General features: G+C 50.9%; 1 protein-coding gene and 1 long non-coding RNA gene across 3 annotated transcripts; one reads left to right on the top strand and one right to left on the bottom strand.

The window, feature by feature from the left end:
• Positions 1-20,056: 20,056 nt before the first annotated feature.
• Positions 20,057-42,597, bottom strand: MAT1A (methionine adenosyltransferase 1A). Of its 2 annotated transcripts, none has more exons than XM_070494076.1 (10): positions 42,419-42,597; positions 42,014-42,334; positions 38,768-38,845; positions 37,867-37,989; positions 35,143-35,255; positions 34,645-34,788; positions 30,470-30,688; positions 29,176-29,358; positions 28,752-28,885; positions 20,057-20,326 (listed from the first exon to the last, which is right to left on the bottom strand). In XM_070494076.1, exons 2-10 carry the CDS (start codon positions 42,105-42,107, stop codon positions 20,296-20,298), a joined length of 1,119 nt encoding a protein of 372 aa, XP_070350177.1. In that variant the 5' UTR covers positions 42,108-42,334; positions 42,419-42,597; the 3' UTR covers positions 20,057-20,295. The 2 variants fall into 2 exon arrangements, with proteins under 2 accessions (XP_070350177.1, XP_014711236.1); XM_014855750.3 differs by lacking the exon at positions 20,057-20,326 and adding an exon at positions 25,101-28,097 and having other exon boundaries at positions 42,419-42,590.
• Positions 42,598-53,836: 11,239 nt separating this feature from the next.
• LOC139046236 (uncharacterized) lies at positions 53,837-58,018 on the top strand. Its single transcript, XR_011506062.1, has 3 exons — positions 53,837-54,269; positions 54,380-54,664; positions 55,419-58,018. It is a non-coding gene; the product is annotated as an uncharacterized lncRNA (long non-coding RNA).
• Positions 58,019-69,454: the final 11,436 nt, after the last annotated feature.

Below are 69,454 nucleotides of genomic sequence, written 5' to 3'. Positions count from 1 at the left end.
TGCTGCTGCCAGCTGCCTGCCCAGGGTGGGTGTTAGGCCAGCACGGGAGGGGAGCCAGGGCCAGGCCAGGGCTGGGGTTGGTGGGGCAGTCCCACCAAAAGCACCCTAGCTTGGCTTAGGGGACGGACGGTTGCTCGGCAGGTGGAGGAGCAGGACAGAAGTCTCCTTGGGTTGACTTGAAGGCTCTGGGGGGAGGCGGCGGGGGTGCCCAGGGCCACGTGGCCGGTGGGGAGGACGTGGATTCAGGAGTCAGACACTCCTGAGCTGCAACTGGAACTGACTTTTCTGCTGCTTATTATCCACGTGGCCTTGGTTAGGTTGTACAACTTTGAGCCGTGGTTTTCTTCTTTTAATCATTATCTTGGAGCAATATCAAACTTACAGAAAAGCCGCAGGTGCAGTGCAAATTCTCTTCTGAACCCACAAGAGTAGGCTGCCAGCATGGCGCTCCATCGCTCCACCACTTCAATTTATATTTCTTACAAAGATGTTTTCCTACACAGCCACAACGTAGTCATCAAAATCAAGAAATTAACGCTGATTCAGACACTAGTCTTATCAAAAAGTGATAGAATATTATGGGGTATTTTACTTAACCATTTAAGTCACTCGCACAGCTTAATGCCAATATATAAAAAACGAGTCATACAAAATTCTAATAAAACCACTAATCTAGTCAGCTGCCTGGTCTAACCTCTTCTTCGTCCTGTGCCCCTCTGCTCTTCCCTCTGCAACCTCTAACAGGAAAGGCTCCGAGTTCACAGAGTTCAGTGGTGATTTTCATGTCTCTCTTTCTTTGATCATGATTTTGCTCTTGTCTGGAGTGTTGTAACTGCCCTTTCTGCCACAAAAAAAAAAAAAAAAAAAAAAAGAGAAGGAAGAAGAGAGAGAAAGGGAGGGAGAGAGAGAGATGAAGAAAGAAAAAGAAAGAAATTAGCATTGATACATTAACTCCAAATAACCTTCAGGCCTTATATAAAATTTGCCAAATGCCCCAATAATGTCCATTATGGCAAAAGGATCCAGTTTCGAATCACACGTTCCATTCAGTTGTTACGTCTCTTTAGTTTCCTTGAATCTGAAACAATTCTCAAGTCTCCCTTAACTTTTGTGATCATAATATGATTTTGGAGATGTCAGGGTTAGTTATTGTGAAGACTGTCTCTCCATTTGGGTTTTCCTGATGGAGCGTTTTGTGGTCAGATCCAGATTCGGCAACTCTGGCAGGGATGTCATAGAAACGATGCCTTGTTCTTCCCATCACATCCTAGTGGGTGGCAGACAATTTCAGTTTATCTCAGTTATGGCGACGTTCACTTTGACCATTTGATTGAGATGGTGTGGGCCAGACTTCCCCACCACAAAGTTACCTCTTTCTCTCTTTCTAATGAATGACTCTTTTCGGGAGGTACTCTGGTACTATGTAAAGATCCCATTCCTCCTCAAACTTTCTCTTTATTTCATTGACTCATGAATCAATATGCATTCATGCCCGAGGCACACCAAACACAGGCCAGAAGGAGGAGGATGGGTGAGTCTGTCCACTCTGGATGCAGGTGATAAGGGAGTGTATGACCTGTAGAGGATTTTTAAATGACACTATCTATAGAGAATTTATTAGCACACGGCACCAGTGACTCTTAATGATGTCATCAATAAAATAATCCTCCCCCAAAAGATCATTTGTCTTTCTTAGTTCTGGCACCCCGTTCCAGTCCAGCCCTTGTGAGGACGCCCTCTTTACACTGCCGAGGCTCAAGCAGCCCACAGCACGCCACCTCATTGCAGGCATCTCCCTCCACTCGGTGTCCTCCTCCCAGCGGCAGGACACCCTCCCCAGCAGACACGTCCTCATTCAACGTGACTGAAACCAGAAAGAGAGAAGAGGCGCAAAGTGGAGGTCAGGCACTCACCCTGAGGACAGCCGCGGACTTCTTGCAGATTTGAGACCTCGATCTTAGCTGCTCAGGAAACTCCTCGCCTCCCCCACTCCAGCTGCCCCGGGGTCCAGCTGAGTAAGGAGTCTGCACGTGGCTGCCTGGAGCTCTCTCTGTTTGGACCATCACAACAACTCTACGAGGTATACAGACAGTAAATCCTCTCTTGAGAATGAAGTCAGCTGAGGCTGAGAGAGGTTGCGTGAATTGGCTGGGTCACCCGCACAGGATTGCTACCCAGGTCTCCTCCAATCCACTTTAAATCTCTACCATAATATCCCCAGTCACCCTGCATTCTACTAGTACCTAAAGGCAAAGAGAGAAGCAAGTTCACTTACTAATTACATATAGTTCAAGGTCGAATGTCAGGAAGCCAGGAGGCAGCTCAACACGTGAAGGAAAAGAGAATTAATACCATTATTCCCCGATGCGATCAACACATTGAATACATGTTTGCATATTATACACACACACATGACATTGGTGCCTCTCCAATAAATGTCATCTTGTTAAAAAGCAATACTTAATAAATAAATCTATTTCTATTGCCTAAAAATGACAATTTGTTTAAAAATTTACATTACTTGATTTTCTTTTAATTTTTACCAACACAGCCTTCTCATATTTCTCTCTGCCCTTAGGATTTGCAATACCATCCTGTGTGTCTTCCAGTCTCCAGACAAGCACATCATATTTTAGGCTTTTTTTTTTTTACCTTTGTTGAAATATAATTGACAGATAACATTGCGTAAGTTTGAAGTGTAAATGTGTTGAGTTGATACACTTATATATTGTGAACTGATTGCCTCAGTAGGGTTGGTTAGCACCTCCATAACCTCACATAACTACCATTTCTTTTCTGTTGTGAAAACATTTAAGATCTACTCTCTTAGCAATTTTCAAGTACATAATGCAGTGTTGTTAACTAGAGTCACCATGCTGTGCATTAGGTCCCCAGAACTTATTTATCTTATAACTGGAAGTTTGTACCATTTGACCAACAGCTCCCTATTTTCCCCACCCCCCAGCCTCTGCTAACCACCACTCTACTCTATTTCTAGAGTTCTGGTTTTTGAGATTCCGCATATAAGTGAGATCACACACTGTTTGTTTCTCTGTCTTATTTCACTGAGCATAATCCTTCCAACCACATTGTTGCAAATGGCAGGATTTCCTTTTTTCTTATGGCTGAATGATATTTCTTTGTGTGTGTGTGTGTGTGTGTATATATATATATATATATATATATATATATGCGCCACATCTTCTTCATCTATTCACCCATAGACAGACACTTAGGTTGTTTCCATATCTGGGCTATCATGAATAATGTTGTGACAAACATGGGAGCGTAGACACCTGTTTGGGATCCTGCTGTCATTTCCTTTGGTTGTACACCCAGAGGCCGAATTGCTGGATCATATCGTAGTTCTATTTTTATTTTTTTGAGAGAACTCCATATGGTTTTCCAAAGTGGCTGCACCAATTGACATTCCCACCAACAGTGCACAAAGATTCCCTTTTCTCCACATCCTCACCAACACTTGTCATTTCTTGTCTTTTTGATGAAGCCATTCTAACAGTGTGAGGTGATCTCTCGTTGTGACTTTGATTTGCACCAAACTGATGTTAGTGATGTTGAGTGTCGCTTCATGTCCCTGTTGGCCATTTGCATGTATTCTTTGGAAAACTGTCTGTCAGTTCTTCCTCTGCTCAGTTTTTGATCAAATTGTTGGATTTTTTGTTATTGAGTTGTATGAGTTCCTTATATATTTTTAATATTAACCTCTTATCAGATACACAATTTGACACTATTTTCTCCCTTTCAGCAGGTTGCCTTCTCATTTTGATGATTTTCTTTTGCTCTGCAGAAGCTTATTAGCACCACTTGTTGATTTTTGCTTTTGTTGCTTTGTAGCTTAGTTTAATATCAGCCAGTGTGATATGTCCAGCTTTGTTTTTCTTTCTCAGGGTTTCTTTGGCTATTGGGGTCTTTTGTGGTTCCGCACAAATATTAGGATTTTTTTTTCCTATTTCTGTGAAAGACGCCATTGGAATTTGGATAAGGGTTGCATTGAATCTGTAGATTGCTGTGGGTAGTACGCACATTTTAGCAATATTAATTCTTCCCATCCATAAACACAGGATATCTTTCCGTTTATGGTGTCACCTTCAATTATTGCATCAAAGTCTCATAGTTTTCTGTGTACAGACCTTTCAGCTCCTTGGTTGAATTTATCCCTGGGTATTTTATTCTTTTTGATGCAATTGTAAATGGGATTGTTTTCTTTATTCTTTATTCCTCTTTCTGATAGTTCGTTATTGGTGTATAGAAATGCAACAGATTTTTGTCTATCGATTCTGTATCCTGCAGCTTCACTCAATTTTTCTATTAGTTGTCACAGTTTTTTGGTGAGGTCTTTAGGGTTTTCTGTATTTAATATCACGTCATCTGCAAATAGTGACAGTTTTACAGAAAGGATGCCCTTTCTTCCTTTTTCTTGCCTAATTGCTCTGGCTGGGACTTCCAATACTGTTTTGAATAAGAGCGGTGAGAGGGGGCATCCTTGTCTTTTTCCTGATCTCGGAGGAAAACCGTCGGCTTTTCCTTGTTGAGTGTGCTGTCAGCTGTGGGCTTGTCCTATATGGCCTTTACTATGTTGAGGTACATTTCCTCTATACCCACTTTGTTGAGAATTTTTACATAAATGGATGTTGAATTCTTGGAATTTTGATGGGAATTGTGTTAAATCTGTATATCAATTTGGGGACAAATGACAGATTTGGCTTTTCCAATCCATGAACACAGGATGTCTCTCCGTTTATTTGGATCATCTTTGGTTCCTCTCATGATCACTGTGTAGTCTTCAGCATGTGTATATGCTTTTGTTACACCTAAATATTTCATTTTTAAAGTGATCGTAAGTGGTATTGTATTTTTTATTTGTTGTTCATGTGTTCATTGCTATTATACGGAAATACAATCGATTTTCAATGTTATCTCTGATCTGGCCAAACTCACTTAGTTCCAGGAATTTTTGTAAACTCTTTGGCATTTTCTACATAAAGGATCATGTCTTCTGCAAATAGGAGCAGTTTTATTTCTTCCTTTCCAATCTGCATGCTTCTTATTTCCTTTTCTTACATTGTGGCACTGGCTGGAACTTCCCACACCATATTGAATGTGAGTACTGGAAACAGACGTTACAGGGAAAACATTCAGTCCTTCACCATTAAATATATTTGTAAGTGGAGAGTTTTTGTTTTTGTTTTCGTTTTTTTGAGGAAGATTAGCCCTGAGCTAACTGCTGCCAATCCTCCTCTTTTTGCTGAGGAAGACTGGCCCTGAGCTAATATCCGTGCCCATCCTCCTCTCCTTTCCAGGTGGGACGCCTGCCACAGCGTGGCTCGCCAAGCCGTGTCGGGTCCGAGCCCGGGATCCGGACCGGCGAACCCCGGGCCGCTGAGAACCAGAACATGCGAATTTAACCGCTGCGCCACCTGTCTGGCCCCAGTGGAGGGTTTTTTAGATGCTCTAAATCAAGTTTAAGAAATTCCCCTCAATTTCTATTTTTCTGAGAGTTTTTACAGTGAATGGAAGTTGAATTTTTTCAAGTAATTTTTCCATATTATTGATATTATTATGTAATTTTTCTTCTTAGCTTGTTAATATGGTGGATTACATTGATTGATTTTTAAATATTGAAGCAGGCTTGCATCCCTGGAATAAAACCTAAGGTTGTCAAGGATTTTTGTGTATAAGGAATATTTGTCTGTAGGTTTCTTATTTTTGTATGCTTTCGGTAACAGGATAATACTAACACTAGTTTCACAAAATGTGCTCTTTACTCTTTTATTTTTTGGAAGAGATTGTGTACAATTGGTCTAATTCTTCTTTCAATGTTTGGTAGAATTGTCCAATGAAACCATCTAAGCTTGGAAATTTCTTTTTGGGAGTTTTACAATCAAGAATTCAATTTCTTTCCATTATGAGGCTATTCAAATTAGCTATTTCACATTTGGCAATTGTGGTAGCATATGTTTTTCAAGAATTGGTCTATTTCGCTACAGTGTCAAATTTTCACGTATAGAATTGTTTATAGTATTCCCTTATTGTTGTTTTGACGTCTGCAAGGTCTGTAGTGACATCCCCCGTTTCGTTCCCGATGTTGGTAATTTTTCCAGCTTCATTTAGGTACACCTGACAATTAAAAATTATACCTAATTAAAGTATACAACCTGATGATTTGATACACATCTATATTGTGAAATAATCACCAAAATCAGGTTAGACATATCCATCACCTCACACAGTTACCTGCTTTTGTGATGGGAGCCCTTAAGATCTACCCTCTTAGCAAACGGCAAGTGGACGATGCCATATTGTTAACTGATGTCGCATTGCTGTACGTCAGAGCTCCAGAACTTATTCGTCTTACATAATTGAAAGTTTGCACCCTTGGCCAACGTCTCCCCATTTCTCCCTCGCCCCAGCCCCTGGCAACCACCTCCCACTCCCTGCTTCCTAAGTTTGACTTCTTTCGGCTCCATGTGTGAGTGAGATGGTGTGGTATTCGTCTTTCTGCGCTGGCTTGTTCACTCAGCGTCACGTCCACGGCCTCTTCACCCGCCTCTGGTTCTCAGTTTCCCAGTCTGTACACAGGCCCTCATTTCTCCCTGCGCGGAGCCCCATGGAGCTCAGGTTCGGTTCATAAGATGACTCTCTCCTTCCCACCGGCTCCACCAATCCAGCCAGGAGCCAGTGGGGTTTCTTCTAGAACTGTCAGCTCTGCTGGAGAAAGTCTTCCAAAATCTCCTCAGAGCTACAGCTTTACCTCCTCAGAGACACCACACTTTGGCTTTTGCTCACTCACTCATATCCATTCATTCTATAAACATAGGTAGAGCATGAGGTACTTAGTCTGTTTAGGTCCCTGCCCTGGGGTTTCGGTGGGGCAAGCAGCGGGCATAAGACGTTTTCTGAGCCTGGGGTTGTGTGGGGGTGCGGCAGATATATTCTGGGCTTGGCTTCTGTGAGTGTGCAGAGTGTGTGGGTCTTGGGGGGCACAGGCAGCTGTCCGCGTGTCGCGGGGTGAGTGTGTGTGAATCAGAGCAGAGAGTCCAGGGTGCCCGACCTCCACAGCATCCCAGGCAGATCTCAGAAGGAAAGTCCCGGCACCTCACTAATCTTCAGGATAATTCTCCTGCAGAGCCTTTTGGATCAAAGATCTGTCATTTTCCTTTTAACAATAACATTTATTAGATTTTTTCATACCAAAAAGTACAAATAAGACCACAAGAATGGCTGCCAATCCTCCTGTGCAAAAACGGTCTTCCGAGGGGCTCTCCTATGAAGATCTCTTCTTTTCTGCTTTGGCCAGACAGCACCGCCCGAGCCCCAGAGATGGAGATGGAGAACAGGAATACCCGGGCAGGAGCAAAGATGCTGGAAGGGGAGGGAGGCGAGGACCCGTGGGGGACGCAGGCGGGGAGGCCAGAGCGGAGCATGGCGCTGCCAAGGCCTCCTCCTCTCCATTCCCGGCACGGAGCTGGAAAGGCGGCTCTCAAGAAGGGTCTGCGAACTTCCTCCTTTGCTTTGGATTTTTACTCTCATTTTCAGCTATTTCTTCTCTCTCAGTTAGAAAAGAAAAAAGCCGCCTTGTATTCAGTTCTTGGGTTTATGTAAATCCCTCTCATTTTGTGAGTGTAAGTATCTACTATTTCTTTTCCTCTACTTGTCTTGAGTTTTTACTTCCATTTCTCACCCTTGGAGTTGGATATTCAATTCACTTTCACCCTTTCATTTTTGATTTGTGGGGTAATAAATGGCATATAAATTTTCAACAGATTTTCTATGCAGAAATTGCATTGTTAGCATTTTGTAATAGCACAAAGTTTCTGTTTTGGTGGCTGTTTTGGTCCTTCAATTTTTGTTAGTTTTCTAATTTTACTGAAATGTGATTCCAAAAGAAGTGATCTGTGTTCTTTGTACTTCTTGAATACTTTTGAGCTTCTCTTTGTAGTCCAAAATTGTGAATTTTGGGAAGTGTTACCAGGTCACTGTTCTCAGGGTGTAGATATGAATTTGTGTCCGTTGGTTCCGCCTCTCACACCTTGGCCTGGCCCCTGCCCAGACGGATGACCTGCAAAGTCCCCTGGCCTCCTGGACCCTCCTTTCCAGCGGCCCAGGCACGGAGTCCCTGGAGCTGTGACCCGACCTTTCACCCGCCATGGAGCTTTTGGAATTTAGCTCTTCTTGCCCCAGGTCAGCAGGGGGAAAGAGCTGCCCTTCTCGATGGAGGGTCTTCCTGAGCCAAGCTCCTGGGTCCTGCCTGCAGCCTGACCCCTGGGTTCCAGAGGGGCTGAGGCCAGAAGTCCAGCAGTGTCTGGGCACGTATGGAAAAACCTGTAGAGGGTGGCGGGTGATAGGAATGGTGGGTGTGGGCTGTGCCATCTAGAGCCTGGGCGCTCTGCCGGAAGGTAGGTGCTCAGAGCCCCCAGTTCTGCACTGGCTGGGTGACCAGGGGGCAGCTCCTGGGTCCTGGTTGCCTGGCTGGCAGAGGCTCCATCCTGGGTTGGGTTTACGGTGCTCACCTGGCCAGGTGCTTTAACACAGTTAGGGCTTGGGGGAGGGGAAACATCTCTTGTGGGAGCTCAGAGCCTGTCGTGCCTGAGAACAGACGTGGGTGTGGAGGGGCCCAGGGCTCGGAAACCTTCCTCGGCACTGCTGCCTGAGAGGCTCAGGGGTCCGCAGACACCAGGTGGTTGGACTTCCCTTCTCTGCTCCGAGATGCCCCAGTGCCTTGGAAGGTTCCCAGGAAGGAGCTCCTGGTTCCAATCCAAGCTGCTCCCCAGATTTTTGTTCCTTCCCCTGGATCCAGCGGGCCCTTCACTCGAGCTCAGTGCCAGCGCTGCGTCCTCTCCTCCAGGGAGCCGCCGCTGACTCCAGGGCAGGGGGAGGGGCCCTGAGACTCTGCTGTTGGCAGCAGCAGCCTCTGAGTCAGTACTACCCTGTCCTGGTGCTCAGGCTGGAGTCTGTGGTCGCTGTGGCTCCCTCCGTGGGCCCCCTGCCCCTTTGAGAAGCAGGGTCCTGTGGATTCTATTCCAGCTGGGCTGATACCCTCAGCCCTGACCCTCGTTTCTACTGCCCCTGTCTCCATTTGGGTCACGCCTCTGATTGTGCCAGTGCCCTTCCCAGAATCCTCCATGACCCCTGGTACTAAGGGGTCACACCTCCTTCCCGCGTTCTTCTCGCTGCCCCATTCAGCGCCCACTGCCGCCCAGCTGGCCTGCCCTGCGCCCTCCCCTCCAGACCTGTGTGCAGGCTGCTTCCTCCACCTGGAAGGCCCCTTTTGCCGTCACTCATACCAAATCCTTCCTGAAAGTTAAGCCCAGCTCATGTCTTTCCCTCAGAGGAGTCCTCACTGATGCTACAGGGCCTCCAGAGCCAGATGGGCGTCTGCTTTCTCTGAGGCCTCTGTTCCCACTGCCACGGTCACTCACACCCACCTCGCATCTCCGCATGCACACCTGTGGACAGGGCTTCTGGGCCAGTCCCCTGTGGTCCTTCCGGCTCAGGGCCCAGAGCTGGACCCCAGCAGGAGTACATAGAACGAGGGTGTAGAAGGTACCTCTGCCTCCTCCATCCCGTCTTGGACCCGGGATCAGATGCACCCTGACTCTCCTGGAGTGATTCTCTCTATCCTATCTGCTAGGAAGCCTTCAGTGAGAGACGGTGAGGCAGGAGTGGCATGGAGGGTTCAAGTAACAAGCCTTCGTGAACACAGCACGATTTTGTTTTTTCCATGATGGAAACAGGAAACTCAGAGAGAATATTTGAATTCAGGCCTGACCTTTTCATATTTTTCTCTTGGAAAGATCACACTGCCTGGGGCACCACAGAGGGCCCTGAAGGGACTGCCCAGGGCAGCTGTAATTGTCTACCAGTCCAGGTGAGACCCAAATAATGAGTCATGGACAACAGTAATTGATTCTTCCTCAATTATCTGCACTAGCGGTGATCCACTAATGGCAGCTTTGCCAGATTCAGAAAATAAAAATACAGGACACTCACTTAATTTGAGTTTCTGATACACAACAAATAGTTTTTTAATGTAAGTATATTACATGCAATATGTGGGACATACTTATACTAAAAATCTACTCTTTTTTACCTGAAGTTCAAACACAGTTGAGCATCCTATATTTTGCCTGGCAACCCAACCTGTTGGGTTGTGGACAAGCAGAGGCTTCGAGGGAGGCAGGAGATACTGCCCATGGCTTGCTGTTGGATTACAATGTTTAGTTTGAGACCATAGCCTTAGACTTGACGATTTTGGGCTCAGAGATGGGATGCAAAGTCGCTCCAGAGCTCTGTGTGGCTGGTGAGCAGGGGCTCTGAAGCATGGGGTGTGTGGCTGGCATTTAAAATGAGCCCCAGCTCTCCCCGAATCCAGCAGGGGACATCCAGGAGCCAGGGCAAGAATGCTCAGGGTTTGCTTGACATGGATCCACCGTGGCTGCCCTGCCTCCCCCTGGACTGGAGCTTGTCTCCTGGGGTCTTCGTGGGGAAGTTTCCATGAACAAATTGGAAAGGCAGCAAAGGAAGATACAGTGGAATGGAGCAAAGGAAGCACCGCGTGAGGCCGGGGTGTGGGGCCAGCCTTCCTGGGTGCGAGTGTCCATCAAAGCAGGGGTGCTGACTACGGGCAGCGGCTCTAGCTGCCCCTTTCTCTGGCACAGTGAGCTCCAGGACACACATAGCCCGAGGAGGAGGTGCCCAGCCGGGCTCAGGCTCTGGTGGCTAATTACACAAGGCTGCCTGGTGGAGGCAAAGCTGAGCGCCGTCCGTGGGATGGGACGGGCAGACGGCAGGCACAGGACGGGGTTCGCAGCAACAGGCTGGGGTCCTGCCTCCAGTTGCCTCCCCAGGAAGAAACAGGGTGGGCTGCACCTGAAGCCCAGCCAGAGGGACTCGGAGAAACCATCTGCTTCTGTTGCTGTGGCAGGAGAGCACTTTCCACTGACGGCAGCACCGTCCTGGGCTCAGCCTCAGCCACCCCCGGACCACGGCAGTGGTCTTCATAACCCAGCACACCCATTAGCACCTGCTCTGAACCTCACAGCTGTTCCCCTGGGGAAACTCCAGGCTCGGCACAGCAAGGGGCTCTTTTCTCCCTGCTTCGTAGAACAGCCAGCCTCTGATCCAGCTGATTCCACCCGTGTCCATGCTGGACTTGCAGGGACCATTCCCACGACGATCTCTCAGTCCTACCTCCACTTACTTTCATCCACAGCTTCCACTGTCCTCAGGGAAGGTCTGAGTCCAGAGCCTGATACACACAAGCCCCCAGCTCTCTCTGGAGCTCGGTGCCCAGTGCCATCAAGTCTGCTATGTGGGTTCCACAGAACTCCCTAGAGAGCTTGCTCTTCCTGGTCCTATGGCCTGGACGTGTTCTGTTCCTCTGTGTGCAACGCCTCCTGGATTGAACTAGCCTCCGATTACAGCAATAATATGGGGATACATTCTTCCCAGACTTTGGAGAACATTTCAGAAGGCACCGAAGCCTCTACTGGCAAAGGCCTGTAATGCTTGTCCCCTGTGTTCTGAGATATTGGAGTGATATCTCCTTAGGCTGAGATTTGGGACCCTTGGCTATGGTCTGGGTTTCATTTTCTGAAAGACCCGAATGTCCAAGAAGAGAAGAAGGTATCTGGTGCCTTCAGCTTAAAGCGGCTCAAGAATGGGGCAGAGAAGGGGGTCAGCACCCTCACCCTGCCCCCTCACAGCATCATGAAGGGCAGCCGGACCACAGCCTGGGGTTCCTGACCTCAGCAAGCATGCCGCTCCCATCCTGGGCTGAGACGTCCCTCAACAGGCAGACAGTGAGACCCACTGGTGAGCAGTGCTGTTAGAAACAAGACACAAGCCGCATAAATAATTAAAGTTTTCAGGTATCCACATTAAAGCAAAATTTTAAAAACAGGTGAAATTTGTTTTAATGATATTTAACCCAATATCTTCAAAATATTATCATTTTAGCAAATAATCAGTATAAAAGCATCCCTAGTTACATATTTTTCAGTCATCTTTTTCTTACTAGATCTTCAGAATCTGGTGTGTATCTTACACGTGTAGCTCATCTCAATTTGGATGCTGCATCTTGAGAGCTCACAGGGCACAGGTGGCTAGTGGCTACAGCACCGAACAGCACATGTCCACCGGGCAGGCCTCAGCACAGCTTGCTCTGGCCACTCGAGAAGAGGCTAAATGTCCTGAGAAGAAGCTAACACGAAGGGACCCATTTTGGGAAAGGCGTCAGGAAAGGAGTCCTCAGAACAGGGGGCATTTCTGCTGAGACCTGCAGGATGAGGGGAGGGCCACCTGCAGAGAGTATGCGAGCAGCGCTGGTGAAAAGAGCGACGTGTGCAAAGGCCCTAGGACAAGACAAGCTTGGCCTGACTGGGAAACAAAGGAAGGCCAAGGAGGCTGCAATGCAGTGGGTGATGGGGAGAGGAACCAGAATGAGGGCAGAGACGGGCCCTGGCCAAGCATGTGGGGCCATGGATTTATTCTGGAAAAAAAACCAAAAAACTGAGTTTATTGCATCAGCTATGAGAGTAATCAGATTTACACTTATTTTTAATTGCCCTCCTCCTACCCAGACCGCCAATGACCTCAGTGATGAATCCAATGGGCAGGGGCCAGGCCTCCCATCCTGGACCATCAGTGTCATTTCACATCTGGCCTCATGCCCTCCTACTCATCCCGGAGACTGTCCTCACTTCACGCCAGGGCGCCAGCCTCTCCCTGCTCCTCTGTCCTCTGGCCACTCCCTTGTCGTCTCCTGGTCTCCTTTGCTGGTCCTCCCTCACCTCCCAGGCTCTTAATACTGGAGAGCCCCAAGATGTAGTCTGAGGCGCCCTCTGCCTCTCTGAGACCTGAGGTGGAGCATCTCCCAGTGCACAGACTTTCCTCTCGCCACCACCGGCCTCCTCTCCAATGAGGGTCTCGGCATCTTGAGTCCATCTCAGCAGAGCCCGCCGTTCCCTCGTGAGGAGAAGAGGGAAAGAAAGAATCAGGGAGGGAGACAAACAGCCCACCCGGCTGCCACCCAGATGTTCACAGTGGCGAGTCCGAGGCCTGGCCAGGAGGCACCTTCGCTGCTGCCACCCTCCCGGGCCCACCAGCTGGCAAGGACAGGGTGCTCAGGATCTCCCTGGCTGCTCCAGCCAAGCCTTCAGCTCACATCTCAAGGCCCTTCTTCAAAGGAAATCATCGACTGAGGAATGGTCATCTCTTCTTTGCTGTACTCATAGTTCAAGGATCTGTGTGAGAGAGCCAAGCGGGGCAGACAGATTTCAAGAAGGCTTGACCAGTTCCACAATTTCATTCCAAAACCCGGCCCAGCCCTGTGCCACCCGACCTCCTTGACCGGGTGGACTTCATGCACTCATGCGTTCAGCCTTCACCAGCATCTCCCCAGCACCTGCCTGGCACCAGCCTGGGGTGGAAACACAGTGAGGAAGGGACGGCATCTGTACTGGTCCTAACTCGGGATCTGCTGAAGCCGCCCCGTGGGGTGTTACTGCTGCTTTCCAGTCTCCTCACCCCGGCGCGGGGGGCGCTGAGCTGTGACGCCCTGACCGGGAGGAGCTGGCTATGAACAAAGGCAGACTCCAGCCTCAAATCAGCACTCAGCTAAACCAACTTTGAATAAAATAACAATATTCTCTTTAATGTTCTCTCTTGTTTTGGAAAAATGTAGTTATTTTTCATTAAAAAAAAAGGTCTCTTTATGTTAAAATAAATAAATAACTGGTACTGGGTTCAAAATAAATAAATAAAATAAAATAAAACAACTTTGACCAAAAACATCTTGGTTTTCTGGGGGTGGTGTTAGTACAGAACTTATGAATATGAATATACATATAAAAAACTGACTTTGTGCTTGCACACGGCCAAGGTCAGAGGGAACTCACCCCCCGGAAACCTAGTGCAGCTTCCACCCGCTGCTGGAGCTGGGACTCTAACTCCAGCCTGCAGGTCCGTGCCGCCCCCCGAGACCAGAGGGCACGCACGGGGCCGTGGACCCCACAGGCCCAGAGGGCCTTTCGGAGAGGGCAGGGCCTTGATGAGTGCAACCATGGCAGACGACCCTGCAGGGACACTGGCCACTAGCCACGTCTGCTGCCACCCCAAAGCCTCGTCCCGGCCACCCAGCAGCGCTGCCCCTGGGGCTGGACCCCTGCACGGCTCTGTCTGCCCAGGGCCTGCAGGCTTGCAGGACAAACCGGGAACCCGGAGGAGACAGTACCTGGCACCCGGCCTGGTCCAAGGAGCCACCAGGGTGCAGAAGGAGGAGCAGAGCGCTGCCACGTGAAGTGCAGGAGAGGAACCTGAGCACAGGTGTTTGGGCTAAACAGGAAGCAGGGAGGCAGCGGTGGACTAACCCGCAGAGACCCACAGGGATGCGAGCACACACCCCGACCCACAGCGAGTCCAGCAGAGAGCCCTTCCACACACACTTGAAGTCCTGCCCCAGAGGCCAGGGGGCGTCGGCTGGGTGGGGAGAGACACGTGAGGAGGAGTAGAGGGGAGGGAGACTCAGGCTGGCCCATATCACAAAAGGCCAGGGGGTGGCAGGACACAGTGTCCATGTCGACACAAACTCTGCTGCTTGTCCCTCAGACTCTTGTGTCCTGGGGGCATCCTCTGCCAGGAAGTCCCCCGAGTCCGGCTGTGCCCCCGAGGCCCTGCTCACTGCGGTGGGAGACGGAGCCTCGAGCACCGCCTTCAGCATCCTTGATCAAGAATTCCTGTTCTCTTCTGATGTCTACCCAGCAGACAGAACCTTTGTGAGGCATCCGTGTCGCCTGTGGTTTCCTGAGGGTCCGTCTCTTATTGGAGAAACAACAGCAAAGACAGAGAGGCAGGGGACAGACAAAGGGAGCAATAACCCGCATTTAGTGCATTTTTACTCTTTATTGTCTAATAGGAGACCCCCTCAAGGGCTTTCCAGGATGTCCCAGGGAAGCCGAGCCCACAGGACACCAGGGCACTGGAGCACCCCAGGGAGGAGGGTGAGGAAGAAGCATGCCTAGAGAGGAGCCTCAGAGGCAGCTCTGCCCTGAGCTGTGAGAGCGAGAGGGTGTGGAGGAGGAGGGAGAGGAGGAGGGAGGGAGGACGGAGGGCAGAACCAAGGCCTGTCTCAGGCCAACACACCAACAAGGAGCAAGTGGAATTTGAAGTTAAAAACCCAATACCGTTTACACAGTACCCGAAAAAGTGAAACACCTAGATAGAAATCAAACAAAATATCTACAAGAACTCCAAGAGGAAAACGACAGAACTCTGACGAACGAAATTGAGGAAGAACTGAACAAATGGAGAGATGTTTCACCTTCATGGACAGGGAAACTCAATATTGTCAAGATGTCAGCGCCTCCCAACTTGAGCTATAGATGCAACGGAACCCAATCAAAATCCCAGCACGTTGTTCTGCAGACATCGGCAAATGGATGTTTGCGTGGAGAAGCACAAGATAAGAGCAGACAACCCAGTAAGGAAGAAGAACAGGGTTGAGGACCGGTGCCACCTGGCTTCGAGACTTACAAAGGCCACAGTGATCAAGAATGCGACCACAGGAGTGGGTGAGAGACCCTGGACCCCCTCGCCTCACCCTCACATAAGGAACTCACCTCCCTAACCCTGAGAAAGTGAGGACAGTCCCAAGACAGTTCCACACTGCCCCCACTTCAGATCCTCCATCCTGCCCACTTCAGTGCCCACCTATGCTCATTGCCCTTCCGTCTGGGTCCCAGGCCCTCTCTGTTCCTCAAGGACAGCTCTCTGGCTGTTGTCCCCTTTCTCTCCATCAATGTGCCCGTCTCTATTTGGTCGTTCACCGCAGGGGGCTAACACACCCTCATTCTTCTCCTCTGAACAGAAAGTTTCCCCAGCCCAGCCCAGCCCAGCCCCAGCTTTTAGGTACCCCAAGCAGACTCCGACTCCCGGGGGGACCTCTCTGTGAGCCTGTGGCAGAGACAACACCACATGCACAGCACATGGGATCTTCCTCCTGGGCACACAGAGCACAGAGGACTGTGGCCTCCCTCGTGCGTGGGGTCGAGTTCCTGCCACCGAGGGCTGGGATCCCCGCCTAGAGAGGGAAATTGCAGGAGCAAGGCCAGACGCTCACCCCACAAAGTCGCCCTCACTGAGGGAGTCCTTTGCATGTCACGAGCATGTCTGTTGTCTGTGCTGCTCTGTCTAGGGGGGTGTGGTGAGCACGTATGTATTATATTGACTCTGTGGGCTTGTCCACGTGTGTCTCCCTGTGTCAATGCAGGAGAGTCTGAAGGTGCATCCCCTCCGTGTTGTCAGGGGGCCAGTTCCCTAGAGAGGCAACTAGCCCTGGAGAGGGGGAGCCCCCTGGCTAGACTGTGGTCCTTAGGACCTCCTCGGAGCGCCCCCGCTGGCAGCAATAGAGAGTGCATCTGCAGGCCCCCTGTGGTCAGGCGGACGGGTCAACCCCGGACAAGGGATCCGAGAGCCCCCAGAAGCGAGAGGCCGGGTCGCCAGGGCCAGGCCGGTATCTTCAAGCCGAGGGTCCTGGGAGGCTGCACTCGAGGACCGGTTTCCAAGCTTGCAGTCCTCTCCCAACAAGACGCGTATTTTAGACTCAGAAACAGCTCTTCCTGGCCCAGCAGAGCCTGACAAGGGCCACAATGGCTGCCCACCCCACAGGCGCAGCCGCCCCTCCCGTCTCCGGTCCCGTGCACCGGCCATCATCATCGCACCCGGCTGCGGCGAAGGCGCGCAGAGAGCATGCGCACAGGGACCCCAGCGTGCTCGGCCGGGACTCTGTCCCAGCTGGCCGTGGTCACCCCACAGTGGTGCGGTCTGCACACCTGAAAATGGGCGTAAGGCAGCGACCAGCAGGCAGATACTGGTTGCCAGCGCTGCGTGGGACCGCATCCCTGTGCATCATCCTTTCCCCCGAGGAAGGTCCTCCCCTAGCGAAGGAGAAAGAGGGGGTGCCCCTCGGGACAAGAAGGGGCACAGGCACACCGAGGCCCTGAGAAATCCGGTCAGACTGACACATGAGCATTTGCCTCAAGGGAACTGTCCTGTTCCAGAGAGGGAACGTTGGGGACGAGGCTGTGCCCTTGCAGGGGCTCTGAATGGCTTCCTGCACCTGCTGTGAGGGATGGGGGTCCGCGAGTCCTGAGACTTGGCATCCCCCTGGAGCTCACAAGAGGGAGCCCCTCATCTGTCCCACACGGAATGTGTGGTCAGCTCTGCCCTCCGGTGGCTGCATGGAAGACTGCAGCCAGCTGCGGGATGCGCAGACCAGCGTCCTTATCTGCCTCCCGTGCATTCACCCCAGCTTCACGGAGGCTGCTGTGTCTCCGCTGTCGTGACAGGACAGGGCGCAGAGTCAATGCTCTGACCCCCAGGCCGCATCCGTGAGAGCTCTCCCGGCTCCCACATGACCCAGTCTGACACAGAGTCTTCAGCTCGTGTGCCTCCCCTTGTGGGCTCTTCTGCCTAATTGCCTGGACCCCAGAGAAGGCTAGTGTGAACCATGGGCCATCCCTGAGCACCTGCAAGGTACCAGCACTAGCCGCACCCCTGCATCTACCGTATCCCCCCAGGGCTCCCTGGCAGGCAGGGTCCATCTTCACTCCCTTGTAACAGAGGAGGAAACTGAGGCTCAGTGAGGCACCATGACTTACCAGAGGTGGCAGGCCCCAGCTTCTAGAGCCTGGTTCAAACCTTCTTCCCGTTGACCTCAGAGCACCTTAGGCTGGTTTCCCTGAAGACCCCAGGGCATTCTCTGCCAGCAACACCCACAGCCATGGATCAGACTCTGCACAGGCTCCACCTGGACTATCACTCTGCAATGGGGACCTCACCCAAGCCTCAGGTCCCAGGACTGCGTACCATAGTGCCCAGCCTTACTCTTTGCCCGTAATCCACATCCAGCCCTGGGCGTGCTTGATCAGCTCAGCCAGGCTGCTGGGCACAGCAACTCACACCCAGACTCCCAGCCCCAAGGCGGCAGACACCTCAGGCTGCCCTAAGGCCCTCAGCTTGTGCATTCTGCAGATGGTGGTGACTTCGGGGCAGGCTCCTCACTCTAGATGAAAAGACTGAGGACCCCAATGGCCCAGATGCCCTGGAGAGAGGGAGCAGAGCCAAGAATCCCAGGCTGTGCCCGCCTTCTGCTGCCTGAGCAGCTGAGCGCCGTCCAGCCCTGGCCAGGGCCCAGACCACCAGGAGGCCCCTGGCCCTCACTCCACACGCCTGTGCTCGGTGCAGTCAGCAGGGCCCAGCCACTGTCACTCAGCCACTGTTCTCCATCACTGAGGAGCAAAGAGCCTCAGCCCAGAGAAGTGTTGATGCTTCTAACGTCCTGGTGGCTCACTGCTCCCAGATGACAGCATGCTGTTTAAGGAACAGTGAACCGTGTCACCAAACTAAATTTAACTCACATCTTCTAGCGACTTTAATATAATGAGACTAATTTAAATATACACTATTTACTAAATATTATCCAGCGGTTTATTTATAATACTGAGAAAAAGTAAAACATTCATGTCAAAAGAGTATTTCAAACCAAAAACAAATACAACGCATGAAAAGACCCGTTTGAACGAAAGCGCGTGATGGCACGGGTCCAGTGTTCGGGCCCAGCGGGGACGCGGGTTCCGCGAAGCTGGGAGCCGACGCGTTTCCATCTTCTGGGCGAGGGTGTCCGGGAAATAAGGAGGAAGGCGACCTTCCGTGGGACGCCAGCTCAGGGGTCCCCCAGCTTCCCGGAGGAAGTGGCGGCAGAAGCCTCGTCCTGCGCGCGTTCCGCGTTTGGACTCACCTGGAACAGGGAGAGCGCACGGGGCCAAGGGCCGAGCGCGGGGCGCACTGTCTGCAACGCCCGACGCGCGGGGGCCAGGGCCGGACGCTCCTGTTTAACCGCCGCTTCCGCGGTTCCCGTCTCCGTCTGCACCTCCTGTCTGGAGAAGATGTGGCTTCTCTCAGCCCCCGACTCTCAACCACCGACCACGAGCTTTCGGTTCAAGGGACAGACTGGCCCTGGGAAGAAGAAAGCGTTCTGCCCAGCTTTTCCTCAAGATGCTTGAATCGCCTTCGGCAGCTCCGGATCCTGTTCCAATACGTGCAGGACACCAGGCACTTGCGGGCGTTTGTCCTCTATGCCAGGGCAGAATTCGATGACAGCTTCCCGTGCTTCTGGAACTCGTGCTGAGCGGCTCCTGGCATGGTCCGCACCTCTCTGTGCAGGAGGTCTTCCTCTCACTGGAGGAACAAGTCCATCAAAAACGGGAGAACTGTTATCGCGCCCCCCCCCCCCCCCCGGACGCCCTCCACCGTCTCCCACCAGGCTCGGTCTCGCACCGTCGAGTTCTCTGCAGGACGCCCCGTAGCGCCCCCTGGATTCATCCCGGGCTGATGAAGAGCCCCGGGCCACCACGGCCCGCCGGCCAAGGGCATTGGGGAGACTAGGGCTGCGCCCAGAGGCGAGCCCGCGCCTGGCAGCTGGGGCCCACCGTGAGCACAGAGGGCGGGAGGGCAGCGCCCATGAAGGCACAGGACGGCGCCTCTGCTGAGACCTCGCCTCTGCGGCCCCGTGGACCCACAGGTCCACACTGTTCCCTCTGCCCGGACAGCCCTTCTAGCCACCGCCGTGTGGTGCACACTCACACACATATGACCACAGGCGCCTCGTCGTGTCCCCAGCGTCCAAGGCAGAGTGTCCGCTCTTCCACGATGTCCCCTGAGGCAGGCAGGCAGGAAGAGAGGGAGCGAGGGAAGAGGCCCGAAGGATTCACACGTCAGCGTTCTCCTCTCTTATCGGTTGCTTTCTAAGGAAAGCTTAAAATTCCTGTCCGCAGGAATGTCTGAATTATATAATTTAAAATATAAATATATATATATATATCATTTTAAATATTTAACAAATTGAAGTAAATGCAAATCTATACCCTGGTAACATCAGGTGCCCACATAACATTTCTCAAAATTCACCATTTTGGACTATAATGTGTCGACAAAAATAATCCAGAACCAATCTATCCATGAAAATTGAGGTGAGTTTATTCTGAGCTAAAATGTGAGGACTGTGGCCTGGGGCCTTTCTTCCCGAAGGAAGAAAGGGCACCCGAGAAGTGGGGTGTACAGAGTGCTTCTAGACCCCCAGGGAGGACGCTTCACATAGGATCGAAAGGTCCCTTTGACGATAGTCACGAGATTGCTCTGTCGGCACAGGGATCGACGGACACAGCTGGGTGGCAGGTCTGTTGTTTCGGCCTAGGTGGTCACAGGTGAGCTGGATGGTCAAAGGTGAGCACAGCCATCCGTTCCTAGCCTAAGGAAAGATGCCTCTCCTTAAGGAAAGGCCAATGTGCGGGGAAGTTGCACCTTTCTCTTAAGGGCATTTGTTCTTGCCATAGGAAATGTTTAAAGCGGATCTACGATGCGATGTGTGCTCAACGGCCACGTCAGGCCCTTTTGACAGGAAAAACACTGTCAGGCCGAATTAGGCTGACACCAAATGGCCTCCTCATAGACTCCAGTAGATCCTATTGCTTCCCATTTGTTTGTCAAATGAAAACCTGAAATTTTTTTGAAAAGTACAAATAACAGACATTATTTTCTGTAATTGCCTGTCAGTTCAACTAGAAACAAGGGGAAAAGCTGAAGAAAAAACAACATGTGGAAATTCTGGAACTCCTTCTTGAGCAGGTTTTGGATCTAGAAGCCGCAAGAACCAGCATGTGGCTCAGAAAGTTACAACTGGGAAATGAAACACAAGGGAAGCAGAGAAACAGCATGAGATCCACACAAATTGAAATCTCTTAGAACTCAGAAACTCTGAGTGCTTTGATGCCTAAATCCAAAAGCTACTTACGAGATGATATTGTAGGGGAGGAAGACATTTCCTCTACCCTCTCTGGGTTCATTTGGCCAGAGAATGAATTAAATTCACATGAGACAGAATAACAGGAGAAAATTAAACAGAGCTTTATAACATGTATACATGAGAGAGGCTCAGGCAAGCTGAGCAACTCGCCAAAATGGCTGAAGCCCCCACCTTAAATATCATCTTCAGCTCAAGACAAAGGAGGATGTTGTGGGTCGGGCAAGTCAGTTACAGGAGGTTACCAGACAAGCACAATAAACAGGAATAAGATTATTATGCAGATTTAAGTCCTTCCATTCTGCATTGATAAGAGTTTCTAGAGATAAGGTCATCCCCCCTTCTTCCTGGTACAGAGAGGGAGACACCTATACAGACAGAGATTTCCTTTACAATGTAAATGTCTCTTAACAAAGGGTAAGTAAATTCTACTTTTCAGTTGCTTTCCTGTCTGCAGTTTATTAAAAGTAACCAGCCCCAAATAATCCTCATGCCAAAGAGACATATCTTGGGGTGGCCAATTCCAGGCCCCCACAATATCGTGTTTTTTCAAGGGAGAATGTTCAGAGCTGCCCTCAGAGCTTGGAGCAGGGAGGGGCTGGCAGCCCTGGAGGGAGTGAGGTGAGGGGGAAGCCTGGCTGGAGTCTGGCCCCCGAGGCTGTCTTAGGGGGTCCTCAGCCCAAGGAGGAGAACAGAACAGCCCACCCAGCCTTTCGTCACCTACGAATATCAAGAGGCCTCCGCCCCACCCTGTCCAGCCTCTGTCAAGAGGAGGGGGGTGGGCACAGGGACTGTGGTCAGGAGCCCTGGAGGTGGAGTGGGGACAGACCTTGGGGAGGAGCTGGGGCCCCCTACTCTGCCAAGAGGGGCCTCCTGGAAGCCTGGGCAGAGCCTGGAGCCCAGGGCTGCCTCTCCTGCTGGAGAACACACACAGCTCAGAACTAAAGGAGACGCTGGGCCCCAGGATCCTCACACTTCAGGGAGCAGCCCCTCCAGAACAGCAGCCCACGTCAGCTGCTGGGGCCGTGATCCAACCGCTTCCCCCCGTGAAACGGAGGGGACTCACACCAGCCACACCCATGGTTCCGTCCTGCCTGGGACAGGGTCGGCCTTTACTGAGTGGGGCCTTCAGAAGTGAGCCCACCTGCCTGAGCCTCAGCTTCCCCTCTGTAACTTGGGGATGGGAACAGTCCTCTTAGGTTCCACGATCACCTTGGCTGTTGCAGCCTTAGCGTGTGAAGGACAGGGTTCCTCCCAGCCCCTGTGTCCCAGGGTCTTCCTGTGGGGGCTCGGCAAACACCCTAGGGGGAGTCCCTCAACCTCGGCCACAGGAGGGAGCCCTGCTCTCAGGGGGCCAAGACCAGACGGGGCTTCCCGAGAGCCCTTCCCAAGTTGACCCGTCCAGCTCACACTGGCCTTTCCCCGCTGTCCCCCTCAGGCCAGGACAGAGCGCTCCCGCCCTGGCGTGATGGCACCTCTGACCCAAGGGTCAGACCAGGCAGACGTGACACTTAAATTTCAAGAACAAAGAGCCAAAGTCCCCTCCAGAAAGTCTGCGCCAAACCACACGAGCCGCGTTTGGAAACGCCCATTTCCCAACACCTTCACCAGCCCTGGGTTTTACCACTCCTATCTTTTTTTTTTTAGCCATCTGTTTGCCAAAATAGAATACTGCATTTTTTAAAAGTGTTTATTTCTTGAAACACGTGTGATTGAGCAACTTCGTTTCTCGTGGTTTTTTTCCATTTCTTTCATTACATCTGTTTGTTCCTGTCCTTACACTTTGTCCATTTACTTCTGGGGTTTTGCCGTTTTCTTATTGATCTGTGGTTCGTTAAATTAGACATTGCAAATATTTTCCATTCTGTTACTTATCTTTTACCTTTATGTTTTTTCCCTAATGCACAAAAATTTCATTTTTATGAAATCAGATTTGGCGAGTTATTGCCCTTCTGACTTTTGGGTTTCACATTGTCCGACAAGAGTGACGTCAAACGGATCTGACACAACCTCCCATGTTGTAGGGGGCGTCCAATGCCACCTCCAATGCGGATTTCTGGGGCTGCAGACTGTCCTGTTCCCGCTAGTTGGTTTTTCCTTCCCATTGAATTATCTACCCTCGTTTTTCTGCATCTGGAGCTGACATGGACTGAACTCAGAACACAGCCCCTTTCTTTATTTCTCCACAACTCTCTCTGAGGATGTCATGGTAAGAAGGCAGGAGACCCCACAGCCCAGGGGCCACGTGTCTGTCACACTTTTGTTTCCGTCTTTACTGAGAGATAATTGACATGTAACATTGTGTAAGTTTAAGGTGTACAACATGCTGATTTGATACACTTACAGTTTGCAAAATGATCACCACCACAGCCTTATCTGACACCCCCATCACATCACATCACATCACGTCATGTTATTACCATTTCTCTCTTGTGGTGAGAACGTTTCAGATCTACTCTCTTAGCAACTTTCAAGTACACAATGCAGTATTATTAGCTATAATCACCATACCCTACAATAGATCCCCAGAACTCACTCATCTTTTGTGTTTGTGTGTGTGAGGAAGATTGTCACTGAGCTCATATCTGTGCCCATCTTCCTCCGTTTTATGTGGGATGCTGCCACGGTGTGTCTTGACGAGGAGTGCCAGGTCAGCGCCCGGGATCCTGACCTGCAAACCCCAGGCCAGCGAAGCACAGCCTGTGAACTTAACTACGCCACCAGGCTGGCCCCAGAGCTTATCATCTTCTAACTGGAAGTTTATACCATTTGACCAACATCTCTCCAACCCACCCCCCACCCAGCCCCTGGTAACCACCACTCTCCTCTCTGCTTCTATGAATTTGGCTTTTTTAGATTCCATATAAAGTGATATTATTCTACAGTATTTGTCTTTCTCTGTCTGACTTGTTTCACTTAGCATAATGCCTTCAAGTTTCATTCAACTTGTTGCAAATGGCAGGATTTCCTTCTTCCTCATGGCTGAATAATACTCCATTGTGCATGTATATACACACCACATCTTATTCATCCAGTGACCCATCGACACATTGTGTCACAGCTGCTGCTGACACTGTGCCTGGGTCACGCCCACTCCGTGGAATGTGTCACAGGCAAAAGTTTCTTCTACAGTTTCCACCGCAAGCCTTCCACCCCAACCAATGCATGCTGAGCCGCCAACTCTCTCCCAAAGTCTCCTCCCACCCCATTCCTCCACCCACCACCAACTCCCAAGTACCCTTCAGACCACGCTCCCACCTGCCCATCCTCCTGGGTGCCTCCTCATCTGGTGTCACCTTCCTCTGTTTGTCACCTTGTTATCATCCCACGCTCGCTTCTAGTATTGAAACACTGAACTGCCGAGTGATCGCTGAGTAACCCCTCATGGTCACAGTGCTACGCTCTGAACAAGTGCTCTAAAAACCCCGCAAATCTCTGTTGAATAGTTGTAATTTACCTCTCTGGGCACCTGAGCCTGGCACAGAGCCTGGCAGGGGGCGAGCAGAATCCTCATCTCTCACAGAACCTCTTTGTTAAGGGGAGTCAGGGCAGGGCAGACGGGCACGCCTGGACTTCATTCTACACCTGCAGCTACTCTGTGCCAGGCCTGCCCCGGAGCCAGGCAAGCAATGGCAGGGGAAGCAGACAAGGTAAGACCTCAACAATTCTGGGTCCTGAGGGGGCAACAAGCATAAACAAGCAAGTAGGGACATCCATGAATTGCAGCCTTAGACAGCCCAGGGCCAGATACAGACGGTGATGGGCACAACTGATGGAGGATGTGTGGGAGTGTCTTTCTGGAGGGTGATGTGTAAACTGAGACTGGAAGTATCAGAGGAACCACCCAGCGAGAGGAGGGAGGGTGGGTGTGGAAGGAGTCGTGAGGGGAATGGGCCCCAAGGAAGTTAGACAAGGAAATACGTATTTACACACTGTGTGAAACACTGAACAAGAAACTAAAAAGGGAAGGGAGTAGAAATGGGGGGGTTATCAAGGAAGGGGCTTTTCAGAAACACAGAAATTTCATCTGAAACCTACAGGATGCCTGTAGCATCCACTCAAAGACAGGAGAAGAGTGTCACAGAAAGAATGGCATGTGCAAAGGTCCTGAGGCAGGAATGAGCTGGCCTTTTTGGGGAAGCCAAAGAGGCTGGGGAGTCTGGAGTCAGGTGGGGAACGGAATCCAGACAGGCACCGAACAGGCACATGAGACAGTGACAGCTTAGTCCCGCACCTTGAACTTTATTCAGAATGTACTAGAGGTACTAATGGATGACAGTTGGGGTGGGGCACACGGCCATATTTACATTTTCTTAACGAGTCTCCTTTTCCCAGGTCACCGACAACCTCCACATGGCTGACCACACTGGACACTCGGAGGCCTCACATCATCTAGCTCATGGGTGACCCTCCCCATCCTAGCAACAGTCTCCACTTGGCTCCCCTCTCCTGGCTTTCCTCCTACCCCCGGCCGCTCCCTGCATCTTCCTTGCTCTTCCACATTTCCAGCACATCTGACACTCGAGGTGTCATGGTTCAGAAGTTGCTTCTCCTTCTGGCTTTCACTCATTATGTGGCCTTTTCTGCCCACAAAGCCCATTCTTTTACCACCTTCCATCACAGGCAAGTGTTCCAACGTTCCGTGTGTGTCATTTTGTTCGTATGTGTTCTTACAAAATGTGCATTATTTTCTAGGAAAAGTCTTTCATTGCACAGCCAGGGTCATGGCTTCTCCAGGCACAGATCCTGTCTCTGCCTGCAGGGGACAGCACAGGTCCCACCCCACCTGCTCCAGCTCTCAGGACTGCCTCTTGGGGGCCATGGCAGGGACACCGTCTAACCAAAACCAGCGTGAGTCATCCCCCTAAATGTGCGACAGGGACACGCACACCCAATTAAAGGTTTGGCTCATCTCCCTGCAGACCAAACCCCTCACTCGCTCACTTCAGTCACTCATTCGGCCATTCTCCCAACACCGCCGGACGCCCACCTTCTGCCAGTCTTACTGTAGAAAATAGGAGGACGGGGCGGGAGAAAGGAATACAGACGAGGACGAAGGGGAGCACGCTGGTGATGGAGAAGGGACACCTGGAGAGTGGGCCACTCACCAGCCAGGTGCCCCCGTCACAGCCCTGACCGTCTAGGGGCCTCAGGTTCCCCGCCTGCAACGTGGGTTTCCCAGGAGTGTCTGCCTCGGAGGAGCACGGTGCGGAATAAACACGGTAACGCAGTGACTCAGCACAGCACTGGGGAGGAGCCCCCCTACAGACGGACAGGGCGACTCAGCAGAGCACTGGGGAGGAGCCCCCCACAGACGGACAGGGCGACTCAGCACAGCTCTGGGGAGGAGCCCCCCACAGATGGATAGGGCGACTCAGCACAGCTCTGGGGAGGAGCCCCCCACAGATGGACAGGGTGACTCAGCACAGCACCAGCAGAGGAGCCCACAAGGACAGATGGCCCAGGCGGGCGCCGAGGAGAGGACCGAGGAGAGGACACACTTTGCCGCGAGACGGGGAAGCAGGCAGTGCCGCCTGAAGGGGCGGCTTCTGGGTTTGTTGACAAAGACAGCGTAGGGCACTTGCTCCTTGGGTTTTTATTCACTGTCCCTGCGGGAGCTGTCAATAAAGGTTCTAGCTTCATAAAAACAATGTTGGCAAAAAAAGATGCTGTTTTTTAGGGGGTGGGGAAAGTATAAAACCCTTAATTTTCACTTCGAACCTGCCTGAGCAGGAGGAGCACGGCCCTGTGCCTCCGTCTGCTGAGAGGGAGGGGACCTGGGGGAGGCACGCTGGGACATTATGGTGACGGTGATGTGGGTGCTTCCCCCCCAGAGCAGCTTTCCCGTGATGGAGAGCCAGCCCAGAGGCGTGATGCAGGGGGGTCTGAGGGCTCATCCATGTGTTCCCATGGCGCTCGGACCGCAGCGGAGGGAGCAGGCCAAAGAGAGAGAAAGCCTTGAAGACTTGCAGCCCCTTCTTTAAGGAGCAGGCTGCCCATGCCAGGACAAGCTGCTTTTCCAGCTCCGGGAAGCCCAGAGGGGACAGGACTTGACTTGGACCACTGACCCCAGAAGTCCAGAAGTCCAAGCCCCACGTGGCCCTGAGTGGTCAGGGGCCGGGATTCTATGGCTGCTCCTCAATCCCAAACTCCAGCCTGGTCCCAGAGGCCAGGACGCCCCGCCCACCCTGAACCCGCTTCTGAAAACGAGGAGGCAAATGCAATAGTCTTTGGTTCTGTGCTGACTCTGCAGACCCCTGCCCAGGGCTCGCCGGGGGCAGCCTCGGCTCTTGGGGCAGAGGCCACAGCCTCACCTCAGTCTGCCTCCTCAGGGCTTGCTTCTGGCATGAGATGGAGGGGGGAACTGCTGAGGCAAAGCTCCTGGACTCCTATCTAGGTTCCGACACAGGCGGCAGTGGGACCTTGTGCAAGTTGCCTAGATGACCTGTGCCTCGGTTTCCCCATTCATAAATGGGATTATGCAAGGTGCTCCCCATTGTGTTGCAGTGAAGAAGAAATGGGATCAGGTTAGCTCAGCCCCTACAGGTGGAGACGCTTGGGCGACGTGGGCCCTGTTCTGCTCCCCACGGAGCCCAGCCCGGGTGGGCCTGTGTGATGCCTGGGCTCAGGTGCTGGCCGCAGACTCAAGGGCAGGCCCAGCACACCCAGGCCCACACGGGGCCTCCAGACGTTTGAGGTGCAGTGGCCAGGGCACACGCAGGGGCGGAGGGAGCTGGTCAGGGTCAGGCTGTGGGGGGAGGCGAGTGGGGGATGTACTCCTGACAGGGGTGGTTCCCTAAGTGAACATCGCCTGGGTCTGAAGGAGAGGCCGGGGACCTCGTGACTATCCTCACGAGGGGACCTGGCCCTGGCACAGGAGGCCCCTGCCTCATGCCATTCAGGCGACGACAGGGGATGGCTCGATCAGAGGCAGCTGGCTTTGCCGGGGAGGGGACCCGGGGGGAGGGAGCACAGGGAGGGGGCAAGACAGAGGGGAAGCGTGCCCGGCGGGTAGTGAGTGGCCCAGGGGCTGGGAGATCTGGGAGTCGGGACCCTGGAGAAAAGGATGCTGCCGCCCTGAGCCTCCGCTGTGAGGCTGGCCCAGCTGCACAGCCTCTAAAACACAAGCTTCTTGGGAACTTCCCAGGGGAACTCGCTCCTCCCAAAGTGGCCGTAGCAGGCGGTCTTCTGGTAGATGGGCCTCTTCAAGTCCAAGTCCCTGCCCGGCCAGCAGAGGGAAGGGTCAGCTCAGGGGCAGGCAGAGGCCCTCGCTCTATTTCCAGCAGGGGAGTAGGTAACAGGCCAAGGCATCTTGGCGAGTGTCCCCACCCTCAGGGCAGTTCCCCACGTGTTTCCTGCCTTCGAGGCACCACGTCTTATGAGGCGGCTGCCACTGGCCCCAGGAAACAGGCCCCAAGGTTCAGGGATGGCCCAACCCACAGACACACCTGGGAGTCAGGGTCTGAACCCCGGCCTCGCTGCCCCATTCTCTCGGCTCCTCCACCCGGCCCAGCCCGGCATCCACACAAGGCCAGGCTCAGAGCAGGGGGGCAGCAGGGGCAAGGGAGATGGGACTAGACTGGCCCACTCGGCTCTCAGCCATTCTGCCTTACAGTTGTCTTCCTGAGACCCCCCCGACCTGTTCAAAGGTGGCCCACCCACCCGTGTCGGTATCTGCCGGCCAGCAGGGACCCTCGAGGCCCCTCAACCCGAGCACCAGACGTGCTGCGTTTGGGGTGTGCTCTGCAGGGGTGAGAGCTGGAAGACCCCTCCTCCCGGGGGGTGGGAAATCCTCCTTTCCGACGCCCGCCCCTGCAGAGGTGAGCCTGGAGGGGGAGGAGGCGGCCTCCACACTGCAGCAGCTGCACTGTACCTGACGATGACACCAGGCCTGAGATCGAAGTTCTTGTTCACCACATCCAGCAGCTCCCTCTCTGTCTTCTCGGAGGTTCCGTAGGTGAAGATGGAGATGGACAGCGGCTCAGCCACGCTAATGGCGTAGGAGACCTTCCAGAAGAGACCAAGGTCGGGATGGAAGCCTCAGTGCAGGGGTCCAGCCCTCACAGAGACCTCAGCGTTGGCGGGAAGGGGCAGCTGGAACCAGACGTCTGTTGCCCACACACCCCCTACCTCGGCTGCCTAGAGTCCTGCCCACCCTGAAGACGCTCGTCTCCCCCTCCCCATTCTCAGGAGACTGGCCGCAGTGCCCGACCCGACACACAGAGAGGCTCGTCCTTTGACAGAGCATGTGGCCTTCCCGCCAGGCCCGCATGTCCGGCGCAGGCCGGGCGACGCACCTGCACCAGCACTCTCCGGCACAGCCCCGCCTTCACCAGGGACTTGGCCACCCAGCGGGCAGCGTAGGCCGCAGAGCGGTCCACCTTGGTGTAGTCCTTCCCGGAGAAGGCCCCGCCACCGTGCGCACCCCAGCCGCCGTAGGTGTCCACGATGATTTTACGGCCGGTGACGCCTGCGTCACCCTGCGGAGGAGAGGAGGGACAGAGCGGGAGGTGGCAGCCCGAGCCCCAGACGGCTGGGAGGAGGGGCAGCCGAAGCTCTGCGGCCGCTGGCCCAGCACTCGGAGAGGGGGCCGGACACTGCCTGCGGGCGTTTCTCTGAGAGCCGGGTGAGGAGACAGCCAGAAACCCTGCGCTCGGACCCCAGGTCAGTCCCCACCACTTACCAAAGGCGGGAGACCTGTCGGAGCCTCATGAGAAGGTGGCAGCTGGGCTCACAGCCAGCTCCTCGTGCCTTGGTTTCCTGAGTTGGTCATGAAGGAGAAATCCCACCGCAGGAGGGGACTGGGCCGTAACAAGTGCCCCCGGCTGTGGCCTGGCTGGTACCGTGCAGCAGATGCCACACGGCCCGTTTCCTCAGGGGTCTGCTCTGTGCACCACCCGTCAATAAAGATGGGGGGGGGGGGGCTCTGTGTTAAATGATTGGAGGAAAGTGCTTGTCATCTCCCCTCTTAGAGACACACAGTCCACACCAGCATGAGCTTGGAGAAGTCCTGTAGGAAAACCAGCTTCACCGTTCTCTAGGCCCGTGTTTCTGCACTACATGTGGACACAGGACCCGCCACGGGGGCTCCGCTTCGTGGCAACACCCTGATGGCCGAGGCCCTAGGTAGCTTCAGCAGCCTCTGGGAGGCCCCGCCCACCCCTCATCCTCACTCCCGAGGGGCAGGGGGCGGAGCAGCGGGGGTCCCCTCCTGCAGCACTGCACACCTTGGGGCCCAGGAGTGCGTAGGGTGCCCTGCGGCAGGGACCCAGTAGATGGCACCGGGAAGGCCAGTCGCCTGCAGAGCTGAGCTGGCACCTGCGCAGGAGCAGCTGCAGCCGGGCAGGCACCAGGTGTCTGGAGTGGGAGGGCCAGGCAGCACGACATGGAGACTCCCAGGCACACGTCCCCGGCTCCTCACACACTGAGGACACACAGCGGGCCCGGCAGGGAGCGAGCCCACTGCACGTTCTGCCCATGCCCAGGCCCGGCTGGTCACACACAGCTTCCTCCTGCAGCCCTTGTGCTCGGTGAGGTGAGCCACCTAGCAACACAGGTGCGTCAAGGCCTCACCCAGAGACGAGGGCATACCTGGGGACCTCCGATGACGAACCGCCCGCTGGGCTGCAGGTGGTAGATGGTGTCCCCGTCCAGGTACTTGGCCGGCACCACGGCCCTGATCACCTGCTCCTTCAGGGCCCTGCGCATGTCCTCCAGCGTGATGTCTTCGTCATGCTGCACAGAGATGACGATGGTGTGGACGCGCACGGGGATGACGGCGCCCTTGTCCTGCACGTACTCGACGGTCACCTGTCAGTCAGAAGGGCAGGGCACACAGCGTGAGGCCCCGTCCCGAGCTGAGGACACACTGCTGCTGGCACAGGTACCCGGGAGGCAGCAGGGCTCCCAGGGGCCACGGGCCCTCCAGCCTCAAAGGACCTTCAGGACATTTAATCTCACACACTGTGGCGTTGGGATGACTGGGAATCAAGCACAAGCTACTCCCACCTGTGACCACAGTTGGTGCCACTCATGGCCTCAGGTTCTAGAGTTTCCACTCTGCAACCCACTAGACTCCCCTCCCTCTATCTCAGAGGGTTCTGGGTGACGACAAATGTCCCTCTGGCCAGAGCCCTCTCTGGACCCTCTGTGGCCCGGGGCCAAGGCACGAGGGCTCCTACCGAGGAACCCAGGAGTCCACGGCCACACGCCAGCCACCCAGCCCCCAGCAGAGGAGCTCTGGAGGCACAGGGGCCAGCAGACGTGCCTGCCGTGGGGACAGGATGGGAGGGGCGCGGGCCCTGGAGACAGGGAGCCGCATGTCTGCACTGCCAGCCCCAGGCGTTTGGGGAAAAGCAAGGGAAAGCAGAGAGCACAAGGGGAAGGCAGCAGCCTCAGTGCCCTTGTGGGCCAGGCACAGGGACATACCTCACACCCACCACCACCATGAGGGTCACTTCTGGGTCCATTCTATGCATTATCAATTGATATTTAGGCCAGATAGGCAGTATCATCTCCACTTTACAAACGAGAAAACAGGCCCGTGAGAAGTGGAACAAGGTGTCTGAAGCCACACGCCAGCCAGCGAGAAGCCGAAGAGCAGAGCCCAGCTCCACCTGGCCTGGAAGCTTGTGTCGCCCCACAGCCGCACAGACAGCACCGTCTCCCCATCTCCACCAACACACCATGAGCACAGGAGCCAGTGTCGCAGCCTGGCCTGATGGCACCAAAGGCGCCGGGTGCCATGGGCTTGCAGAGTGAGGGGAGGAGATGGTGAGGATGGTGGATGAGGCTGGAGAAGAAACTGGCACTGATGGCACACACCAGATGCCAGAAGCCATGCCAGAAGCCGAGGCGCCGTCACTGGGCCCACTGTAAAGATGCTGTGATCAAGATCACACAGCCAGGAAAGCTGGACTCGGACCTACAGCCGTGTGGCCTGGTAGCTGGGGCACTGCCCACCAGGCTGTCACTCAAGACCCTGAGGGATGTGCTGGAACCACAAGCCCACTGCTATCCAAAGCACATGGACCCACAAAAGCAGTGCCCGGAGGGACCACGGGGGTGGGGGCCTGCAGAAGTGTAGCTAGGCCAGCTGGCCGGCAGGCACAGGACTGCTCCACAACCTCGGCCTGGACAGGACCACAGGGCAGCACACGGCACCTCCCCGGGGCTACACCTGCAGCCCCCAGAGAGCCCTCAAACACTGGCCCGGTATAGAGCTCTGATCATGTGTCCTGCCTGGTCTGAAGAGCGATGGGTGGGCCCAGAGGAAGGAGGAGAAAGAGCCTGTCCAAAGGGTGTGATCCTGGGGAGGCAGGTAGATACACACTGACATCTGTGAACTGAGACAACCACAAGCGCTGACTGCACACACGGGGCCTGTGAGAGGGCGCTGGAGTGACGCAGAGGGGTCCCAGGGGGCGAGGCCCTGTGCCAGCTCCAGGACCACGTCTGCTGCATCCAGCCTCAGGGCAAGGGCACACCCTAGGGAGCCCCTGCGGCCCGTCTCCACTGCCCCCCTGCCGGATCCCCCACTCTGCGCCAATGCCCAGCAGCGTCCTTAGAGGACCACAGAACTGGGGAAGAGCAGAGGGCCCCAGGCACCACTCTCATCTCATCACGTCAGCAAGACATGGGGAAAATACTCCATGGAAAACACAACTCTGACCAGGGTCAGAAATAGCACCTGGGTGGCCACTCAGTTCTCAGTATCAGCAGCAAGAATTTGTTCAGGTGGAAAGATCCATCCTGTTCACGGTCAGCACTCCAGTTAGACAGTGAAAACCCTTCCCCGACAGGCACAGAGGAGGCCTGGAGACTGCTCCTGGCACAGTGCTCCCCATGGTGGGGCGGCCTCACCCAGGGGGCCGTGGGGAGCTGTCAGCACACCCACACCTGTACCCCATCCTCGCCAGCCCAGGCCCGCCTGTGTAGGGGAGCGAGGCAGACTTTGGCATCCAAAGTAGCATTTTCAAGAGAATTCAGTTTATCTCTGCAGGAAGGGAAACCCAGCTGGCTGTGGCGGAGACCCGGAGACCGTGCATCACGAACACGGCGAAGGAGGCCCAGCCACGGCAGCCGCCGACAGGTGGGGCCTCAGGTCCTCGCTCTCACACAGGTGGCTCCACTCCCTTCCTCCCGGCCCTGCTCCAGGATTCCCTTTCTGTGACGATCCACCCTGCTTCTCCTCACAGCACAGCTCCAGAATGGGATGGGGCAGTGGTGCCAACAGCACGTGCCCCTTTCTGTGCCATCGTCATCTCTGTACTTTAGCTGTCATGCCCCACAACCTCAAAGCACACCCGGGGATGCCGGCAGTTCACCTCCCCATGGGGGTCATATGGACGATGCGGGCGTCCCGAGGCCACAGCGGCCTCCCTGCCCCAGCCTCTGCCCTGTGCTGCCTCACAGCTGGTGAGGAAGAGGCGTCTCTGTGCACGCGGACTAAGGGAACAGAGACGCAGGCACCATGAGAGCTAGAAACCCTGCCGCCAAACGCCAAGCACCGCAGCGAGAGCAGCCCGAGGCTGCCAGGGAAACCAGCGGGGGGCGGGCACGCGGCGGCCCAGGGATGCACAGGATTCCGAGGGAGGCGAGGGGTGGGAGTGGAGCGCAGGGGACAAGCACCAAGAAACGAGGCGAACTGAGTGAAACAGCAGGGTTAACACAGATGGGGAGGGGGGCCGAGGACGGTAAAGCGGGAAAACCAAGCAAGGCTTTGAAAGCCAGAACAACAAGTAGGATGTCGCCCCACGGAAGTGGACAGACGTAGAAGGTGCTGAGCAGACGTGAGGATATTAAAAGTGAAGCTCACGGGGAATGAACTGCAGTTTCCCGGCAGGGAGACCCTTGGGAGGGCGCAGCGCCGACCCCAGCCAGCTGGCCTGGGGAACGGGCTGAAGCGCATGCTCTGCAGGAAGCAAGACGGAGGGGTGGGGCGGGGTCCCTCAGCTGAGTGGTCTCCAAGCGCATCTGTTTGCGGGGCGAATGGGAAATGGGGCTGGTGGAAGATGCCGGAGATCTGAGTGCGCGGAGGGGAACCCTGGATCCACAGCGAGGGCAGAAGGGGAGACAGAGTGAAGAAGAAGCGTGGAGAACCCACGGAAGGGTGGGAAGGGAGCCAGGAGGGGAGCCGGGAGGGGAGCCAGGAGGGCATCTGGAGCAGAGGGGTGGTCAGGGCAAAACAGGGCGGGGAGGGGAGGGCAAACCAGGGCCCTGGGAGAGGAGCACCCCCCACCCCGGGCGCCTGTGACACCTGCATCACCATCACCTTCAAGTACAGACTTAGGATCTAAGTGGGGCGGGAGCGGAGAGGTCAAGGCCCGTGGGCACGGAGGGTCAGAAACAGCAAAGGTAAAGCCCTTTTATGAGAAACATGGAGAAAGGGCCAGAGAGAGGTGCTGACGGGACCATTCATGGCGTGTTCAGGCTTCGCTCGAGGCGGGACTGTCTGCGGACAGGTAGCAACACCCTCTGACGTGGTTAAGCAGCAGGTGGTGCCGAGCGCGGGTCGCATAACAGAGGCAACACACGCCAAGAAAGCAGAAACATCTAGAACTGTTCTTTCCAGATTTTTTAAATTCCTCATAATAAAATGTAGGGGGGAGAAAACACCTATTTCATTAAATAGTTCTTTTCACAATCAACAGTTGTCTGAGCGCCCGGACTGAACATCTGCTCCTCTCGAGGACGAGGATGGGCAGGACACGGGGGTGCTCGCCATGCGCGTCTGGAGCCCCGCGGAGGCAGCACAGGAGGCCCACCTGAGTCTTGGAGTCTGGCCTCAGCCAGGGCAGCACCCCGGCACGCCTCAGCTCGGCCATGCGGGCGTTGAGCCTGTGCGCGAGCACGATGGTGAGGGGCATGCACTCCTCAGTCTCGTCCGTGGCATAGCCAAACATCAAGCCCTGCACAGGGAGAGAGCGACAGCACTGCACCCACTGCAGACCCCGTGGCCGCGGCCAACACTCGGCAGTACCCTGTCCCGGGGCCTCGCGCGTGTGGCATCCGCACGGGGCACTTGCAGGGGGCAGGCTGGGGCCCAGCCCTAACGCTCTGGGACAGGGAGACAGGCCCACGCCCCCAAGTCACTGCCCGGAAGCGGAGGTGTCCCACCCTCTCCAGGCACACAGCTCCCCGCCAGGACGTGGGGTCCATCCCACGTAGTATTACGCCTTTACGCATGCACTTCCCCGGCTAGCGCCTCGGCACAAGGCAGAGTCAGGGCAGAGACAACGACTGCACGCCCAGTGCCTAGGGACCTGGTCTCCAGCACCGACGTCCTCTTCATTTCTGTCCAGATGGACACACTGGGCGATGTCCGGGGACTGCTGCTCCAGCGCCACCAGCACATTGCAGGTCTTGAAGTCGAAGCCTAGGCACAGGGGAGGCAGGCCTGAGGGCGCATCGAGGAGGCTGTGAGCTCCCCACGTGGGCAGGCACCGTGGCGGGGGGCGGGTTGGGGGGGTCTCCCGTGAGCCGGGATCAGTGTGGCCAGGGGCCAAGGCCCGCAGCGGGAAGGCCCCTATCTCCCCGCGCTGTTCTGTGGAGCTCGCCAGCCAAAGAGAAGCTTCTGCAGCGCATCTTTCTGTGTTCAGTTCTCCCTCCGTCAAGTCTTCATCCTGCACAGAACTGCAGCGACATCCACGCTGCTCTGAGCCAAGGGCAGGCAGGCACCGCACGGCCCTGCCCTCGCTGCTCCCGGGGGCCCTCCCAGGACCCAGGCCGAAGTCGGGGTGCGGGGTGGACATCAAGGGCCCTTCCAGCACCGCCCCCAGCGCCCAGGCGTGAGCGCACACCAAGAATTCACAGCCTGAACGAAGAGTGCACAGCGACAACCCAGAGATTCCTGGAGTCGAGCCCTCGGATCCCGAGCTGTGCGCAGGGCCTGCGGCAAGACGGAAAAGCGCCCCTCTGGAGGCCGAGGCCCATCTGCCCATTCCCAAAGCCCCGGCACAGAGGGAGGCTGGTGCTCCCCAGCCAGGCGCAGGGAAGCCCGGGGACCCATGCGGGGCCACGGCGCACAGACCAAGCTCTACCAGTCCTCACGGCTCCCCCGGACTCGGCTGCCGGGATGTGTGAATGAGGAGCTACAACACGCAGGGGCCCAGCACCGGGTCACGCATTAGTGACAGCAGACTGTCCCCTCCTCCCAGTCTCTGCCCTCCACAGGCCGCCAGACAGGCTTACAAACACACAAATCCAGACCAACCTACTGTCGCTGCACACGCTTCAGTGGGGACCTACCGCCAAACCAGCCAAACAGAAGCTCCTCAGCCCACGGCCCTCCCACCCCGCTCCAGCCCACGGGGCGTTTCCACTTTCCCACCTCCTTGAGGCCCGTCGGCCGCGGACACTCCTTCCTTCCCGCACGCCTAAACCCACGAGCTCTGGGAAATGGCCGGCCCTGGCACAGCCCCTCATTGCCGCTGTGCTGTCGACACCGTGGGCAGTGCCCCCAGCCCAGGAGCACGGGCCACCTCGTCCTTGCAGCCTCCTGTTCCCACCGAATGGCTCTGAACGCATGAATCTGAACAGCCTGTAGCGAGCAGCGGAGGACTCGCCAGTTTTGCACTAAACACTGTATTTCACCTAATCACTCTCTAAATAATCTTCGCAGCACTGAAAACCAGTCCAGGGCTCCGACGTGATGTGGAAACCTTGTTTAGGGGACTATGGATAGGGGAGCAGGGCTTGGAAAGGCAGCGAGCCTGGCAACCCCCCAGCAAAGAGCAGCGAGGAGCTGTGAGCCCCTGGCCGCTGGGCGCCGGGAGCAGGCCCACCGACAGGCCGGGCACCCAGCGGCCAAGCAGAGCTGGCTATCACTCCTCCCTTCCCAGAGGCCACCACCTCCTGGAGAAAGTCCCTGGCACCTCACGCAGAGCAAGGCTTGCTCTCGGACAAGGTCTAAACGTACATGCACAAGCCGGCTTTCCCTGCTTGGTAACACGTCGGGAAGCTGCTGCCCTGGGACTGGCGTTTCCTCCACGGGGGCCCCCTGTACTGGCTGGGAGAGCTCCCCGTGCTCAGTGGCTCTCTTCCCAGCGACTCTGGATACACCCCTGAAACTTCCATGTGCCCCAGGGAGTCCTCGGGGGGAGCCCACAGTTCCACGTGTCTGTGCCTCACACAGCACGTGCCTCTCTCACCCATGAAGCTACAAGTCATCCTCCCAGCCTGCCTGGACTCACAAAGGTGCCACACGTCTCCCCAAACACCCGGTAAGTGGGACGTCAGCATACACAGGCCCTCAGCATCCAGCCTTCATGCCACGTTCTTCGAGGCACCCCCTGGCTGGGCCCATTGCTGGCCTGCCCATCTTAGACGTTGGAATCTGCTTTGGGCCCTCAATCCTTCGTGGCTCTCAGCCCCTCTTCCTCCATCCCTTACAGGACCCGAGCCCCTTCCCGGGGCATTATGCTCCCACACTCTTGGTGCTGGAGCCCGCCTGGGCCAGCCTGACTCCTTCACCTGCCATCAGCATCCTTCGTCTGTAACGGGAAGCGGCCTAGTTTAGCAGAAAGCACAGGCGTTCGCAGCAGGGCAGCCGCTTACTGACTGTGTCGCCTTACACCAACGATTCCATCTCTAAGCCTCATTCCCCAGCTGCACAAGGACAGCCGAGCTCCTCAAACGTTAAAGCAGACAACACAAACAGGAGGCCGGTCCCAGGGCCTGGCAGAGAATGCGGGCCCCAGAGGGCACCTGCCACTCAGCGCTGCTTCCTCTTCCAAAGGCCCAGGAAGTCAGGACCTTGACCAGGACCAAAGTCAACACCCAACCATCATGGGCTGGCTCGGCTGAGCACCGTCACCTGGGCTGCCACCCTGCTGCCAGAGAGTGTGACCCCTGGACCCTGACCAGCTGGGTTGGCATGCTTCTCTCTGGTGGTATGTGCACCTCCCAAGGACAGGGCGCCCTGCTCTGACTCAGCATCAGGGCCCGGCAGGGACCGTGCGTCCTTCAGGCCCGGGGCCCCGCCTCACCCTTGGCAGAGTCGTCGTAGCCGATGTGCTTGATGGTGTCCCTCACCACCCGCTGGTAGTCCACCGCGGCCATGGAGGTGATCTCCCCACACAGCAGCACCATGCCCGTCTTGCACACCGTCTCTGCAGGGAGAAACATGGTGGCTGCGTGCCAGGGGGCCAGACCTCTCACGGGGACAAGGAGGAGGCCAGCACGGAGCCTCACAGGGGACGAGCTCCAAAAAGAAGAGGTCAAGGCTAACGGAAGGAGGAAACCCCAGCACGCCTGCCAGCCATTCAGCGCTGCTGGGGGAGCCACGCCTCACAAAGAATCGTCACGCTGAGCTTCCACACCAGACTCTCGCTGCCTCTGTGATCCTGAACAACCTATTTAGCCTGTTTCCCCAGCTGTTGGATGAAGATAAGAAGACTGCTGTGTGGACTGAAGCGAGACCACGCAGTCTGCAGTCATCAGGAAGAATGCGGTCAACACGCGTGAGGCCTCTCCCGCCCCTTGTTGCTGACGCCACTCGGGCTTTAGGGAGTGGGACCCTGAGCGAGGATGGCGCCAGGCCGGCCTGCCCCTCAGCTGTCCACGAAGACCTCAGGAAAGTCTCCCCCAGAGGGACATGGGACCCTGTGTGCTGAATGCACTGGAGAGGGAAGGACCCGTCTACATGGTGCTGAGACAGCAAGGAGACGGGGCTGGGGCTCTACACCAGGCAGTGCTGCCCTGTGACCCTGGCCAAGGCCCGATTCGGCTGTGCCCATGACCCCCTCAGTGTAGTGCGAGGGCTGACCTGACCCCCTCTGGCCCCAGGCCCTAGAGGCCATGCCTCTGCCGGGCCCCGGGCCTCAGTGCAGGCAGAGGTTCACGCCCAGCCCGCCAAGGCTCCAGTGGGAAGGATGGGGGGCGTCTTACCGCAGGCCACCTTGGCGTCAGGGTCTTGCTTGAGGTGGGCATCCAGCACCGCATCACTGATCTGGTCGCAGATCTTATCTGCACACAAATGAGCAGGTGTGAGTCACAGACACAGTGGGTGTAACACACTGAAATGTTAAATAGCTAGATGCTTCGTCAGTGTACATAGCAAATCCACCTAAGAGGACACTTTTTTTAAATATGAGAGATTAGAAAATTTTGACACTTTTATTTCTAATTTTAGATGATGTATATTATATAAACTCACAGAATTCCCTAAAAACGAAATATATTCCCAAACCAGTTCTGAGTCTAAAGCAATTCACACGCACGTACACAGAAAACACGCACATTGTACTAACAAGTCTCTCATTGCTCAGCGTATTTCCTTCAATCCTAATATCTAGAAAAGTCCCAATAACATCAGTGACTCTAGGTGCCGAGGTGTAAATCAGATGGACAAACGTTCACGCTGTGCCGCAGTGTCCACGAGATGCACGCCGTGTGCTGGCAGCACGCCCAGTGCCGCAGCCCCATGGGAAGGACTCTGCAGGAGACCTCAGGGCGGCAGTGCTGTTCCACAGGACATTTCCGTTGCTGCTCTCAGACCCTCCCCGGGGCCAGGTGTTCAAAGAGCTGTCTGACCCCTCAGTCTCAGGGCGGCGACAGAACTGCACAGGAGCTGCCATCTGACCTCACTCGTCCACTGCTCGCCTTCAAGACTGTGCCTGGTGGAGCGTGCAGACCACCAAGCGCACAAACATACTCTGGCTCTTTCACGTGAACTGTGAACTGTCAGTGCCCACAAATTCAGAAATAAAAGTGCTCTATTGACACATACCAGAACACCCACAGAGGCTGCTCTTAATAAATCAATAAGCTTTTTCCAGCTTTATTGAGATATAACTGTTATACCAAAAATCTGCATATAATTAATACATACAATTTGCTGAGTTTGGACATATGTCTACACTCCTGTTACTATTACCACAATCAAAGTAATCCTCATATCCATCACCTCCAAGTGTCCTTGTATCCCTCTTGTTTTTTTTAAGTTTTTAAATTAAGACCCAGAATCAAGCAGTTCTGCTCTCAAAAGTGCATATTAAGTTCTGTAATGAAAAATGTCCGTTAATCTGCCATTAACGGTGAATTCTTTCATCTTCCCTTCCGAAACTGCTACTAAACCTACGTTTGTGCTTGCAACCTGGCCTCCTGCCGAGGGCAGGTCCCAGCTGTGAATCCACATCTGTCTGAGCTGTGCCCTGCACACCCACCAACAATGGCCTCCTGCTGCTCACGCACCCGCTCTGGGCCCGGCCCGTCAGGACTCCCAGGACACGCCGACACAGGCGACTCTGCTCATTTCACAGACAGGGGCACGTGCTCCCAGTGCACACAGCGGGGTGGGATGAGGGGTGCTAGGAGCAAAGCTGGGGTGGAGCAGGGGTATGAGATCGCCCCACAGCCCAAGATCACGCCCGTGTCTTCAGGCTTTCAAACTTTCTGTCACTGTCACTGAGGAGCCTTAAGACAGCCAACAGCTGGTCTTCTCGGAAGTTGAAAAAGAAGCATTAATTTCATCTTTCTGGTGGAGAGGAATTCAGCGCTGGAACGGCAAGCAGCACATCACCCAGCCTTAGAGGAAAGTGAGTGGGGGGTGGGACGGGCTGCAGGGCTGCCCAGCAGTGGACACGACCACCGGCTGACTGGCTGGGATCTTCCCCTCCATCCGCTGAGCACATTGCTGTGTGTGTGATGGGACCACTGGCTGCAGCGTGCGGAAGCACCCACTGCCTCCAGGTGGAGCAAATCCTACATATGTGCCTTCTGCCAAACGACATACAGTCGTCACAAGCCAGGGAGCTGTCCAGAACGTGGCAGACACAGCAGTGCCTCTGAGATTACAAGCACAGTAAACCGAGCAACTTTGTAAAGTTGCTCACAGCGAAAGAGGGCATTTGCATCCTGTTGAGCTAAGTCACGTGCAAAACCCAGTTTAGGCCCAGGTTTCTCAGCAGCAGCACCACTGACATTGGGGCCTGAAAAATTCTTTGTTGTGGGGGCTGGTCCTGTGCATTCAGGACGTTTAGAAGCACACCCGTCCTCGATCCACTGACGGCCGGTCTCACATCCGCTCCCCACACGGCTGTGACAACCAAGGAGGTTTCCAGACATTACGAGATGCCCTTGGGATCCTTGAGAATCGCCCGCAGCTGAGAATCGCTGGCTAAAGCAGGTGGAAGGAGTAGCACTGACACGTCTAAAGCTAAGTGACAAGGTACGAGAGTTAAGTCTCTGAGAGAGAACAAGGATGAGGAAGATGGAAAACAGTAGACTTGGTCATAAGTTACCAAAAACTTCAAACATTCAAATGAATTTTGAAAAAGCGGCAAAGCACATAAATCAGTGTGTCTGGCCCCCAGGGCTCTCCCGGGACAGTGGGTCTCACAGCGTGGTTCCCACACCAGCAGCATCAGCATCTCCTGGGAATTTACTAAAAATGCAAATTCTTGAGCGTCACCCAAGACCTGCTGCCTCAGAAACTCCGGGGATGGGGCCCGCTGGGCGATGCTGGTGCTCCTGCAGTGGGAGAACTCTGTTCCAGGGGCTCTGATGTGTCTTGCTGTCACGACAGCAGCTCTCTTGCTTCCCCATTTCTCAAGTCCACCTTCCGTTCAGGGACCAAAACACTGCTTTCCATTCCTTCCACGTCAGGAGGTGGCTGCCCTCCCCTCATACGATGCGTCTGAGACTTCCAGGACCAGAGACCTATCTCCGCGCCCACTGGAATGCGCCGCGGCCCTTTCTAACCCACACGCACTTCACAGGCAGAACTTAGTGACCCACGGTCTGCAGGAAATGCTCTCTGCCGACATGAGCTGCTCACTGACGACAAGTTAAAGCTTCACTCAAAAAAAAAATATATATATATACACACATAAAGTTTATATCTGACGGTACTTTCTACATGTGACATGTCTAGCCGACCAGTGTGTGTTCTCTGCTGTGGCCCCGCGTGACGAGACGCAGGTGGTGGGCAGCAGCACGGACCCCTGGCGTCACTCACTTACAGTTTATCATTTGCATATTGAGTCACTGTTTTACAAAACTACAAATCAATAGAATAGAAAGCACTTCATATTGTTCCTCCAGAGACCCCTTCTAATAACTAACAAGTTGTTTTCAGGACCTCCAGGAAAGGGACCCCTCGACAGGCTGCCGTGGGTCCCGGCGCCTACTCACCCGGGTGCCCCTCTCCTACAGACTCCGATGTGAACATGAAGGCCCCTTCCTCACTCAGGGAGTGGTCGCACAAGCCGTCCACCGGTCCGTTCATCTTCTCACACTTCTCCACTCGCTTCTTCAAGGCAACAGTCTTAATGCTGTGACTTTGCCTGACTTTTTTTCTTTAGACCCAACAGGCTTGCCTCTGGCACAGCCCCTGGATCACCGCTGCCCAACTGCGTGCAAGCACGCGGGGAAAGCGAGGATGGGCGGGAGGGAGGGGCCAAACAGGGATGTGTCACTCCCTCCGACTGGTCAGAGCTCGCTCCTGAGTGACTCCTATATATGGGAAAGTGAAAGTGCCTGAAAAACCATGTGAGAAAGTTGGAGGAGTCCATTTCTGGGGGGGGGGGGTCCTCTTACCTTGAGGAATTTCGGTCCTTAGTCTGATTTCCCAAGGCCTGAGCTTCTGGTCGACGTGTGGGGAGGAAGGCTGTGTAGAGTCTGCAGAATGAAGCTCCTCGTGGACGCGCTTCGGCTCTGCAGCTAACCTCCACATTTCTCCAAGGCCAACACCCCACGCGGGGGGCGAGGGGCCGTGGCTCCTCAGGAACACTAACAGGCAGGACTCTTTCCCAGAGATATGGTTCAGGCTGAGATTACAACACGGGCGGCCTTCGCTGGCGGGGCCCACGCCTCCCCCACGCCTGGTCAGGATCTGGCACGTCCCCCTCCACCTTCTTGGAGCAAGAGCAGCACCTGTGTTCTGAGGCAGCTGGGATGTTACACAACGGACTCGTTTTAGAGGAAAAGCTTTTGAGTCCACACTTTTCTGCTAATAGAGACCAGCTTCTCCAGGATTCCGGCAGTCACGTTAACAAGCAAGACAGTAAAAATGTATCTGGACAGGTGACGAAGAACAACGTTCTCAAGAGACAGACTCCTTACAGGGAAATTATGAGAGTCCACTGTCCCAAAGCTTCCAGATGATCAATTAAAAATCTAGATATTCAGTCCTGTCGACCTGATGGACATCCTGCTCACAGGACTCTGTGTTATCTTTGCTTTGACCAAGAAGAGAAGTAGACAGGATTATGTCTTCAACCAACTCACGCTCTGAATGACAGCATCTCTCACTCCTTTCTCTCCCACCCTCTGACTTAGCTGCATCCTCAGGCCCAAGGAACAAGAGGGAACCGAGATCACAGGGAACGAGAACAGGTGGAGGAACTGGTTCCCACTGGATGCAATAAAGAGCAATCAACCAAAACCTCGTGCAGCAAAGACGGGGCTGTGGGGAGCAGAAGGCAGGACGCAGCAGCCCCCTGAGGATGCTGGGCACCAGATGCCTGCGATATAGACACATAAACATAAATATATATTTAAATATGTATTAAATATATTTAATAACATGTTAGATGAATACTTTCTGGTGCTCCAAATCTTGCATTTTTCCATTTTCTCAGCAGTGGCAGCACTGTCCCTCCAGGGAATTAAAACTATGTCAAAGTGACATTTTACATACACATATTTAATCAGACGCATTTAACAAAGAGTGAGCTGTCGAGCTCAGGCACAAGACTGTGAAAGCTCAGAGAAGAAAAGGGCACCGGGAAGGGATGAAAAAGGAGGAATCAAATAAGGACTTTAGACGACACAGCCTCGTCCTTGTCAGCACACAGGAATCCTCCTGTTTGCACTTAAAACATTTCAACATCGCTGTCCCTTTGTCAATTTCTTCTGGGTACACTGGCTTCAAACCTGGAGGCAAAGTGAGCTAATGTTTAATGGGAACTGCGGCCCTAGGGTGCCCTAGCAGTCAGACCCGTAGCCATTATGTTCTGAACTTGCTTTGAGAGAAGACGAAGTTAAGTATCGAGTACTCATCAAGGTTCCCTGAGCAGCAAGAAGTCAGGACACAAAGCGGCCTCATGCCCTTTGAACCCGAAATGAACTGCAGCATCCCGGGCGGTGTTGGGGGGGGTGGGCACTGGAGGGGAAGGGGTGTCCTTGCAGAGCAGTGGCACCTTCAGAAACAGATGTAGGAGGCTCCTGCAGCCAGGACACAAAAGCAGAGTGAGGGAAGGATCGGGAGGCAGCAGCTCAGGACCCTCTCGGGCGTGAGTCTCACATGACATCCCTGCCAGACACTAGCCATTCCATTCTCCCAGCAGATCATGTCCCCAGGGAGTGCCAGGCACGGTGGCTGGGAGCAGGCTTCGGGGCTGGAGCCCGCTGGGTCCGGCCTTTTCTGCCCCAGGGCAGGCTTCCTGCTCGCTCATCTGTAAAGCAGGTTAGTAACCACCCACCGCACAGCGTGGTTGTGGGAACCGAGTCGGATCCTGCAGGAGTGTGAGTACTGAGCACAGTGCTGGCACGCGGGGAGTGTAAGGCACACGACGTAACGCTGTCTTAGTAAGAATTCTCCACACATGCACAGGATTTTTTTTCTGAACAAACATAGGTCATCAGATACGCATAACTTGCTTCTTGCTTTTTTCCCCACAATATCCTATGGTCCTCTTTTCACATCTCTACGTGTGGACAGACCCCACTTCTCAGTACTGAACAGCATCCCATGAGAAGGGTACACCACGAGCCCCTGAAGCAGTCGCTCCCCGGCGGCTGCATGTCTTCGACTGTCCACCTTCGACAGCTGTCTCACGTCACTAACATGCTGCAGGGAAGACGCCCTTTCACTGGTGGCTTGTGAACAAGGGTCCGGCAATGCCGGATGAGCCAAAGATGCCCCTTTGTAATAAGTTTACCAGTTAGATGAAAGAAGAGCGCCTCAGCCAAGAGTGGAAGCAGCTCTTCAGCCTGCCCCTTCAGAGAGGACCGGCAGATCCCGGCAGAGGCCGACTGCTCAGCTGAACCCACAGGACAGCGTAGCCCAAATTTGCCATCATAAACTCAGTTAATGCCCCCTTTACGCACAGACTGTCCCATTCTCCCTCACACGTGAACTGTCCTAGTGCCCCCCCAAACCCCACTGACCACCCAAGTCCAGTTCCACGTGTCCAAGGCCCCCAGCTGGTCCACTTCCGACCTGCAACCTGCAACTCAATCTTCACTGACATGACTCTGAAGAAACTTGGCTCTGGAGATAAGTGTCCTTCCAGCCAGGTTTGCCCCTGATGAATCTCTCATGGGAGGTACCAGATGGAGGACTACATTTCCACCCAGCAGCATGTGTGAGCCACAGCGACCAGTTTCACGAAGGGGCTCCGAGGGACCTGACCCCAGGAAACGCCACGAGGCAGCTGAGCTGGTGGACGGCTGTGCCCGGTGGTGGTGCCACAGGCAGAGGAAAGGGCGGGTCTGATGGCCTGAAACTCTGGATGCACAACTGGAGTGTCATCCGCCTCTTAAAGGCTGCTTAAGTGCAAGCATTTCTACACAGTGGTGAGAAGTTCCCCTCACTTAAGTGGCATAATGACCAGACGGGATGTTTTCAAGAAGATTTATTTCTTTTGCCCTCATTAATTTAACCGAAGCACAAACTTTTCCCACAAGAGTAATCCTGGAACATAAATATCTTATTTCTGAAAGAAAGATAAGATCAATTCAGACTGTACAGTTTTTAAGTTTTAGGTAATTTCAGCAATTCATGACCTTCATTCAGTAAAAAGTCCAAGCTATTCAGAAAGGAAGAAAGAACTGTAGAAAGACTTCAGGGGAAAAGCAGAACATGAGCTGAACCCCAAAGGAATCACAGGATTTCAAAGGCAGCATGGAGGAAGGGGGAGGACCAGGCGGGAAGCCACAGCGTCATCGGAGCCGTTGCAGAGCAGCAGGGCTCGGCAGGAAGTAGCCCACAGACAGCAAGACAGCGGGAGTTTCCATGTGATGGGAAAACACAAGCTAGATGGGAGGAAGAGGATTCCAAAATCTGAGAGAAGCATTAAAACTCCTGCCTTGATTCAGGGTCGACCTGAATAGGAACAGGCGCGGCTCGGACACGTTCACAGAACACAACGCAAATCCATTCACGCACTGTCGTCTTTCACAGCTCTTCTTATTGGAATCATCCCCTCCCCTAAACACACATACCCCCCAACTGCTACCGGTGCTTGAAACCTGGAGAGGTTATTTCAATTTCTGGTCGCTTAACATCCGTGTCAAGCTTCTCACATCCATCATCAGCTCCTTCTCAGTGGTGCCATGGAATTCTCCCTCCCAGTCCACGTCCACAGATCGCCAACTCTGCCCCCCTCCTTCTCGTCTCACGCTTGAGTCAGGCAGTGGCTGGGCCCCCCTCCCACAACGCGCCCTCCAGAGCTTGGGACCACGCTGCACACCGACGGTTCCTTAAGGCTGCCTGCTGATTGGTACCCAGAAAAATGACCCATCTCCTATGCTAACTAAGCCTCTGTTAAGGGATGCAAACAAAATATTTACACAGTGAAAGGTAAACCCATCTCCAGAAATACTCCTACTCTGGAATACCGTTCAGCTGCCAGAACATTGACACCGTCACACACGGAGACATGAACCACCTGCAGCAATATAACAGTCCGTGAAAAGGGGTCAAAATATAATGTACAACACAACACGCTTTTATAAAGATAAAAACAAGGTTTTTAAAAGACATTTGAAAAATCCAGCACTCTTTCATGGTGAAAACACTCAACAAACTAGGACAAGAACGGGACTTCCTCCGTAGGATAAAGGGCATTTATGAAAAACCCACAGCAAACATCATCCTCGATGGAGAACAGCTGAATGCTTTCCCCTCTGATCAGGAACAAGACAAGGATGCCCACTTTCACCACGTCTAGTCAACATTGTCCTGGAAGTTCTAGCCAAAGCAAATGGGCAAGAAAAAGAAACAAAAGGTACCAAAATTGGAGATGAAGAAGTAAAACTATCTCTATTTGCAGACAGCACGATCTTATAGATATAAAATCCCAAGGAATCCACATGCAAAAAAACCCACCAAAACTATTAGAGCTTATAAACTAATTCAGCAAAGTTTCAGGATACATAATCAACACACAAAAATCGATTGTATTTCTATACACTAGCAACAAACAACATGAAAAGGAAATGATGAAAACAATTCCATTTAAAATAGCAACAAAAAGAATAAAATACTTAGTAAAAATTTAAACTAAGGAGGTTCCAGACATATGCTGGAAACTACAAAGACTTTCTAAGAGAAATTAAAGAAAACCTAAGCAAATGGAAAGATGTCCCATATTCATGGATTGGAAGACAATACCGTTAAAATGGCGATACTAGCAAAAGCAATCTACAGATTCAATGCAATCTCTATCAAAATCCCAGTGGCCTCTTTGGCAGAAATGTAAAAGCTTATCCTAAAATTAACATGGAATTGCAAAGGACCTTAAATAGCCAAACACTCTGGATAAAGAAAAACAAAGTTGGAAGACTCACACTTCCCAATTGCAAATCTTACTACGAAGCCACAGTAATCAAAATAGTATATGGTACTGACATATGAACAGACACGCAGACCAACAGGATAGAACTGAGAGCCCAGAAATAAACCCAAATGTCTATGGCCAACAGACTTTCAACAAGGGTGCCAGAACCATTCAATTGTGAAAAAACAGTTTCTTCAACAAACAGTGCTGGGACAACTGGATATCCAGCTGCAAAAGAATAAACTTGAATCTCTGCCTCATGCCAGATACAAAAATTAACTCAAAGTGGATCAAAGACCTAAACATAAGAGCTAAAACTCTTAGAAGAAAATACAGGAGTAAACCTTCATGACCTTGGATTTGTCAATCAATTCTTATGATACCAAAAGTACAAGCAACCAAAGAAAAAATAGATTAATTACACTTTATCAAAACTACAAACCTTTGTGTTTCACAGGACACTATCAAGAAAGGGAAAAGATGACCTAGAGAATGGGAGAGAATATTTGCAAATCATATGTTTATAAGGGTCTGGTATCCAGAATATATATACAACTCTTATACCTCAACAACAGAAAGGAAGGAATAAAGGGAGGGAGGGAGAGAGAAAGAGGGAGACAAAGAGAGAGACAAAGAGAGGGAGGGAGGGAGGGAGGAAGGAAGACAGAAAGATGGGCAAAGGACTTGAATGGACATTTCTCCAAGGAAGGCATACAAGTACATGAGGGACACTCAATGTCATTTGTCATGAGGGAAATGCAAATCCAAACCATAATAAGATACTACTTCATACCCATGAAAATGGCTACAATAGAAGAAAAGGAAAATAACAAGTGCTAATGAGGATGTAGAGAAACCAGAAGCCTCACATATTACTGGTGGGCATATAAAATGTTGAAGCCACCATGGAACACAGCTTGGCAGTCCTTCAATAAGTTAAATATAGAATTACCACATGACCCAGTAATTCTACTCCTAGTTATATACCAAACATGCATTCAAACAAAACCTTGTACATGATTGTTTACAGCAGCACTACTCACAACAGCCAAAAGGTGGAAACGACCCAAACACCCATCAACAGATGACTAGATAAACAAAATATCTAAACACTGGAATACTACTCAGCCATAAAAAGGAATGAAGAGCTGACACACGCTATAGCATGGATGCACTTCAAAAACCATCATGCTCAGTGAAATAAACCAGACCCGGGAGGACACGTGTCACACGATTCCATGTGTACGAAATGCTGTTGCAGCCAAATCCACAGAGAGAGAAGGCAGGTCAGTGTTGCCAGGGGCAAAGGGGAGCCGAGAATGTTGTTTAAGGGGTACAGGGTCTTGAGGGAAGCGACAAAAATGTTTTGGAACTGAGGTGACAGTTGCACAATATTGTCTATGGACCAAAAAGTCACTGAAATATACACTTTAAAATGGTTAACTTTATATTGTGAGAATTTTACCTCAATAAAAAAGGAAAGGAAGAAATGAGCACGGATTCAGGATTCTGTTAGTTTAGTGGATGAGACAGGAAGGGAAATGGCCTATTATTAGATGAAGGTTATTGTCAAGAATCAACTTATGTGGGATGTGGTGGGTATTTCATTTGCCACCATTATCCCATAATGAGCGCTTATTGATCACATTACTATTTCAGACAGACAGACAACCAAAAGTGAGCCATGCAAGGACCAATGAACAGTGTCTAATGAAACAAGAATTATCATTCATCAATTTCTATGTAGTTGAGGTTGAGGTACAAATCAAAGGGTTTGGTTTTGTTTTGTTTTTTTGGTGAGGAAGATTGGCCCTGAACTAACATCTGTTACCAATCTTCCTCTTTTTTTTTCCTTCCCAAAGCCCCAGTGCATAGTTGTATACACTAGTTGTAGGTCCTTCTAGTTCTGCTAGGCGGGACACCACCTCAGCATGGCCTGATAGGTGGTGCCATGTCCATGCCCATGCCCAGGATCTGAACCTGTGAACCCTGGGCTGCCAAAGCAGAGCTCGCGAATTTAACCAGTGGGTCACAGGGCCGGCCCCCAAAGATATTTTTTTAAATCATCTGGCTCCATAAAGGTCCAAGGGGCCAAGGAGGCCTGGAGGCACGTGAGAAGTGGCCCTGTGCTTCACTCAACGCTGCAGTCACAGCGCTAGCTCTGGGCCTGCCCTGCTGTGGGTAGGGAGAAGGAGAGGGCGGTGCGAGTGGGGACTCACACTTCTGGAGAGTCATCCAGCCCAGGCGGACTGGCGGAAGGGTCAAGGGTAACCTTCCAAACCGGAAAGCAACACCATACCCCAAAACCTCTGGGCTTCCTGAGGCTGGTCTTCCGTACAGAAATAATAGCAAAATGTTTCATATTAAACCATGCTGTGACCCTCCAATTATGACACCCAATCGTATTAGGAGTCTTTTTAAAAATAGCATTTCTTGGGTTTTATTCTGGTGTGACTTACGGTGACAGTGGAAAAAATTTAGAAAATACAGAAAAGAAAAATAATATACTCTGGTCCTTCTCCTCACAGATTCATAAGCATAATTAATACATCGGTGTGTTTTCTCTTAAAGGAAACACATCCATATGTCTATATAGGTACAGTCTCCTGTATGTATTACTTAGATGAAAATATAAACGTTAATTAAACACGCAGAGTTTCTGTTCCAGGTGAGAGGGAATGAGCAAGTGAGCATCTTGCCTCCTGTCTCTCGCATTGAAGGCAGCCACAAAATTTGAGGACTCTGGAAGGTAAACAGTCGAAGGCAAACGGGGAGAGAACACTAGAAGTCAAGGAGCGCTGAAAAGGCAGCGAGTTCCCATTTTTCCCTCTGCGTCCCTGGCCTGGACCCCAGGGGCAGGAGCTCGGCAGTGGGCACTGGGGCACAGAGGAGGATCCAGGGGAGACCCCCTTATTCCGACTCAAGAGCAGGAATGGGGATTCCAAACACCTGGAGAAAGTGGACGGAAATCCTCTCTGTTTCTTTTCCTTCTTTCCATTCTCTCAAGCCCCAGCCTCCAGGCAATTCCGTGGTGACAAAATTGGCAGCGGGGCTGCAGGCACCTAAAATTCTGGGTGGGGGGCACTTTCTCTCAGATCTGAAGAGCTGTGATCTCAAGAAAGTGGAGCCAAGCTTGTTACTTTTCTTCTCCGTGTGTCCCCCGCCACTTTGCCTCACAGGCGGGCACAGCCATGGAAAGTGCACGGCAGAGTCGGGTAATGGAACCTAGCTTTCTGGATGAAGGACCAAAAAGGGGAGACCTAGAGCGGGAAAAAAACTGGGAAGATCAGAGGGAAGAGCTCAAGACGGAGATCCCATAACATTGTACACACTATGTAAGATGATAAACTACGGGACACAGCACTCTGCACTATCTTGGTAACAGTTCTGTAAATCTAAAGCTGCTCTAACTCTTCTTTAGAAACGAAATCTTTACCTTGTCTCGTTCATCCCTGTGGTCCCTCACCTCACTCACTGAACTACAGCCTGAGCGCACTGTGCCCCGGGCGCCGCTCCAGCTTCTGGAGACACAGACAGCACACAGAACGCAGCACGACTCTTGCCATCAAGGAGCTCACTGCGCAGCGGAAAACGAAACAAACACCAAGAGGCTGTCAAGCCATAAGAAGGAAGAAGTCTCTACTTTCAAATTAAAAATGATCTTCTTGAGTCTTCATTATAGAAAAAATCTTTGAGAACTTGAAAACACAAAGGCATAAAGATACATGCACCCCTGTGTTCATTGCAGCATTATTCACAATAGCCAAGACGTGGAAGCAACCTGGGTGCCCATCGAGGGATGAATGGATAAAGAAGATGTGGTCTATACACACAATGCAATATCACTCAGCCATAAGAAATGATGAAATCCGGCCATTTGTGACAACATGGATGGACCTTGAGGGTGTTATGCTGAGTGAAATAAGTCAGAGAGAGAAAGTCAAATACCGTATGATCTCACTCATAAGTAGAAGATAAAAACAACAACAAACAGACACATAGAGACAGACATTGGACTGGTGGTGACCAGAGGGAAAGAGGCGGGTAAAAGGGGTGATTAGGCACATGTGTGTGGTGATGGATGGTAATTAGTCTCTGGGTGGCGAATATGATGAAACCTATGCAGAAATCAAAATATAATGATATACATCTGAAATTTATATAATGTTATAAACCAATGTTACTGCAATAAAAAAAAATAGAGATTTTAAAGGTAAAAATTAATTAATTAATTAATTAAAAAAAAAAATCTTCGAGAAGCGAAAGGCCTAGGCTGAAGGCCGTACCATCTAGCAGTCTGACAACAAGGAGCAGGATTTCCAAAGAGGAGAAAGACAGCTCTGCAGCCAAACCCGGCAAACCCCAGCAGGAGGCCAGCCTCCCGCCCAGGAACAGTCACATCGAGGCCTAACCAGAGGGCCTGGTGAGCTGTCGGCTCTCTGCGAGCCACACGTGCACTGGGGGCAAGATGTGGAAAGGAAGCGACGTGCCCCAGGGGGTCCAGTCTCGGCAGGCGCTGTGCAGGCAGGAACGGCAGATGGGCAGTGCGACCGGGGCGGGCTCCCCACCAGCTGCACAGGGACCCCCGCGTCCACCCATCCTCCCATTCTCACCCTGCAGCCACTCATTCTCTGAACGTGAATTAAACACCTACTACACGCCAGGAATAGGGAGGCCCCCACAGTAGGGACAAACGCAGGTGTGCAGGTGACACTGGGAGGAAACGTCCTGGGCCACGGGAAGGACATTCACTGAGGATCGCAAGCTGGAGAGAGCAGGAAACTTCACGACGTTTTGGGCTCAGTGAGGCTGGGGGACGGCAGGACAGAGGACAGGAGGGGGTGGCAGAGGGCAGAGCACAAGGGGCTCCGGGGGTCCCACAAGGAGCGTAGACATTTTCCTGATGGTGAAGAGAAGCCAAGGAAGGGTCTCAAGGAACAGGAGTGCGTGGGTGGGGCACACGATCAGACACAGACTTTGACAGAAACCCCGTGTGGCTGCTGCTGTTGCTGCGGAGAGGCTGGACGAGACCGAGCTGCCCGGAGGCGGGCAGCGCACATGGCGCATCAGAAGGGAGAGCGGGGTTCGAGACCTTTGTCTGCAGAAAGCTTGCAGAGGAGCAGGGGGACTCAGGCATGACTTCCAAGCGCCTGGCCTGGGTGAACACACATGTAACAACAATAAACACAGCCACCATGTGTTCCCAGGATGAGCCAGGCGCTGTCAGGAGGCCGCTCCCCGTGACCCATTCCAGCCTCCCGCTCTGCAAACACTAGTGTTGGCCTTTATGTGCACTGCCTGGGCCTCCTTCCACGTAAACATCTTGCTCAACAGGTCAGGATACATTAAATAAGCATCCAAAAGGTTTAAAGTTCACCTTTTCAAGTAAATACAAAAGTGATCCCATATGCTGCTAAGTAAAGCAGTTTCCACGAGGATTTTTATAAACATGTAGTTCTGTATTAAATAAGCAATATTCTGAAGGTCGCTGTTATCTCTAAATAAAGAGTACTCATTTTCCGTAAGCAAGCACAGGCCCCAGGGCAAACACCCTACTCAAGTAAAAAGGGAGCCAACCTGGGCGTGTTTAAAATCAGCCAGTAAATTTAGAGGCAAGAGCAGGACGCTGGGTGGGATGGAGGAACAGTATGTGACCGGCCAGTTGATCTCCCAACACAGGGTGACCTCGCTGGAGGGGGGGAAGGGGGAGGGCCACACAGGCCGGTGGTCATTAGACGGGGAGTCCGAGATCATGAGCGTTGCTGTGGAACGCTCCACCCAGCTAATGGCAGCTCTGCAAGAGAACCACTTTTCATATGTTTAAAGTAGAAAAAACACTGAGTCACATCGATGAATCAATTCCTAGCAATCAAGATGAGCATTAAATACACTGTCCAGGGTTTCGAGGAATTAGCCGTCACCTCTCAACTCCAAACCCCCTCGCTCAGAGGAAGGCGGGCGTACTCAGAGAGCCGTGAGCATCCCCGAAGACCGCGTGCACAGACGCAGCCTCCCCTGAAATCAAACCGTCACGGCCATGGCCAGTCGGCAGAAATCAGTTTTATTCTAAAAACTGAGATTATCTCAACTGACCTTATTAAATATATAGAAATTTAAAATATCATGCCCTTCCCTCTACGTCAACTCACCAAAAATTCAACAGCACAGGTGAGAAATCTGGGAAGTGTACCGACCGACAGAGACCCCTGGACTCCGTCCACACGCTACTGACCGGCTCAAGCCATTGACCTAAGGTTTCACAACACAGCCAAAGGCTACGGCAGCAACAGAGTCGAGTCACCTTGTTCCCAGAATACAATTTCTTCACTAAACAAATCCCCATCCCAAACAACTGAACAGGAACTTAGAGGCAAAAATCGTAGAGAAAGAAAATTACAGACATGAAGTCATCTGGCTTTAGTTTTCTCTCGATATTTTGTCTTTCCTTTATTCACCCTAGAAAATATTTTTATATAAATGAATAGTGTTGGGGTCTAAATATTTTCAATGAAGTAAGAAGTGAAAATAATTACTTAGGTAATTTAGGCCACACTGACCCTCCCATCTAAGCTTTTATTCCAAAAATAAACCAAATTTGGTCAGAAGGGTTTCGCGTTTGGAAATGTCTATACGGTCGTCCCATTCGGGGGTTAGAAAGTTGCTTTTACTGCCTGTGTGGAAGCAGCCCCCGCCCCTCCTGCCTGTGACGCTCGTTCTCCATGGTCGTGAAGCTGTGTGACGGCCCTGTGGTCGGCAGGGCGCTCCTGCAAGTGCGGGCTCGCCCAGCCCTCACGGCGCTTCTGAGGCAGCGGGACTGTCCCCACCACGCAGGGGGAAGCTGAGGCCCAGGCAGACCCGGTGATGCTTTTTGGGTCTCACAAGTGGTAAGTAAGTGACGCACCTCTCGAACTCAGCTCCTGCAGCTCCAAGAACTCCCTCCCCTCCCCACCTGGTGCTGCCTACTAAAACTGCTTCCATTTTCTCCTAATTCAAGATGATAAAAAGTAACTACCCGCAAGTTACGGCTACTTATTTATCTGCTGCCAGCTACTCTGATGCGTCCTGCTACCAGAGCTTAGAAAAAAGCCTTTCCCAGCTTCGTCTGCAGAAAGCTTGCCATCGAGCACTCCAGGCTACACTGAAGGGCTCTTGGACAACGAAGCAAGCGCGCTTCTAATCCCGCTGCTCAGTGCGACCTGCGTGCACTGGCTCTGGAGCCAGCAGGACCACTCGTGTGCAGGACCACGTCCAGGGATGCTCAGACTCCTTGAAGGAGAAGGTGATGCTGCGCGCAGCCTGCACCCACCACCCACCACCCGCTGACCACCCACCACCCCCTGACCACCCACTGCTCCCCCCACCTTCCTTAGAATGGCTCCTCCGCCCCAAACTCCTCCAGACTTGCAAGTGTCTATCAAACGCCTTTTCCTTCCTCTCCAGTCCCTTCTCCACCACACACGCCTTCTTAGTGTTCCTTGGGCCCCGGTTGTTCAGCGTGGGCCCTGAACTAGCAGCCTTAGCATCACTTGTCCACTTGCCAGAAATGCAGAATCTGGGGCTCCACCCTAGACTCAGGAATTAGAATCTACACTTTAAGAAAATCCCCCAGTGATTTATAAGAAATTAAAATTTGAGAAGCACTAGTCTAAGAGGACCGACAAAGCAAGTGAACTTCCTCCTGTCTGGTTGCCCCCACCCCGTGTTGCCCTCGGGTACCACTTCTTCAGGCTCCCTGAAGCTGTGTGACCAAGTTCCAACTCTCCAGGACCAGCCACTGCTCACCCATCCCCCAGTGCTTCCAACTCAGCCAAGTTTCATGGTTACAAGACAGCTTGGGCTACTTCACACTAAGGTATGAACAGCTAATATCCCCTACGCACAGGAGGCTCTGATGAAATGGTACTGAGAACACACGGCACTGTGTTCCAAAAAAGTTCCAAAGTCAGAAAAATCTGGGTTTGCATCTCAGCTCTCCCAATGATAAGCTGTGCGAATCTCAGAAATTTAAATAACTCTCTGAACTTCCTTTTCAGCCTCTGGAAAATGGGGATGCAATCTGCCTTACAAGGAGGGTAGAGACACCACAAAGCATCCTGCACACCAGGCCTGGTGCACGCTAAGTGCTCTCTCTTCCTTTTGAAAAAATGAGCCATAACGTCAGAGATAACGGAATTTCAAAACAGTGTTAATGCAAACAAATATCGAGCTGGTGTTGCTCCAGCCGGCGTGGCCACCCGGGAGACATTTTGGAGGAGGTAAGCATCTCTCGTGACTTTAAAATCACTTCGGCCAAGCACCGTCAGCCCAGCTCCGCCAGAAGTCCGTCACCGCGCACCCCCGATCTGGGGACTGCCCCTGCGCCCGCTGGCACTCTAGAGTCCACTGACCCGAAGGCTCTTTCTTCCTTCTCCTTGAAGAAGGTGTTTAATCACCATGTTAAAAGGCCAAAAATATCAGCAGTGGTGGAAGTAGGTTGAGGTGTTTAAACTGCAACAGGTTCATTTTCAGCGCTTAAAATACCATTTCAGCAACATTACCAAAGCACAAGTTATGAACTAGAGTTGCTTTTATTATTCAGTATGACTGGTAAAATTACGCCTTACCTGATTTTTACATTGTCAGCTTGATTACTGACTATACTTGAAGAAAATTAACGTGAACAATCTCAATTAAAACACATGAAAATAATTTTTAAAGATAATCCTTAAATCAGACTGGATATCATAAGTTTTTCAGAATTAATAATGTTTCATTAATTTCTTAAACAAAGAGACAAAAAAAGTACAAAACGTGAGTGGCAAAAAAAGGTATATTTAAGTGAAATAAAACTTAACATTTTGGCAAAAAACAAATACCATAAACCAAGTTAAAAGTCAACCCACCACCTGAGAGATTTCCCAACACAGATAATCAACAGAGAAAGTCAATAAGAAAAGGCAAACAAATCAATAAAGAAAATAAGCAAATAGTTTGAACACGCGGTTCTTGGAAGAGCGAAGCCACTGCCCAATAAACACGAACAGACTTGTAACCACACCAACAATCGGGGAAAATGCAAATTAAACAACAAAGAAGGCACCACATCACAGCCTGCGATGGGCAAACAGGCTCAAGCGTGCCATTACCAGGGGCCGGGATGGAACTGACACAGCAGGAGCCGCCCACCTTGCGGGCAGGAGGCTCTAGGAAACTCCACGACCACTTTGGAAAGTGGCTCAGCATCACCCGGCAGAGGGGGAACGGCCCCAGGAATGCACAGGTGGCTTCCTCACCCCAGAGCAGCTGCACCTGCCAGCCTGTGAGACATGCGCGCCCTCCGCCAGAGCCAGGCCGCCTTACGGGGTGCGTGTTAGGAAGGCTGCTGGCTGATTTGGGTGCCTGCTCAAGTCTCAGACCAGCACCCCAGAGGTGCTCTCACACTGGTTCTCACCTGTTTCAACAGGACGCTGTGCCAGAACACTAGGGGTGTGGTCCTTGGTAGGTTTGGCTAGGAAGGCGGTCAGACAGACCTTGGTTCGCTAGGACAGAGTGTCACTGAGTCACGGGACAGGGCACAGGTAATCAGCTCTCAAATGTACACCTTCCCACAAAGAGATGCATACAAGGACGCGCGTATGAAAATAAAGCATCTAAAGCAGTCAAAACAGCTGCCGGCAGAAGAACGGGTACAATGGTACCTTACACAGCAGATAAAATAAATAAAGTAGGTACACATGGATGAGCAGGGATAAATCTTGAAAATATAATGCTGAACGAGAAAAAGCAAGTTGCAGAATGACAACATGATACCATTCAACATTAAGTTAAATTCTCACCAAAAAAATCAATGTCACCCTTGGATAAATAAATAAGTGTTTGCATGAAAACATCAAGGATGCAGACCTGAGAAGTACATCTCCTGACCTCGAGATAAGGTTGTCTGTGGGCAAGAAATGAGAGGCACGCGATGGAGGAGCACAAAGAGAACAGCACCGGGAAGATTCTGTTTTTTTAAAAAGCTGTCAAACACATGGTAAAAAGTTGATATTTGTTAAGTCTGGGTTGGGGTAAAAGATACTGCTATGTTATACCGTGGACTCGCGCATATTTGGAGTATTCCATAAAAATAAGGTCAAAAGGGGCTGGCCCCGTGGCCAAGCGGTTAAGTTCGCGCGCTCCGCTGCAGGCGGCCCAGTGTTTCGTTGGTTCGAATCCTGGGCGCGGACATGGCACTGCTCATCAGACCACGCTGAGGCAGCGTCCCACATGCCACAACTAGAAGAACCCACAACGAAGAATACACAACTATGTACCGGGGGGCTTTGGGGATAAAAAGGAAAAAATAAAATCTTTAAAAAAAAAAAATAAGGTCAAAATTTAAAAGTAGCGTTTCATTATACTTTTGAATATTAGAAACTCCTACTTCTGTACAAAAAGAAATCTTCCAAAGCCACAGCCTCAAGAGGTAGGGCTTTTAAAACCAAATCTTTGTGACATCTAGCGGTAGCAGAAATAGTTACAATTTAATACACAATTAGAAACAAACTTGATTCAAGGCATTATTAACATCTGAATTCTTGTTTTAATTAAATCTCCACAAAATGTTAAAAGCCTGTGCTTTTGTTTTTATTTGTGTTTCAGTGATCCATAGTGAATATTTTTAATGGAGGTGACACTTGGGAATAAGGTTATTACCCTGTATACATTAATTATGTGGCTCAGCCACTGGGCTCCTGAAAACTGCATTATGATGTCAGTTCTAGTGTCCCCCGTACAGCGGCCCCCTCTCCCCAGACCCTGGGTCAGTGAGAACAGCAGGAAGAGGCTTGGAGCTCCTCCTGCACCCCAGCCACACACCCAGCGGGCCAGACGTCGCTGCCTGCCCAGACCTGCGCCCCTGTGTCAACTCTAAACCCTCCAACAGACCCACGTTGGTCCAGGTCCCACGCTCCTCCTACGTCCTTCACATCCATGCAGTCAGCTCCCAAGTCCACCTGTGAACGTGTCACACCCATCCCTTGTTTTCCTTACATCCTTACATCCCCCACCAACTGTGAATGACTCGAGGGCAGCAACCACAGCTTGTACACGTGTTCCCCACGAGAACCTAGTCCAGTTCTTGGCATGCAGTAGGTACACAATAAATGTTCACTGAATGAATTTCCACTGCCACAGCCCAGTTTCAGACCTTTACTACCTGAAGCCTAGACTATGACAATAGCATCCGAAGCCAAAACTATGCTAAATGCCACCATTTTAAGCATCTTCAAACATCTCTTTGCAACATAACATCATTTTCTCACCCCACACTCCCAATAAATTTTTTCAACGTACAATTGCCATTTCCAGCCCATCGTCAGGAGATACTGTCTAAACTTCTTCGCGTGGAACTTTGCATGCTTCTCGATCTGGTCCTGATCGACCTTCCTGAGCTTCCCTCTCAGCACATCCCCGCTCGGATCTGCTCTTCAAGCATCCTGCAAGCATCCCACCTTCGTTCCTCTGCTCACGTTTCTCCTCCTCCCCACCCACAGTCACTTCTGCATCTTTGCTCTTTGCCTTCTGTTTTGTTTGGCCGTGTCACTTCCATGAAGCTCTAGGTGATGTCTGTCCATGTAAAAAGTCAACAGCACTAACTACCCAGCTGGTCCTCTGGAGTCTGCATCATTACTCACCTTCTCGCCTGCGCCCTTGCTCACCATCTGGGAGAGTCTTCTCAGCGGCACTGACCACTCTCACACCAGCGTGTGCACGCAGAAGCCCAGCGTGTGCACGCAGAAGCCAACTAAGGCCTCAGAGGGGAGCCAACTAAGAGAGATTTGTTGAAATGAGGAAAATTAGATAAAAGGAGGAAGGCCACTGATTGCAATTGGGATAAACCCTTATAATCTTTCACCTGGAGGTGGCTGGCATGTGATTCTGAATAATGTGTGAGACAAGCTGATCTTCCATATTTTGACAAGGAACTGGAGACAGAGACACTAGGAAAGTGACTATCTCAGAAGCCTGTCACCTGTGGCTTCAGAGCTTGAGAGAAAGAGGAGCGAGTACTAGGCTCAGTATACTGGACCAGAAGTATAACAGCCACAGAAGGTCAAGGATGACCCACACTGTGAACCAGGCACCCAGACAACAAGGAAGCCGTCTATGATACTCAAGAGGTGAGGAGAGGAGAAAGCTTCTAGAAAGTAAAGTCAATTCTCTTTTAGACTTGCTACTTGTTAATGCTCTTGGTCTGCCCCAATACATCCAGTAGTCAAATACATCAGGGGAACTGGGCTGCAAGGCCAGCTCCAACACCCCTTGGCTGGACAACTATGAATCGTCTTTCATTTCTCCATACCTCCAACTCCTAGTGGAGCCGTTGTCACTACACGCGCTCAGTGTTAGTCCCCTTCTCTCACCAACTTCATGCCTGACCCCTTCGCACGCAGTCACAAGCCCCTTCTGTCTTGCCCCGGTCCTTACAGTGTGTGTTGAGCTGGACAGCAGGCATTGGCCCTGCTCCTGATTTCCAGTCAAGCTCCTTGGTAGGACCACAGCTCCTCCCAAACACTGACTGCCTGGCTGGGCCAGATCCTTGCGAAGTCCCCTCCCCTGAGCCATGCCCTTCACGGTCTCCTCTCCTGCCCTGACCTCCCCCTCCCACCATCGCTCTGCTCCTGGCGGGGAATCTGCTTTGAACAAGGCCATTCACACCTGCCCTAGAGCCACGGTGCTGTCACCTAGCTGACGGTGAGCACGGGAGCCACACACTCCAGGGCGCTCTCACGTGGCTCTAGACCTGCATGGCCCTGTGACAGTCCGCCCATCCTCAGTTCCTGGGCACCTCCACTGCTCACCAACCCTGTTCTCCCTTTGAGTTTGTTGCAGGCTATTGGGGAATATGACTTAAGCACTCTGATGAGGTCTCTACCTACCTAGCACAGTGCCCAGCAAGTACTAGCAGTAGGTAGTAACAACCTCACTACTCAGTGAGTGCTTACTAAGTGCTGGACGGTGCTGTAAAAGCTTCACACGAATTACGTCATTTAATCTTCACAACTACCCTACGAAGTAGGCACTGTGGCGTTACTTATTACACAGATGAGGAAACTGAGGCAGAGGAGGCATTCATGAAGTGTTTTTAGGGTGAATAAACTTCAAGTGGGCCCACAGAGTCATCTCATCCATTCCTCCAGCAGGTATCTTCAAGTTCACCCTCATTCAACATCTGACCAACCTCTGCCCTTCCCTCCTTCTCTACCAAGAGAATCAGAGGTGTGTGTTGCAGACTCTGCGATGCCCTACCACCCCAAACGCCCATCCTCTTCACTCGAAATCTCTCCTTTATCTTCCCCCTCCTGGAAGAGAGAAGAAAGTCATTCCCAAAGTGCTTTCCTCCCCTGCGACTTTGTTCCATGCCCAGTTCTTCCGGAACCTTGCTCTACCCAGCCCGAGCCACGCCCTCCGTCTCTACTTCTCAACTCGCCAACTTTCCTACCACCAAAACACAAGCAAAACCTCACTTCTCCCCACAAAGAGAACCCGTCTCCACCTTGCTCCACCCTCAGATCACTCTCTCTTCACCACCAAATTACTACAAAGAATAGCTTTACCATCTCTTTCCTTTATTTACCAAAATTCACGCTCTTAACCACACAACCTGAATTTCACCTCCATGTCCTTAATGAAAACCTTAAAAAGTCCTCACAGGCCATCACAGGGCTTCCTGCACACACTCCCACGTCTCAAGTCCAGACCTTTGAGCCCGACGTCCAGATCTCCCACGACCTGGCTCCTGACAGCCCCTCTAACCCTCCGCTTGGCTCGTCTCCTTCACATCCCCCGGGTTACACACATTCCAAACTTACCTCTTCTTGACGGTCCTTTGAAAAGCTCTCCCGTTCATGAAGCTTGCTCAAACCACACCTTCCTCTACATCCTTAGCTCCTGTTTGTACAGTTAATAGTTCTTCATATACACTGCCTCATATGTGCACACAAGTTACACTTTTCAATGACACAGAAACTCTGTACAGGGAAAATCACACCTTAATCTTATTTCCCACAGAAAGTAGCAGGGCCAGGACCAGAGCAAGGCAAATAGCACCAGGGAGCAAATCTAAGAGACATTCATTCCAGGTTCATGTAAGAGAAAAGTCAGTACTTAAATTTTGCACCTCGTTTGCCTCACCCTGGCCCAGCGCCGGTAACTAGCGATGTCCCTTTGACACAGATCGGCAATGAATGAATCTATAAACCAATGAATCAATACGATGATGGCAGGATCTGTACTTGGGGTGACGATCACTTCTCTTTGTTGGAGATGAGACTGGAGCTAAGGCTAGCTTAGCCCTGCTATTCAGGCAACACTCCCTGAGTCCACTACCCAACGGTCACAGTCAGGGAGGCAGGCAGGGAAGCCTGCTGAGGGGCCTCCAGGAACATACGCAACAACGTCCCAGAAGACACTTCCCGCTTCTTCCACGAGATGCGGTCATGTCTGCATATGACATTGGAACTATTTACTGCAGCCACACTAGGAACGACTCAGGAGCAACCTGAGTTGAAACCAGCAGAGGAGAAAGAGCCAGGAGATGGGAGCTGGAGCCCTGACCCGTTGTGGGTGCGCCCTGCCCTTCTCTGCACTTCTCACGGAGACAGCAGCTCATTTGATCCACTGAGCCAGTTGACTCAGAGTTTCAGTTATTTCAGCCAAAGTAAGACCGAGACAGTGTCATCTCCCAGGACAGAGTGGTGTGGCAGAGGAGGAAGCCAGGCTATTTCTGCACCCTCTTCTCTTGCTTCTGTCAAGAGAAGGATGAGTGGGTCTGGGGCAACGGCTGCAATTCATCCTGGCCTGCAGGCTCCTGCTCCTGCACGCCCCGGGAATCAGAACTGACCACAGCCCCTCCATGCTTCCGTCTCCTATATGAGGAGAAGATCGGACCAGGCTTTCCATCTGCCATAGGGAGAACTGAAGATCTCCAAGCTTTTCTCAAGACGCCAGAAGGAACAGGACACTCCATTTTGGCCAAAGTGCACTCCCTGATGTGGTTTTCAAATTTGTAAAGTTGATTCTATGACTCCCATTTGGCCCCTCTACCTGCTTCCAAATAGGATGAGAGATGTAAGTCACTAGGCACCTCCAAAAGCCCCAAAATTCTTCTCAGAAGTAATGGCATTAAAGCTCATTAAATTAGGAGAGTTGAGTACAGCAAACGAAGAGTTTCCATGAGAAAGTCTGTAGCAGTCGATCTTTTGCTTCACGCCGAGATGGTCTAATGGGGACAGCACTTACCCTCACACATGAAACGACTAAAAACTAGGGCAAAATGCGTGAAACAACAGTTGTCAAGGCAGTGAACATATGGCAACGAAGTCCAGTAGCCTGTGAGAAATGGGAGACCAAGAGCTCCCCACAGCTGCCCGGGATACTGCCCTCAGAGTGTGGCTAAGCTACCGAGCAGGGAGGAGAATGTATGCAAAGACAGGGGGTCTCCTTGCACTAGGGAGAAGGAGCTGAGACTCCAGGGGTGTCTGCAGAGGGTGCCCTTTGAGCCTCAGCTGTAATAAACACATGTGTGTGAGGAAATGACATGAAGCTAAGAACCCTCTGAAAGGATTAGAGGGTATGCCCGTGGCTCAAACAGAGCCAGGAATAATTTCTCTTCCTGTCAATCACACCTCAATAAAGTAGTTGAAAAAACACGATAAAATAATTTATTTTCCCACAACCAAAGTGAAAATCCTCCTAATTCACAGCATTGGGTAGTGGACTCAGGGAGTGTTGCCTGAATAGCAGGGCTAAGCTAGCCTTAGACTAAAGGCTCCGCTGGCCACCTAACAAAACTTCTTAAAAGCAAGACCAGAAAGGATCAAACTATTTCCAAATAACTTAATTTTACCTAGGAACAAAGCTCAAAAATATTTATAGGAGTAAAAATATCCAGCACTCAAGAAGGCAAAATTCACATCTAATCAAAAATTACTAGGCATAGAAAGAAGGAGAGAAAAACTAATGACCTGTAATGAGAAAAAAGCTCAATCAATCAAAACTGCCCCAGAAATAAAGCAATGATAAAATTAGCAGACAAAGACGTTAACACAGTAATTCTAATTGTCTTCCACATGTTTTAGATGCTAGAGGAAAGAATGGACAGGTCAACTACAGGATGGATGATATAAAAAAAGAAGCAAATCAATACAAATGCTAACAATACCAAATAGAATTAACAGAAGATTAGACATCAGAGAAAACAAGTAAGTCTACTTGAAGAGACAGCAATAGAAACTTCCAAAAATGAAACAGAGAGAAAAAAAGACCAAAAAAAAAAAGGAACTAAGCATCAGTGAGCTCAGTTCACTCAATGGAGAGAAGATAGAGTGAAAAAGTACTTGAAGAAATAATGACTAAAATGTTTTTCAAATTTAGTAAAAATCTGAGTCAAGAAACTCAACAAACCTCAGGCATAAGAGACTGAAGGAAACCATACCAAGGTACGTTGTAATCAAATTGCTCAAAATCAATGATAAAAAGAAAATATCAAAATCAGACAGAGGAAAACAGATATATTACATAGGAACAGTTAAGGATGACATTAGATTTCTTATCAAAAACAGTGCAAATGGGGCGCTGGCCCAGTGGTGTAGTGGTTAAGTTCATGCGCTCCACTTTGGTGGCCTGGGTTTGAGCATTTGGATCCTGGGCACAGACCTACATACCACTCGTCAAGCCCTGCTGTGGCAGCATCCCACATAAAATAGAGGAAGATTGGTATAGATGCTAGTTCAGCGACAATCTTCCTCAAGCAAAAAGGGGAAGACTGGCAACAGAGGTTAGCTCAGGGTCAATCTTCTTCACCAAAAAGTAAAAAGTAAATGAGCAGACAGCAAAAAATCATCTAAACTAAAAAAAATTTGAGGAAATAACAGCCCCAAACTTCCCAAATTTGATGGAACACATTAATCTACACATCCAAGAAGCTCAATGAACTACAAGTGAAATAAACTCAAAGAGATGCAGACTGAGACAAATCATAATCAGTCTATCCAAAGACAAAGAGTGAATCTTGAGAGCAAGACAGAAGCAGCTCAACACATACAAGGGATCCTTAACGAGATTAATGTCCAAGTCCTCATCAGAAGCCTTGGAAGCTAGAAGGCAGTAGGATGACATATTCAAAGTGCTGGATGAAAACACTGATAATAATTCTATATCCAGAAAAACTATGCTTCAAAAATGGACGAGACATTAAGATATCCTGGATAAATAAAACCGACAGAATTCATCACTAGCAGGCCTGCCCTGCAAGAAATGCTAAAGAGAATTCTTCAAGCTCAAATGAAAGGATGCTAGACAGTAACTCGAATTCACATGAAGAGATAAAGAGCATTCATAAACATAATTATGTAGATAAATACAAAAGACTATATAAATGTATTTTTCTTAACTTTTTTTCTCCTATATGATTTAAAAGCAACAATTATAAATCTGTGTTGATGGGCATATAAATTAGGAGATGTGATTTGTATGACAATAATAGCACAAAAGAGGAGGGAGGAAATAGAGCTACATGGCAGCAAAGTTTGTGTAAACAAGTGAAACTGAGCTGGTATTAATCTAAACTGTACTCTTACATATTAACATGTTATTTGGAAAGGAAAGTCTCTTCAATAAACACTGTGGGGAAAGCTGGACAGCCATGTGCAGAAGAATGAAACTGGACCCCTCACTTAAACTACTCACAAAATTAACTCAAAATGGATTAGACGAGAACGTAAGACCTGAAACCATAAAACGTCTTGAAGAAAACATAGGTGGCTCTTTGACAACAGTCTTGGCGATGATTTTTTTGGATTTGACATCAAAAGCAAAGGCAACAAATGCAAAAATAAACAAGTAGAACTAAATCAAGCTAAAAAGCTTCTGCACAGGGAAAGAAGGCAACAAAATAAAAAGGCTTTCTACTAACTGGGAGAAAATATTTCCAAATCACACATCTGATAAGGAGTTAATATCCAAAATACATAAAGAACACATACAACTCAACAGCAAAAAAACACATAATCTGATTTAAAAATGGGAGGGTATCTGAGTAGACATCTTCCCAAAGAAGATATATAGATGTCTAACAGGTATATGAAAAGCTGCTCAAGGGGCCGACCTGGTGGCAAGTGGTTAAGTCTGCATGCTCCGCTTCAGTGGTCCTGGGCTTGCTGGTTTGGATCTCAGGTGCAGACTTGCACACCACTTATCAACCACACTGTGGCAGGCATCCCACATATAAAGTAGAGGAAGATGGGCACAGATGTTAGCTCAGAGCCAATCTTCCTCAGCAAAAAGAGGAGGATTGGCAGCAGATGTTAGCTCAGGACTAACCTTCCTAAAAAAAGTCTACTTAACATCACTAATAATCAGGGAAATGCAAATCAAAACGACAATAAGATATCACCTTATATCTGTTAGAATGGCTATTATCAAAAACACAAGAAATAACAAGTGTTGGTGAGGATTCGGGGAAAAGGGAACCCTCATGCCCTGTTGGTGGGAATGTAAATTGGTGTAGCCACTATGAAAAACAGTATAGAGGTTCCTCAAATGATTAAAAATAGAACTACCACATGATCCAGCTATTCCACTACTGGGTATTTATCCAAAGAAAATGAACACACTAACTCAAGAAGATATATGCACCCCCATATTCATTGCAGCATTATTTACAATAGCCAAGACACAGAAGCAACCTAAGTGTCCACTGATGCATAAATGGACAAAGAAAATGTCATATATATACATAGAATATTATTCAATCATAAAAATGAAGGAAATCTTGCCATTTGCGACAACATGATGGACCTTGAGGATATTATGCTAAGTGAAATAAGTCAGACAGAGAAAGACAAATACTATATGAGCTCATTTATATGGGGGATCTTAAAAAACAAAACAAAACAAAAAGGAGCTCATAGCTACAGAGAACAGATTGGTGGTTGTCAGAGGCGGGGGATGGGGAGTGGCAAAATGGGTAAAGGAGGTCAAAAGGTACAAACGTCTAGTTAGAAAATAAGTAAGTCATGGGGATGCAATACACAGCATGGTGACTCTAGTTAATAACACTGTATTGTATATTTGAAAGTCGCTAAGAGAGCAAATGGTAAATGTTTTCATCAGAAGAAAAAAATTCATAACTATGTATGGTGACAGATGTTAACTAGACTTATTGTGGTGATCATTTTGCAATATATACAAATATTGAATCATTATGTTATACACCTGAAACTAATATAATGTTATATGTGAATTATACCTCAATAAAATAATTAACACTACCTGTAATCTCTAAGAAAATCACAAAAAAATACAGTAAAAAGAAACAACAGCAGAATTAAAACAGAACACTAAAATATTTATTTAACACAAAAGAAGACTGATGGAGGAATAAAGGAACAAAAAGACATAAGACATAGAAAAAATAACAAAACAGCAGATGTAAATCCTAACTTGTCAGTAATTATATTAAATATAAATGGATTAAATATCAAGTCAAAAGTTATAGATTGGCAGAATGAACGGCAAACTGTCATTTACACTTTGTATTCAAAGACAGAAGTAGGCTGAAAGTAAGAGGATGGAGACAGATACATCATGAACAGAATAATCAGAGTAGAGCTATATTAGTTATATTAAAATCACAGGAAATAGACTTTAAGACAAAAATTATTGTTAGAGCCAAAGAAGGACATTTTATAATGATAAAAAGATCAATCCATCAAGAAAACATAACAATTATAAACATACGTGCACTCAACAATAGAGACCCAAAAACTCACAAAGCAAAACCAGACAGAATTAAAGGGAGAAATAGACAATAAGACAACAAGTGTTGGAAACTTCTATTTTATTTTCAAAAATAAAACTAGACAGAGAATCACAAAGAAAATAGAGGACTTGCGTAACACCAGACCTACAAATCTATGGAACGTTGCACCCAACAAGAGCAGAACATAGATTATCCTTGAGGGCACACAGAACGTTCTCTCTCAACAGACCATATGCTAGGCCATACAACAATTCTCAATACTTTAAATTTCTGAAATAATGCAAAGTACATTATGATAGAATAAAACTAGAAATCAGTTAACAAAGGGAAACTTGGGAAATTCACAAATATAAGGAAATTAAACAACACATTTGTAAATAACCAATGGGTCAAAAAAGAAAAGAGGAATTAGAAAATACTTTCAGATAAATGGGAATGAAAACTTCGTATACCAAAACTAACGAGATGCAACGAAAGGAGTGCTGAGAGGGAACCTCATGGCTGCACATGCACGGTGTCAGTCCATTCAAGCTTCTATAACAGAAATATCGTAGACTGGGTGCGTAAACAACAAACATTTATTTCTCACAGTTCTGGCGGCTGAGAAGTCCAATGTCAAGGCACTGGTAGATTCAGTGTCTGGGGAGGACCTGCTTCCTAGCTCAGAGACGGCTGTCTTCTTGCTGAATCCTCACCCAGGAGAGGGGGTGAGGGAGCTCTCTGGGGTCTCTTTTCTAAGGCACTAATCCCACACATGAGGGCTCCACCCTCATGACCTGATCCCTCCCAAACCCTCACCTCCAAACACCGTCACGTGCGGAGTAGGTTTCAACACGTGAATCTGAGGGGGTGGGGTGTGCACAGGAGTCAGTCCACAGCAAGCATTAATCAAAAGGGTGAGCTCAAATCCATAATTTAATTTTCCTCCTAAGTAAACTAGTAGAAGAGGAGCAAAATGAACCCAAAGCAAACGGGAGGAAGAAAATAATAAAGATTACAGCAGAAATGAATAAAATAAAGAATAGGAAAAAATAGTCAAAAATCAACAAAAGAAATAAATCAAAGTTATTACTCTGAAAAGATGAACAAATTTGACAAACTTTTAGCTAGACTGGCCAAGAAAACAAGAAAGAAGATCCAAACTACTAAAATCAAGAATGAAAGAAGCGATACCACAACTGAACTGACACAGATGTGAGAGACCACAAGGGACCACCAACAGCTGCGTGCCAACGGCGCCCACGAGACAACCCGGACGGAAAGGACACAAACTACACACCGACTGAGGAGAAACAGAAACCCTGCCAGGGAAGAGGATGAACTAGGAACAAAAAGTTTCCAGCAAATAAAAGTCAAAGCCTAGACGGCTTCTTGGGTGAAATCCACCAAATATTTAAAGAATAATTAACATTAATCCTTCATAAAATCTTCTAAAAACAAGACACAAAGGACTACTTCCCAACTTATTCTATGAAACCGGCATCACCCCAATACCAAAGCCAGACAAAGACATCACAAGAAAACTACAGACCAACATCTGTTTTGATTATAGATGCAAATATCCCCCACAAATTACTAGCAAATTGACTCCAGAAACATATAAAAAGGATCACAGCATGATAAAAACACTTAACAAACCATGAATACGATGGAACTTCCCCAACTGGATAGAAAACATCTATGAAATACACACAGTAACGTCAGACAAAACGGACAGCTTTTTCCCTAAGATCAGGGACAAGACAAGGAGCCTGGTCTTGACACTTCTATTCAACATCACACTGGAAGTTCTAGCCAGATCAATTAGGGGGGAGAAAAAAGAAATCAAAAGTTATCCAAATTGAAAAGGAAGAACTAAAATTACGAGATATGATCCTGTGTATAGAAAATTCTACGGAATTCATTAAAAGAAAAAACTATTAGAGCTAATAAATGAATTCAACAAAGTTGCAGCATATAAGATCAACAAAAACCAGCTGTATTTAAATATACAAGCAACGAACAGTGTAAAAAGGAAATTAAGACAACAATTTCATTTATAATAGCATAAAAATTACTTAGGAATAAACTTAACTAAGGAGGAGCAAGACGTCCACTGAAAACTACAAAACACAGTTGACAGAAATGAAGAAAACCTAAATAAATGGAAAACATCGCGTGCTCATGGATTACAAGACTTAATATTGTTAAGACGGCGAGACGCCCCAAAGCTATCTAAAGGTTCAATGAAATCCCCATCAAAATCCCAAAGTCCTCTTCTTGCAGAAATGAAAAAGCCAATCCTAA

Source organism: Equus asinus, chromosome 2, assembly GCF_041296235.1.
Source record: "Equus asinus isolate D_3611 breed Donkey chromosome 2, EquAss-T2T_v2, whole genome shotgun sequence".
Taxonomy (NCBI): Eukaryota; Metazoa; Chordata; class Mammalia; order Perissodactyla; family Equidae; genus Equus; species Equus asinus.
Note: the sequence above shows the minus strand (reverse complement) of the source record. Positions and strands in the feature narration are given on the sequence as shown.

Coding starts and splice junctions, on each gene's coding strand:
- MAT1A (XM_014855750.3), bottom strand. CDS start 42,107: ATGAACGGACCGGTGGACGGCTTGTGCGACCACTCCCTGAGTGAGGAA. Junction 34,789..35,142: donor ACGTCGGTGCTGGAGACCAG/GTCCCTAGGCAC, acceptor CTCCCTGTGCAG/GGCTTGATGTTTGGCTATGC. Junction 28,098..28,751: donor AGGCCTGGTGTCATCGTCAG/GTACAGTGCAGC, acceptor CTGGCCGGGCAG/GGACTTGGACTTGAAGAGGC.